General features: G+C 41.5%; 2 protein-coding genes across 2 annotated transcripts; one reads left to right on the forward strand and one right to left on the reverse strand.

The window, feature by feature from the left end:
- The first annotated feature begins 8,858 nt into the window (after positions 1 to 8,858).
- Positions 8,859 to 49,791, forward strand: tbl1x (transducin beta like 1 X-linked). Its single transcript, XM_083776509.1, has 15 exons — positions 8,859 to 9,137; positions 37,944 to 38,051; positions 39,393 to 39,538; positions 40,111 to 40,330; positions 42,378 to 42,510; positions 42,961 to 43,102; positions 43,656 to 43,719; positions 43,846 to 43,943; positions 44,079 to 44,139; positions 44,333 to 44,454; positions 45,908 to 45,982; positions 46,075 to 46,202; positions 47,499 to 47,664; positions 47,750 to 47,851; positions 48,152 to 49,791. Exons 2-15 carry the CDS (start codon positions 37,994 to 37,996, stop codon positions 48,176 to 48,178), a joined length of 1,542 nt encoding a protein of 513 aa, XP_083632635.1. The 5' UTR covers positions 8,859 to 9,137; positions 37,944 to 37,993; the 3' UTR covers positions 48,179 to 49,791.
- A 1,610-nt stretch (positions 49,792 to 51,401) lies between these two features.
- On the reverse strand, positions 51,402 to 59,023 carry gpr143 (G protein-coupled receptor 143; the record flags this gene model as incomplete). The annotated part of the gene is made up of 9 exons (XM_083776412.1): positions 58,748 to 59,023; positions 57,125 to 57,237; positions 56,515 to 56,609; positions 55,523 to 55,615; positions 54,144 to 54,253; positions 53,646 to 53,754; positions 53,216 to 53,333; positions 52,621 to 52,876; positions 51,402 to 51,505 (listed from the first exon to the last, which is right to left on the reverse strand). Exons 1-9 carry the CDS (start codon positions 59,001 to 59,003, stop codon positions 51,402 to 51,404), a joined length of 1,254 nt encoding a protein of 417 aa, XP_083632538.1. The 5' UTR covers positions 59,004 to 59,023.
- Between the last annotated feature and the right edge of the window lie 805 nt (positions 59,024 to 59,828).

The following is a 59,828-nucleotide window of genomic DNA, read 5'->3' on the forward strand; positions in this document are numbered from 1 at the left end:
CCAGCTCCATGGCAGGAAGAGCCGCCTACCATGCAATCTCTAATAGAAGGGCAGCAGCAAGGCTGCAAATCCACCGCAGTAGAGAATAGAGATGAAGGGGATCCATATGCGTTTTTGAGCGCTTGTGCGTAGGAGAGCTTGTGGAACAGGCTGGAGTCGAAAGCCTTTATTGCGACCATAGGTCACTGTTTACTATGAAAACTAGCATTTCCCGTCAGTGTCACGCCTTCTACTTCATGGGGGTATATGGCGGTTGGCTTCCAAATTGTTGCATTCCCGCTCCATTCAGTGTCACGCCTTGTGTCACACCTCCATATATGGTCACTCAAGACACTGCCCCCTCTGCCACCCTTAGATCTCCATATATGCAGCTGACCCGTTCTGACATACCTGACCTCATAAAACCCTGTACATTCAAGACACGCTCCATATATGGCTAGACCTCATCAAACCCTGTACACTCAACCCAGCCAGCACGCCCACTTGGGCTTGAACTGGGCAAATTATGAGGGTCCCACGTGGGATAACTGGGCATGGGTTGGAAGTGGGCAAGCAAATGTAGGTCCCACGTGATCTACCCGAGGGCTAACTGGCATGCGTTGGAAGTGGGCAAGCCCATGTCGTTCCAACATGGTCTGCATGCCGGCTAACTTGCATGGGTTGGCAAACTAATGTAGGTTCAACATGGTCTACATGTGAGCTAACTTGCAAGGGTTGGAAGTGGGCAAGCCCATGTAGTTCCAACATGGTCTACATGCGGGCTAACTGGCATGGGTTGGAAGTGGGCAAGCCCATGAAGGTCAACATGCCCTTTTCCGATTGGCCGGGCCCTAAACCTGCCCTGCTCTGATTGGCCAGGCCCAAAAACCTGCCCTCTGCTGATTGGTCAGGCCCATAAACTTGCCCTCCCCTGATTGGCCAGGACCTAAACCTGCCCTCTTCGGATTGGAGGTTGCCAAAAACCTGCCCTTTTCGGATTGGCCGGGCCCTAAACCTGCCCTCTTCTGATTGACCGGGCCCAAAAACCTGCCCTCTTCTGATTAGCCGAGCCCGAAACCTGCCCTCTTTTGATTGGCCGGGTAATAATATTACAGTAATATATTACTAGTAACTAGTTACTGCCCAACACTGATTATGGTTAGCAAAACATTTAATGATTAGCATACTTACATCCTCTGACATCACACTCATGTCGCCATATGACTCAGCTAGCCCAGAGTTGTATAGATGAAAGTTGTGCCACCTCCGTTCCCTTCATTGGGCCACCGGGCGGCTATATGAAGCCGAAAAGTGACAAAGCCCTGCTGGACCAGAAGTTGACCGATGCACTGAAATCTATGGGTCACATGGTTTGACCAAACATTTTTGTTTGATGGGCAGAACACCATCAAACCATGTGACTCTCATTGGAAAAGCATTGTGGCGGCCATTAAACACAGACAAGACACAGAACTGTGTGTATGGGGCCCTACACAACCGTTTGTTTTGGTTTGTTTGGTTTGTTTTGGTTTCATCAATGACAATGACAACTTAAGTCAACTTAAGATGCAAAGTTGATTCATGATTGCTTAATTGCTTTACTGAGTCCATCAGTGTGTGCTGACAAATTTGTTTTAAACCATACTACAAAAATACATGACACCAAATAGTTCTGTTTCCAAAATAGCATATTACTATTACAGTGAGTTGGTACTATTGCATTAATAGCGTCACCGTCACAGTCACACAGTAGCAGTTTGAGCACTCTGCAGTCACCATATTAGCTTTAGCTGCTAAGCTGCTAAAATCAGCTGCTAGGCTAAACTGCTAGGCAGGACCAACACCAAACATTGTGGAGTCACACAGACAACTTTTCCACCATCAAAATACCCCCTGGTTATATACTACTTCATTCATGTGCCTCAACTCACCTGTAACAAGACACTAGTTAAACACAAACAAAATAACAAAATATATTAAAAAATAAAGAAATGCCCATCCTAAATTACCAAGGCAGTCAAATTTAGAAAAATGTAACTTAAGTACTCAATCCAGGCTATGGATTAAAAACCCCTTGGTAAAAGACCCCAAAATGTAAAAGACCAGTAAAAATACATTTGAAAGACGCAAGGATCGAGACCACACTGAAAATGTAATATATCGGCAGCAATATTGGAAAACATGACGCCATATTGGAACCTAATGTTGTTTCTAATCTTACTTTCTCTTAGCCTATATCAAAATTAGGGGGAAATCAAAGATTCAGCCTCAGCATATAGTGATAGCAACAAGACATATCACACCTCAGGGACAACGCTAAAACCGTCTTGACCCTTTGGTGTGGTTAGGGCTTTAGTCTTAGTCTTTTGAATAATACACCATTCAGTCTTAGTCCTATTTAGTCTTCTGAAAAACCTTAGTCGACTTAGTCTAGTCTTAGTCTTAATGCAATGTTAATTTTGCCAGAAAAGATTTAGTCTTAGTCTTTTGAATAACACACCATTTAGTCTTAGTCCTATCTTCTGAAAAAACGTAGTCGACTAAGTCTTCAGTCTTAGTGAACAAAATTAACACTGCCCAACTGTGCATTAACCTGCAGATGTACATTTATGCAATTTTTTCAGCAGCCATATTGGAAAACATGGCGCCATGTTGGAACCTAATATTATTTTGATCTTACTTATTTACTCTTACCTACAGAACATATTATTATATCAAAATGATGGTGAAATCAAAGTTGTAGGCTACAGCCCCAGCAAAGTCCAAAACGTATGTCCAGTTGCAGCCATTTTTATAACTGGTGGCCATCTTGAAAGAAAAATTTAAATTCTGCGTGGCCATGGGGTTGATTATCGATTAGGGTCATATGAAGGTCATATGTGCCAAATTTCATGCTTTCATCACCAACTGAACTATCACGTCAATTTCCCGCCTAGCTATATAACAAGTTAACTGGCTGGGAAAAAGACAGTAAAAGGCTGTATGAATATGGCGTCAGAAAGATGTATAAACTAGATAAAGTGCCAATCGGCACAGGTCTCCACCAGGGCAGGTCAGGTTGTGGCCTCATGGTGGCGCTATAACAGGCTGTTGAGGAAGATTTGGGCCGGAGGTTCGTGTTGGAGGGATGCAGGTACAATGTTTTTCCATGTGTGCATACATTGATTGATTGATTGAAATATTTATTAACAGTTTGTAGAATTTACAGTACATTTTAAGCACAAACTCAATACAAAGACTGTCAACTGTGAGTGGACGACCCAATTAAGCATTACACTTGTTTACAACAGGGTCCACATTGTTCAATTCATCAAAACATTTAAAGACATACAACCATTTAGAGACATACAAATAGCCATTTCTATGTAGCTAAAGAACAGAACAGGAATTCATCATATGGGAAGCAAAAAAGGGAAAATATACAAGCACTGGGAAAATATACAATATACAGTGAGGGAAATGGGGTGGGGGGGTGGGGGGGATTCAGATTTTACAGAGGCCAGTTTCGAATTGCAGCCATCCGTAGGTGCCCTTTGAGAGCGGTTTTGAAGGAGTCAAGGGATTCACATGTCTTAATGACTGTTGGTAGGGCGTTCCACATTTTGGTGGCATAGGAGCGAAAAGAATTTAGTCCCTTGTTTGTGCCGAATCTGGGTTGTACATGGTTTGTTGCACTCCCTCTGGTGTTGTGGGTGTGGACTTCGTTTACATTAAGGAAGTATTTAGACAGGTACATAAGTTGCATAAGGTACATAAGTTGTATACAGATCGATGCAGTTATAGCTAAAAACAGGAATTGGCCTGTTATAGCGCCACCGTGAGGCTGATTTTGAGGAAAAAATGGTGGCATGTCGTCCTCAGCCTAGTGGGAATATGCGTGCACAGTTTCATCGCAATCGGACGCTGCGTTGAGGAGTTGTGGCGATTTGTACAAAGCGGGCTACTCCTGAAAAGTGTAGGAGCCAATCGTGGCCAATCAAGATGGAATATGAGAAATCAAAAAAACCTGTCTTGATCACATGACTATGGAGATCATGTGTACCAATTTGCGTGAAATGTGGATAAAATCTGAAGGAGTAATAATAGAAAATGTGTTTTACATATGTGGGCCTCCTGGTGGCGCTATAAAGAGCAGATGTGAAAAATTCCAGGCAAAGGTTTTTCCTTGGCCTCTAGGGAGTTGGCATACAAAGTTATCCACAGATCCGTGCAGTTAGAGGTAAAAATACTTTTTGGCCAGTTATAGCGCCACCTTGAGGCTGAGTTGAAATTGTTAATGTGGCATTTTGTCCTCGGCCTAGTGGGAATGTGGGTGCACAATCACGCGATGTGTTCATGATTTGCAGCATTTTGTTTGAAACTGAGCACTCCTGTGAACTTTGGAAGCCAATCTTAACCAATCAGGATGGAGTCTGAGAAATCTGAAAGACCGGTTTGGTTGAATGGCTCTAGAGAGACTGTGTACCAATTTGCGTGATGTTTGGACAAAATCTGTAGGTGTACTGTGCAAAAACTTGTTTTGCACAAAGCGGCCTCCTGGTGGCGCTATAACAGGCCGTTCTGGAAAGTTTGGGGCAGAGGTTCATCGTTGGCATCCAGGGAGTGTGTGTGCAAAATTTGGCATGGACCGGGTTAACGGTGGCCGAGATTAGCTGCTCACGGACACACGGACGGACGGACGGACGGACGGACGGACGGACGGACACACGGACGGACGGAGTGCAAAACATACTCTCCCCACATGCCTTCGGCCTGGTGGAGACAATGATGATAGGGCCATGAAATGAACAACAGGACGGGGAGTCGGGGACAAACATAGTCGCAAACAGGGAATATAATAGCGTGAAGATGGCCATGGCATGGACTGACTTCTAACCGGACAAACAGGATATAATGACGTGACCAACTTGAAATGGTGTGTAAACAGAGATCAAACCTATCCATCAGGGCCCGTGTACTGGACTCTGGACTGGCTGGTGGTACAGAGAGCTGAACTCATCTCAGTCTTTGCCCTCTTAATGCCTCTATAAGTGGACAGGGATCACTCCATAGAACATGGGTGTCAGTGCCCTTGCCACTGCGTAGAACCTCAGCCACTTATCAGAGCTCTCTGGGGGGCAACAGTGTAGCTTTGCTCATGCGGAATGTTCTTGTTTCTCCTCTGTCGCACTCATTCATAATGTATGAGCTAAAGAATAAATTCACACAAATGTAAATTATGTCCTATTTTTACATGCTGAATATCATTGTACGAAGACGTTATAACAGAGAATGGATTGTGTATTGTTAAGGCAGGTCAATGACATTACGTACAGGTATTATTTGCATATTTGAGAGGGGGCATATATTAAATGAATTGAACATATTGTACTGTGAAGTTTATTTTTAACGTTCTGTTTATTGAATTTTAAGTGTTTTTTTCTTCACAAAATTAGAAATAAATTGACAGTGACATAAACAGAGTAACAGAAGCAAGAAAAAACAACAACAACACAAACAAGAAAACAACACAGATCAAGACAACCGAAACAAGGACAGTTTAGAAACTGTGGGTCATCATCAGTGGACAATGGGAAACACTGTTCTGGCATGGGCTGTATGTTGCCTATTGCTTAAAGGGACACTTCACCCTTTTTTGCCAAAGAATATATGTTAATGACATTTAGAAGATTTAGAACACTTTCCTGGGGTCTTTATGTGTGTAATATGTGGTTTTAGATATTTTAGATTTGAGCAGTGAGCCCGCAGTGTCTCTGATGTCATGGACACTGGGCTCACTTACTTCCTGGACTACATCAAGGACTGTCTAAAAAGGACGAGACGCGAAGACAACATGACGTCGTGCGGGCGACGCCATGTTGCTCACATGGTGCTCCATGGAAGGAAAGAAACATGCGCAATGGGCTTTATGCAGCCAACACTTCCACGTTCAGCTTCCTTGGTCTCAACTGCGCATGTTTCTTTCCTTCCGTGGAGCACCATGTGAGCAACATGGCATCGCCATTTTATCACCGGAAAGATTTGCCTCCAGGATGGAACATATAGGTAATTTCATCTTTTCGTGTGATAATATTGTCACTCACTATAACCAAGAAGCCATCTGCCTTGCTGAGATTACTATTTGATCCAAAAAGAATGGATTCAGTTTGTTATCAGCGAGCCAGGTGCAGATTCTACCGAGTTCAGAGCTGAGGGCCTTTTCAACCTGCAGTTCCTGTCCGAGACCAGCAGTGCTGAGTCATCTGCGAACAGGAACAAGTTGCAGTCACAAGCTGATTTCATGATGTCGTTTACATACAGTATATTAGGAACAGTAAAGGCCCTTGAGTATGCTTCCTTGTGGACAGGGCTGGCCGGTATATATAGGCCACATAGACCATGGACTAGGGCAGCAGATTGCCTATAGGGCGGCAGTTAGGCACCCTATCAATACGCCCTATCAATACTGCAATATAGAAATATAGGACTGAAGTTGTTTAGTGTATGTTTTGTAATAATAATCAATTGCTTTTAGCATGTTAACATGTAACAATCACCCTTTGTGTCTTAAGGCAAATTATTAACTAAGGAAAAATAAACAACAGGATCGTAGGATTATAGTTTATATTATTTATATAGAGATGCAGCAAATGTGTATTATCAAACAACCGGTGTACATTTAAATCAATGCACTTGGTAGAGTGCGTCTGTCCCTGTCGCTCTCCCTATACCATAAAGAAATAAACAGGTAAACAAACTGAAATCAACAAACAATTCTCTTTCAAAACCCCTCCCGCCCCAAACAAGTCTCGACGCTCTCTGTAGCGTCCTGCGCCACAACGTTTACAACAAACAAACAAAACAATCAACAACCCGCCCAAAGTCAAGTGTGCAAAACCGCGCTTTGTATAATTAAATAAATAATAAAGTCCGTGTCCTCTTCCTTAATTGAACGCGGCGTACCCGCGATAGTCTTTAGCAGTTCCTTAGCCAAAACAAAGAGCTCCTACGCTCTGATTGACCAAACAAACAAATGGGGTACCCCTTAAAGTTTATACTCCAACAGAAAGCTTTTGGTTCGATCTCACCAGTATGTAGTTAGTTCTAACTCCATTGGTAGAAAACCACCCATCAGATTCCAATCCAAACACCGATCACCCGACGGCAGCGGCAATTAAGCGGTTGCTTAATTCCCCGACGGCAATTAAGCGGTTGCTTAATTCCCCGACGGTCCCGACATTTCTGTTGTTAAAGGCTGCAGATCAGCGCGATCAAACTTCGTTCATTAATCCGACTGCTACCTGGCGCTCCTCTTCCCCCGTGTAGGCCTACACAGTCATTCCTATTTTTCCACCCGTTCCCCGTGAGTCACTTCCTCCCTATGTAACCTTGTGTGGGTGGCGACATCAGTCTCTGTCACCTGTCACTCATCACTGTCCGAGCCCATTACCATTATTGTGAATAGGAGAAAATACTATTTCACACACAGTCAGCATCACACGTTATATTTCTTTTCATAAATGATAACATGCATAAGGAAAACAAAGTAGAAAAACATTACAATGTGTGGTTCACGGTGTCAAAAGCCTTTTGGAGGTCCAGCATGACCATGCCGCAGTATTTGCCAGCATCCACCGTGTTTGATGTGGTCACTCAAATAGAGGAGGCATGTGTCAGTGGAGTGGGATGTTCCGAAGCCGGATTGAGATTCGTAATATTTGTATGGTTCTATGTTGCAGTAAATGCACATTAACTGGTTATCTATTTTAATTATTTTACATTTTATGTCAAGGTATCATGTCTATTATGGGGTATATATAATTTCCTGAGCTGCATTTTGAAAATAAAACGTTTCAGCCTCTTTTGGATATATGACCTTAGGCTATATTCCATAGCTATATCATGTGGCTCACATTCCAGTTCCACCATACATTTTATATCTACCTTGCATAACATAACAGGCTTTAGTGTAGGCCAGGGTGTCATGCGCAAATATTTCTGTTTGTACGGTAACCAAAGGAATGTGTCACACCAATGTAGAGCCGTAATGATGTCAACTTGTTATTTACTTTCCAAATCTGAATGACTGAGCAAGGCGAAAGGAGAATTAATCAACCACTATGTGACCGGGCAAGCGAAAAATACAGGGACCGTGGGGGAGGGGAACTGTCTCAGAAGCCAGATGCATGGTAGGCTTGCATTTTGCGAGGAGAGGAGGAGGACTCTCGGATATTACATTCAGCACACAGTGGTCTGGTCGGTCGGTCATGTTATGAAACGATGTTAAGAATAATTATGTAGGTTATCTGGTTAGTTTCATAACTCATAATTGCAATAGGATAATGATGTCATTGTCAGTCATTGACACATAGCCAGCCTGCTGCCTATTGCATTATAGGATAGGTCGCGCAGGCTTTTCATTTAAGATAGAGATGTTATAGGTTCAGATAAACATCTCAATGTGTTAAACATCTGAACCAAATAATGCAATGTAAAAATATACAATATGCGTTGTGGGGAGGCACTGGGAGCAGTATGCCATTTCAATATGTTTATTATGTTTGTGTAAAGTTGTAAACTGCAGCATATCTGATCCTCATATAATATAAGCAGCAATAACACAAAAAACAACCTGCTTTTAATTTTTTGGCAACCAAATGCAGTCCCATTTCTGGTTGAAATGTGCCCCACTTGATTCGGGCAATTAATGGATTAATTAACTAACATGTATGTATACCGCATGGGCAATTAACTTCGAGGGATACAGGGAAGAATTTCATTCATTCATTAAAGAAAATCTTAAGGTCTCTCTCTCTCTCTCTCTCTCTCTCTCTCTCTCTCTCTCTGCCGATCATTGCCCGCTGCTGTCTCTTTACGTTCCATTCTCAGAACATTGAAAGTCCCCTTTCAGAGTGGCTCACTGTCTCATTCTCATAAAGTCCCGGTTATTCCAACTTTACAGTCACAGACAGTGCACATGTTTGGCCAGTCGTGTGTGTTTGTAAATACGTATACGCACTGTAACACACAAGACAAGAATAATATATACTGTGGTCGGAACTTGAATTATGATAATAAGCAAAATGGGAGGAAAGTCGCCGCTTGCTCTCTGAAGTTGGAGGTTCTCCTTGTGGAAGAGGAAGAGGTGGCGGCCACCACGAGCTCACTCTGATATAAAGGTAAGCAATCAAACTAGTTTGAATGTTATGATTTTAGTCTCCGACTCTCCGTTGTAATCAAGTTTCTTTGGGGGCGATTATGGCGTTGATTATGATATAACCCGACTCACATATATAGTAGTCACTCTACACGTGTTGTTGAAATTACTGCCCAAGAATCGTTATAAACCTGTGTGATCCAAACATTTGACAGTTCTTCCTGAAATAGTCTATCTTCATGTTAAATATGGGTTGTTATAAAGCTCTTAAGCAAATGCCATAACTTTCTGTATGGTCCACATTAGCCTACAATTTAGCTGGAAATTATCTATTGTATACAGCATAAGTAACCCATTAGTTGGACTGCAACATCGTAAGCATTTAGTATTATTTAAATTAATGTATGGATGATGGCTATTATTTATTGTGCCATGCAGCGCACTAGTGGGGGAGGGGAGCATATTCAACTGTACTACTATTGCCACCAGTTTCCAAGTGTCTATGCTACAGTAAGGCTACTATGAGTCAACTGTATAAAGCCATTGTGTTGTATTCAAAAGATGACACAAAACACCAAGGCAAGGTATGCCAATTGGTGTGTTAAAGCTAAGGGCAGCTCACCTGTACACAGGATAGCCTATACTTTATGGATTGCAATCATCACACACACACACACACACACACACACACACACACACACACACACACACACACACACACACACACACACACACACACACACACACACACACACACACACACACACACACACACACACTCACACACACATGCACATTCAGTTTAGGAACCAAAACTTGTATGGTACCATGTAGCTCTGGTCCATAGCTCTAATGCCATGGCATGTAGAGCAAGAGCATTAAGTCTATGGACCAGACCTATGTACCATGGTGATTTTAAACTCTTGCTTGCCCATGGAACACAGAACCCCAGTGAATGAATTTTACCTAGTATGCTATTGAAGCAATGGTGGATAACTTTATTTGGGTGATGCACCTATGTAGAGGAGATGTTGAGGGAATATTTTAAGCTGTTGCAGTGACCTTCAGGTTGCAAAGCTAGATGCCTATTGTTACTTTATCGTCAGCTCTGGTAACACACTTGATAACACTCATGGATTATAGGTAGGCTATAATAGCATTACTACCTACCAGGTCGCTGTTATTATACTTGGTGATTTTTTTTGTTATGGTTAGAAAAACAGTTTTAATGACATCTATTAAAATAACAATGGAGTTTTATTGTGTCCTTGATTTGCCCTGATTAAGCTCTAAATGCTATTAGTGTGTCATGATGTTACAAGTAATTTGTACTTCTCATTGTGAGCCCTGTAGGACGGTCCTGTATGTTATCAGAGCAAGTAATTATACGCTTTTGCGATATCGCACAGACTTCGTTTGAATCGCCCATAGTGAAAATGTTGTTCTTTGGGGGTTATAGTTTTTATGGACTACAAAAAAGATGGAAAGTTTATTTCTGAATTCCTATTCTCAAAAAAGACAAATAGTTGCCAATGTTGCCTCAGTGGTTAATGTCTACCTCCTCATATCTCCTCTTCATGTGAAATTAATCTTATTGCCTTTTGGTTTAAGCAGAGACTGCACTCAGGTCTTAAATGAGCTGACAGACAATACTGTGTGGATTGATGATTCATCCCTCACGTGGCCTTTTGTCACTCCTTTCATTTTGCCCAGAATGTATTTTTGATAACTCTTTCAAGTCAGCTATTGTGGACCTGGCTTGGTAGAGGCACAGAGCAGACAACAGCAAATGTACTGTATGTTGTGTCTTAGTAACTCTTGTCTTATATTTTCGGTTGTAAAGCTCATTAGTATTTGACTGTCCAAACATGTCTGCAGCGTAGCATATTTATTTACCGGGGGGCAAACCATTCTCCCCCTCCACAAGACACTTGCGGTGCACAACACATGCCACATGGGCTACCAGCCAGTTGGTTACCAGCAAACCAGCAGTTACTCTGAAATACACCCTACTGTATGTATACTAGATCAGTGGTTCCCAAAGTGGGGTCCGGGGACCCTTAGGGGTCGTTGAGGGAGTTCCAGGGGGTCCCCAGCTAAATTATAGTTTGGCACCAAATGGACCCTTATGGGTCTGTAACTTGGCATATATTTTCAAATGGGGGTTCCGCAGGCTAATGAGTGTCATTTTGGGGGTCCTTCACATGAAAATCTGATTCTCATTTTGAAGTTGGGGGTGGCTCCTCGTTCTCTTGATTATTTGTCACTAGCCTAGGCCTGATTTATACCGTGTTGCGACAGTATTTCTCACACCAAAAGTATGAGCCTGTGGTGTGTTGAAGTCACTTGGTGGACTCCACAGGGCGTAGTACATTTAAATGTTCAACTCCTCTTTGTGTCTAGCAGCTAATCAGGTTATTTGTCAGGCGTCCACTAAATGCAACAATTGTTTTTACTCCACTTGCATGTATTTCGTTGACCCTGCAGGCCTAGCACATTTGTATGACATAATCAGCCATTAACCAGTGGTGTATTAGCTCTACAACACTGCCAGACATGGCTTTATTATTCAGAAATTAGATTTTTAGACTGGGCTTTCAAATTGAAAGCAATGGATTTGATACATTGCTTACTGTACAAATACATTATGGCCATCTCTCACACATCTGATTAAGCACATGCTACATATGATTATCTATCTTTTGTGTGAATTATATATGGGAGTTGATGGTAGAGACAAAAAGTGTGCACAACTTAAAACACATGCAGTGCTTTGAAGAATCACCCGGCCGCGATCGTAGTTCCATTTAACTAAAATCCGTAATGCGATCGTTTGTCATAGTGTCCAAAAATAACAACGGGGAACAGAGTGACATGGATGCCGCCATTACGCTCATTATGCATTGCGCCTCAATTACCCACAAGCCCCGAGAAGCCAGCGTCCGTAATCTTTTCCGGTCACGTGATCCAAATGTGTGATGTCATCACAGAGTGTCAGAGGAAAAACTTGGATGTCTAGTTGAAAGTTATCAAAAAGTGAAAATTAAACAATGAAAACATAACTTGTGTAACTCGTGTTTGGGAGTGAAAGAGGTCTTTATCATTAACTCAGGTAACTCGTGAATGGGAGTCAATGTGAAAGGTTATAATGAGGTGTTTTTGTCCTTTTTATGGAATAGTTTTCCAACTAAGGGTGCTACTATCAACATAACTTTACCTATTACTATCATGACTCTCATAATCTCATATACTGTAATGGCACATTTCTATTGTCTCTGCATATATTTGCTTTATTTTAGAATATTATTTAAAAGCAAAGCACATACGCTACAAATTACAGATGGTTAATTAACAATTGTTCATGTTTCCCTGCTTTCTTGGTAGCATATTAATAAACATGATGATTGAAATTATTTATTAGGAATAAGCACTTTTCGAGGGGCTCCTAACCAAACAATAACAAATATGACAAAACAAAAAAAAAATCAGTGGTTTATGATAGATCGCATTCTTCCCAAAATGTATGAATGGTTCTAGGTTGCTAAGCGACAGATAGGGAAAATTGTCGTCCGCCTAAACGTTATCAGATAAACGTTATGCATCTGAGATTATTTTCCCAGATTCCCAGAAGATTCATTCAATGGCCCATAACTAAAGAACCGATGGCCGCGGTTACAATATTATTGTTTCGGGTGAAAGAAAATACCATCGCTCGTCACTTTACACAGCATTTGTTTACATCCGGTTCACACTGCGGGTCACGTGGGCCTTCACTGAAAAACACTGGCAGTGGGGGAATAATTAATGAATTATACCTGACAGCTAATATAGTTAAAACAGATATTATTCTATTAGTTTAAAGCATAGTGTCAAATGATCATCCACCTATTCACTAGGACGAGCTTATAAACACTATACAACACTATATAGACATGCTGTAGTAAAGATTCTTCTTTTCTGTTGTGTCAGTATATTCATGAAGGTCATATGTCTGCAACCTTGGATGTGTGCAACTGGGCATGCATGGTTAGGTTATCTTGTTTCTGGAGGAAAACCCTGAATAGTGGCTTTGAGCACACAGCTCTACATATGAAGCAACCATCTGTAGAATTATCATGCCAAGCGAAAGTTTAAAATTGCCGTTGCAATAACAGGTTTGTTCTACTGGTGGTGGTTGATATTTGATTGAAATTTGTAATGAAAATCACTGCTAGTACAGTACATAGCACCACGTGAGCTATACAATCAAATACTAATGGAGGAGGTGTAGGACAATGACATTGTTGTAAATCATTAAAGGAAGAGAGATGGTTAACCATTTGCTACATGGTACAAAGAGAATAGATTTCTGGACATAATTTCTAGGAAGGAAGGAAGAAAGTGTGTGTGTGTGTGTGTGTGTGTGTGTGTGTGTGTGTGTGTGTGTGCGCGCCCCCCCCCCCCCCCCTCCTCGGCTCGGCTATTCTGGCAGAATAAAAATAGGGTTTCACCATGGCTGGTAATCCAGCATGGAAGTGTGTCGCGGGTTTGGTCCCGATCCCAAAAAACTTTGCTGTCCCCCCCCCCCCCCCCCCCCCCCCCCCCCCATATCTCCCTGTTTCCTGTCAAGCTACTGTATATCTATAAAAAGTCAAAAAGCCCCAAAAATATCTGTAAAAACAGAAAAGAAAAAGTAGTGGTTGTTCAAGCTATTTTATTATACTTAAAGAAAAAATAGTTATTATACTTGCTGCAAGAGCGCAATGCTTCACAAAAATCTGTTATCTTCGCTGAGTGACGATAAAGTAGGCTTTGGTGCAGCGTGACATTTTGAAACGGTCATTTTAAAACTCCTACGGCTCAATACGCTATCCTTGAAAATGTGTTGGCCTAGCTCTATAGACTAGACTTTAGTCTATATAGACTAGACACTAGACACTAGAGCACTGCTATAGTCCTGAGGTACACACACTTCCTGTATTCAGTCAGTTGCTTGAGCACTAAACACACACACACACACACACACACACACACACACACACACACACACATGCGCATCGAACAGCAATCTTTTGTGTGTAGCGCTAGTATCATGTTACTATATGTCCTGCAAAAAAGAAAGAAAAAAGAAACGAGTAAAGGGATGGTTTAGAATGGATGGCATGGGCAGCTGTTGACAGAAGCGGGAATCTTCTGGTCACCATAGCAACACTTTTATTGCCCACGTCGCTGCTGTATCACAGTGTTTACAGCTTATTTGTGCAGTCCTCAATAAGCCAGGCAGCTTACTGAAAACAAATGTCTGGCTAAATCTCTTGTTGACAAATACATACTCAAGGACAGGTTCTTCCCCACTAACATAGATAAGAGATAGGCTACTGTTTTCTTTTGCCTGTGACCAATGGGAAATCACTCAAGACACTGCCCCCGCTGCTTCCCTTAGATCTCCATATATGGAGCTGACCTGTTCTGACATTACATATGTTGATCTGACCTCATCAAACCCTGTACACTCAAGACACGCTCCATATATGGCCAGTACAGAATTCATTCAACATGCTGATCTGACCTCCCATGCCAAAGCGCCAGCACTTGCCCAGCAGTCTGCCGTCACCCAGGCAGATAAAGGGCGAGGTCGCTTCTCGCCCTCAGGGCATCCTACTGGTATTTGTAGGTGGACGGACGGATCGATATAAACTATATTTGGTCACATGAATGTACATCCATGAATGAATAATTATTGGGTTTGTTATTTTCTAATGTTTGTAGACTAGGGTGAAGTAACAAGCTTTCCTGCCTTTCCTCACCATAAACTGCATTAGGCAATGTGGAAGGGCTGGGTTTGGTAATTGTGTTACATTAAGCATTGCTGTTCTCAGATTGAGAAATATGACTACTTCTTCTACACATACAGTCCCTACTACTGCACCACAGACAATAGTTACATACATGACCCCCTGTCTCTCTCTGGCTTTCGAGAGTCTTGAGGTTGCACTGCAGTTGCCCTAGGCTGGTATAAATTCTAGTAGAAATATGGTTTTATTCAAATGCAATCAAAGACTAGAGCTTATGATGCAAATGTCGGTATTACAAGGTACCCCAGTGCGGGTGCAGAGTTTAGGCTACAGCACATTTCTGAATTAAGTGATGGTTAGCCTCGGTACCCAGGCTTTTATTTTCGTTCGCATTCGGCTCAAGATGAAAGCCTGGGGAAATGAGACACATTTCCTGGTCAAGGAGTGGGAGAGAACTACAGTGCAGAGGGGCGTTGCAAAAGAAAATGGTGATGCCAGTTTTCTCCGCTGTTTTCTACCAGGGAGGGCAGGGGCACTCAGATCGGTGAACCAATATTATCCAGCGCATTGTTCCAAGCGCTACCCGCCCCACTATACCAGAAAGCACGCTGGCTTGGCCAGGCTAAGTACAATGTTACTGTAATCCACAAAGTGTGACTGTTAATATTATTGATGAGTTAAAGATACACCAGTCTGACAGCTGGTGTTTGAATGAGATGCATGCTCACACGTGCATGCGTGCGTGCACCATGATCGTCCCACACTTAAGGTCCCTGCACACTGCTGCGTTTTTCTGATAGCAGCGTTTATGTATACCATGGATATGGCTGTATTCAGACAAAATAAATTCACCTCGAGCACTACTCTGTAGAAAGGGTCCTGCGACTCCTCCTAGTAGCAGCTAGTCTCGCATTGCCAGACTGTTGCCTCTCGCAATTTTCAAATGCTTCCGTTATACAGTCTGAAGCAACTAGCAAGCTCTATCATCATACTATAATTCCATATTGACCATATAAATATGGAGGGCGTAACGGAGCCCTTTTTTCGATTTGACACATTAATGATTAATAATGAATTTATTAGTGAATAAAAAATGCGACCAGGGCGCAGTACCCCCTGCGGCCACGGGGAAATATCTCACAACGGGTAAGGACTAGTGAGTAAAATATAAAGCGGAGGTGGAGCCTCCTACCCACTTCTGTTTCGTCTTTACAGCCGCGCAAATGTATCCCAATATGAATAGAAATCACCTAAGCATATATAGCTTGCTGCTTAGCAGAAAAGGAAAAAATAAATATAATGTAAAGGAAGAAAAGAAACGAAACGGAAATGGCAGCTTCCTTACTCGGATTTCGGGAGGTGTAGTTCCAGACTATATAGCATTCAGAGATTGTGGAATATTTGTCTGGCTACACAAGACTAAGTAGCAGCCAACCAGAGAGCTCAACCTTCTCTCCGACCAGCCTGGCGGTCGGAAGCCAACCGAGCATGTTTGGTCAGCTTTCGCCGCTTCCCTACAACTTACGACTCGACACGCGAGTGTACACACAGCCCACACTGCAATAGTATTTTTGCACAGCTTTGTGTGTATGTCTGTCTGTTTGAGCACGGAACGTGATGATTTGATTGGCTGATGTATGATGCCGTTCTCATCATCATACATCATGATCATGATAAGAGGCTTCACACGAGTGTGATTTTTATACTATTGAGTACATCACAAATTGGTTAATTGCTTAGTTAATTACTGTTCTGAGGTGGAGGAGGAGCATATATTCTAATGAGGGAAATGGGGTGACAAAGGTATTAAAAAGTATTTAGCTTTTTAGACAAAGTGAATGTTATTTCAGCTTTTAAACTCTTGCGTCTTACCGTGGATAAATTGAGGTGAGCGGGGGGCACAGTTATAAATAATACAGCATAGAATTGAACTGCCCTTCTGGGGCTTGTCTGCACTGTGTTAGGACACGTTGCCTCACTTGCCTGTGAATGTCCCTTGGTTGTTATAAAGAACTCTTATGCGATATGATTATGTATGGGAATTGTTATGTTATTTTTATTAGATAATAGATGCTAATGGCTTATTGGCTTCAGCATGTAGGTTGAATCATAGGTCCTGATATCCCATGTCATGATAAATCCTTTCCATGATCTCTAGTATCTCTCACCATCCCCCAACCATTCCCTTGGGAGAAAAATAAACCACAGGCATGGCGGAGCATGTGAATATCCATTATTGTTCCTTGAGGAAAGCGCGTGCGTGTACGTGTGTGTGTGTGTGTGTGTATTTTTAAAACGTGTATATATATATTCTTTCATTAGGTCTCAAACAGAAAGAAATGAACGCCCATTATTCTCTTAAACCTACTATAGATAATGCAATGACTTCAAAGTGTGATTTATGCACAGCCAGTACATCACGGATTTGGCTCATTGTAATCCCTGTCAGGATCAAAGGATATGGGCAGGATTGTGGTATCAGTGGTTGTAGTAGTGCCAAAATACGCCACCCACCTTTATTCTACATTGTGGTGTGGAATTTGTAACCTTGATGACCCTTTTGACTGTTTAAATGTCGAAAGAGCTAGTAGACTACGCCTAATGCTGAAGTGTTGTTGCCCCCAGGCCAGGCGTGGGAGAAGTGTTTCCCTTGAGACTGGTCTACCATCCCCCACCGTTTCCCTCGACCTACATTGTCTGTTGCTTGTGACTCAATGAGAAAGGCAAAGAACATTGCGCAAACAGTTGTTGTGACTACCTGTGTGTAGAATCATAATTTAACATCTCACAATCCCAGAACCCCCCCCCCCCCCCAACCCCCGCCCCGGAAAAAAAGACTGCAGCCCAACCAAAGGCTTCAAAGGCGGGTTTTTACTCAGCAGAGCAGTTCAAGAGAAAATGGCTGCTGTTTCCAGGTCTTGTTTGCACATCTGTCAGAAGGTGACTGTAAAGGAGAAAATGGGATCCCCGGCATGCTAGTATATAGACTGTGGCTCTGCTTTCTTCTCCTTTCTCGATTCTTTTTTCCTAGTGTCGTGTTTTTCTACACCATTCTTTCAAAACCTACATACAGAGGAGACGGCGGTTCCACTGTTTGGGTAGTGGTTGAATGTGTGGGTTCAAAATGTATCTTTCCTTCTACGAGGCAAGATGCCCGTGCCCAAGTCTAAAGCCGTGGTTCTGACACTTTCATGTCAAGGACCCACAGAAATTAATTTGCATTTGTCCACAGACCCCTAATTGAAAATATGTTGTACTAGGGACCCCCATAATAGATGCATGTTGTTAAAAGTTTTCAAAAATATTCCACATTTTTTCTAAGATGTTTTAAAAATAGCAGAGCTGTCACAACGCATAGCGCTGCTAGCCTGCCTTGTAAACTGGCTTTTGTTATAGCTGGTGTATATAGGGTTAAAGTCGTGGCAGTGGTGCATTATTTAATAATTATTCTGGGAGGGGGTCCCCTAACCACTGTTTAAGACACACACACACACACACACACACACACACACACACACACACCTAAATTGGTTTGGAACAATCTTAGAAAATGATTGTGCTTTCCCATTTTCTATATTATACATATTTTGTTGCAGTTTATTTGGTATTTCAAATTTGTGAGAGCAAATGCTGTCCTTGAGATGTCCACACTAAAAATACAATGTTCTATTATTAGGACAGATTAGCCAGCAAAAAGCAATCGGTGTGTAGGAGATTTACTCTTATTACATACTGATGCGCCATCCTGTGAGAGGGTTATCTCTTAGTCCAATAAACAGGCTGTACACTTAAAATTATGGATTCACAAGATCTGGCATTTATTAATTGCCCACAATTATCCCAAATTGAATGGTCATGTGATATACATATGAACAGCAAAGACATATATGAAAGCAAATACGACCTGTTACATCACGAATTCGGATTCGATCATATCAGTCCACAGATTTGGGGGCCCGCGAAGCGCAGGCCAGAGGGATAGTCTGTCCTGGAGAATTCTGACGTGTCACTCTGCTCTCAGCCGCTATATAGGAATCTCACTGAGTGACCTTGCATGCAGCTCGGCTGCACACTCATAAAAGTAATGGTAACTGCTTAAAGGGTCTACTTTCCCCCATCAGCCCTCCTTGGTAATGATTAATCAATTACCACACAAAACTAACCTAATGTTATCATACGTACGTTCGAGGGGCACACCAATTTGGGGACTGTAGAACACTACATTCAGGGGTTAGACATTGAATTCCAAAAGATGAAAAATAAAAAAGGATGACAATTAATAGTTAGGTCAATCATACGAATAGAAGTACATTGCGTCACTTATGAAAATCAAATCAATCATAAATCACATCGTACATATCAAACTTCTTGTAGTATTTTACTTATTGCCAGTCATCATTTTGAGGCATCGTGCAAGTGGACACTGGTGATGAGGAAAACCAATTTTGTTATGAGTGGGGAAACCTGTGAAACCGTAAAACCACTTCCTTTTTGGCGAAACCTTTCACTAGGAACGTCCATTTTTCCCTACCATTCGGCATTGTTCCATTTCCTGCACACTGACTGACAGAGAAGAAAACATGTCACAAATTGTACTCCTGGATGCCCTTGGGGGGCAGTGTTCACGCGCAAAAGTGGGATAGGCAATTGTTTTATTTATTTATTTATTTGCCCGTCCATCCTGTTGTCCAATGTGTAATTGTTATGATCATCGCGAGTCACAACACGGCGTATAGGCCTTGATCGGCGGCTATAGTGTTCCAGTCTGCAAGGGGAGAATGTGTTGTTTGGAACTGATTAGGCTCCGTTATTCAGGGCAAAAGGTGACAGAGCGGTTCGCGCTTCCCATCAGGTGATTTTAAGCCCAGACTCGTATCCCACATTCGAAACAGAGACAGGTCCGTCTCTGCTCCGGGAGCTGGGGCAAGCTCTGATGATGCAATGCTCCTCGTTCCGCAGCGTCCCGCAGCGTCCGCGAGCCTGCAAGCCTTTCCAGGTGGAAGTTGTGATGGAATCATCCCTGGTATTTGGGTATATGAACTCCGCATGGCATACTCTCTGATTCCCATTCACCTGTATGGAAACAAACTCACACAAAAGTTCCCCTCCCCCCTTCATCGACAATATATCTCCTTTTTTCCTAAACATAATATTCTATAACTCCTGATGTGTCTAATATTTAAATATTTGAAGTTCAACACTGGGTGCACAACACTTGGTGTAGCTGTGCGTTTTTGTTTTCATACTTACCGTTTTGTTGAATTTATCTTACAACTGTAGAGGAACCACAACAAGGACAACAGAAAGATAACAGAAGCACACAACATTCTTTTGCCTGCACGCATAATCATTCAAGAAAGTTATGTGATTAGGTTTTTGCATATGTTAGTAAGTTAGTTATTTAGGTCGCCTTCGGTTTGATTGACATACACAGAATCACAGATAAATGTATTCAGTGACAATAAAACGGAATCGGTCACAGATCGGTCACAGATCGGTCATCCTACCCAATGATTTGTTGAATCCATTAAGGTGTCCCTCCTGGATATGAACTTGACACTTTGTGGTCCATGGGGGTCTTAATTTGGTCTGTAGTCCACTTAAGTAAAATTTGGAAAGTCTGGGTCTGGTGTCGGTGTTGCATGCTGACCTTGCACGTGAGTGTTTTCCGTGCTGTTGCCCTGTGGGACTGTTATGTTTACACTTCACACACCCATTCCGACATTGACGTCCCCCTGGTCACTGCTCCTGTAGAGAATTTATTATGGTTATATTTATTATGGTTATATTCTCCCCTCCTTCATGTGACATCTTAACCTGACGCTGCCAGATGAGGGCGGTATTGGGTAACCATGTTCCCAACACAGCAATCATCTGGGATCTCTCAGGCAGTTGAGCTGACAAAAATCCGTTCCGTACCGGACCAATCAGCGTGAGCTAAGGGCGGGATATGTGCGAAACCGGACGTGAAGCTATATAGACACGTCAATATGATTGGTTGTGTTTGCACGCCCACACGGTGATAGACAGACGGTCCCATCCAATCATCTACCAAGTATCTTGAAAAAAAGGACAGCCCCGTCATCGAATTTGCTTCCGCGATCCCAGATCCCAATAAGCTGTGAAACAAATTTGTGTAGCAAGCTTCTTGGATCTGGCAGCGTCAGGTTAGTGACATCTTGCATGACACATTAAAACATATTATTGACATTTAAGTCTTTTCAGAACTCCCTCCTGGACACCTCCTGTGGGACAAATTGTTAGTTACTTTTGATTATACATTTTGTCAATTAATCCATCTGTTGGGGGGGTTCAACCCAAACATTGCAAACCAATTATTCAAAGACGTGAGCTTCCCGCATGCTCTCAGTTCCTCCTTGACACATACCAGGCCAGAATGGCCCTCCTAGAACTCACTCAAGTTTAACCACCTTTCTTGGGGAGATATTAAAAGAACGCTTATTTTTCAGTATTTGATTTTGTTTACTATTTTATTGTGTTACATACTCTATATTCATTTTTGTAGTTGGTCTATCACTTACATCGATCCCTTTTATTCACTTTGTAACTGTATCAGATTTATATTGACCCCGCGTTTTGCGCTTTGTGTTTTCATTTTAGTTTCCCCTTGATTTTTATAATGAACCATCCCCTATCAATCGGCTTCAACCCCATTTTCCCCGCTTGGTCTGCTGCAGACCCTTACATGTATTTGCTGTAGTCAACAACAACTGTTTCTATTTGTATTCAATTATTCTCCGTTCTTTGGGAAAGGTCACTTAAAATGAATCATATCTGTAATTTGGATCCCCGGAGGGAACATTTTCCCCCGAAAATAGCCTCTCTACATGCTGCCGCGTTAACATGGCATTCTAAGTGCGCACCCGTCGCACTCCCTTGGTCATTAACCCTCTAACACCCGCATTAATTTCTAGTTGCAAAAAATAGATTTCAACCTTACTACTACTTTGTACTACTAGGACTGACACTAAAACATATGTTAAAAAAAATAAAAAAATAAAGTTTGATGGAAAATTTATAATAATTATATAATAATTATATAATAATATAATAAATTAATAATTTACATTTGGGGGATATCTTTCACAATAATGAATAAAACATGTTCTAGACATTCTAATGGTCACAAAAAAACATATATTACAATTATTGTACCTACTTTTATTAGGGTAAAGGTCAAAAGTCTTAGGTTAAAAAAAAAATCAAAATCGAGTCCAGACATTTTTAATTTGTGTGAATTTCAGCCTCTGTGGGGGGTATTTATATGCAAATATCATGACCAATGGCATTGCAATGAACATCACTGATGACGTTTAGGTGAAAAAAGAACAGAAAAAAATAATAATAATTTAGTAATTAAATAAAATTGTTGCTAAAAAGCAACGCTGGGTCTTAGAGGGTCCGACGTGCGTCCATACCTCACACAAACACTCACACAGTTGTTACTAGTATGAAAGTCTATGGTGCTGCTCTCCTGACGCAGCCTCCCTTGTAACCCTTGTGGCTTTGTGCACAAAGTTCACAGGTGTCGTATATTAGAAGTAGCCTACAACTAATCTAATTAAACCATAGAGAAATGAGCTCTCTAAAACAAACTTCCGACTGTACTGTAGTGAAAACCCTTGTCAAAGCATCAGATCAGTACTGACCGCTGGACACGGCCAGTCAAGACTCCCTATTCCATTGACAACATGATTGACATTCAAGACATCAGAAATAGCATTACAGTACAGAATCTTCCCCAAAGTGGTTCAGCTCCATTTTTGATATGCAATAACCTACATGTTTTCACTTAAACTCTGCTATCCCAATGCCAGTACATAGTAACTTGACACGATATCCAAATAAGTCACTCTTCCGGACTTCCACATAATCACCTTCTGTGATTCCCAATAAAAGATAAAAAAGAAATAACATTGATCTGCCAGAGTTTAACTATAATAACACATATCTCTTGATATCTGTCCAGATGGCAAACAGTATTGACAGAAAGGCTATCTTTGTTTTGTGAAGAGTGAATTTCTACTCCCCGGAGTATTTTTACTTAATTACAAATTTTGAGTATCTTGAGCGCTGCTGGGTACCACGTGGCAGTCTGAGTACATTTCCATTCAACTTACACACATTCTCTTTCACACCAACCATCCCACATGCCCTTGCGTGCACACACGGCATATGTACAGTTATTTTTATAATTTTTCCTCTTTTCTTTTTTCTTTTTATGGATCCTTTGCTCTTTCTCTCTCATGGCCATCTTTGTCTATCCTGGGCCTAGACAGCATTGCCCTTCTCTGGCAGTATATATCCCCCCTCTTGCCGAGATATCTTTGTCTATCCTGGGCCTAGACAGCATTGCCCTTCTCTGGCAGTATATATCCCCCCTCTTGCCGAGATATCTTTGTCTATCCTGGGCCTAGACAGCATTACTTCACATACACATGTATAATACAGTACACAATACAGTTGGCAACAAGCAGAGCATAGCGTGTTCATATGGTATCACATCCAAATTTATCACTAACATTTGATTGTCCCATTTAGCTAAACACTATAAAAGCCGTCTCCACATAGTCCCAAGCCGGTAGAAAGGGCCCTCTCCACACAGCCATGGGGCCATGTGAAGACTGCTATACTGGTCAAAATGACCCCTTCAACCTGCAGGACAAGATACCCACTTTCACTCTCGTCGGGGACACCAGGCTGATGCGCCATCCTGTGAGAGGGTTATCTCTTAGTCCAATAAACAGGCTGTACACTTAAAATTATGGATTCACAAGATCTGGCATTTATTGGCCGGAGGGTTAGTCTGTCCTGGAGAATTCTGACGTGTCACTCTGCTCTCAGCCGCTATATAGGAATCTCACTGAGTGACCTTGCATGCAGCTCGGCTGCACACTCATAAAAGTAATGGTAAGTTTGGTAACTGCTTAAAGGGTCTACTTTCCCCCATCAATACATTTGTAACTGAACACAATAAGCTTAGGAGACCTTCCTGCTTTGTCTGCAAGCTGGGTGCCCAAGGTTTGCAGTGGTAGACCTATAATTACATGGGTTATTTTAATTAGGATATAATATTAAATTGGTCAATGCTCTTATGAGGGTAGATTATCCAATGGTCTTAAATACAAGAAGGTTTTGCTGGACCATTTCTGTTTGTATCCTAAGATCCCCTCAGCATATCTGCCTCCCTGCCATTATCATTATTTTGTTATACCCTTGCTTGGGTAGCATTTGGATGGGGTGCTTATTGCTGCATTTTGTTTCATCTTGTTTTCACATGGGCCAATGTGCAAAAACACACACACACACACACACACACACACACACACACACACACACACACACACACACACACACACACACACACACCATATGTAAGCAATTTATTTTCAATGTCTTATACGCTGATTAGCACTGAATATCTTGTGGTATCCTCCTGTGAATCTCAATAAGTTGATATCCATTTTTGCACCATAATGAGATACATAATGGTTTTAAGTATGGGGGCATGCCAAGTCTAGTCTCAGAAGACCTTGATAGAATGTTATCTTGTGTGAACGAACAAATTGAAGTACTCTGTCAGCTCCACAAGGTCCCTGTGCAATACAAGGCCAGCATGAACAGGCAATGTTGCACTCAGGTGCAAGGCTTGGTGAAGGGCTGTGAAGCTAGTGGTGTAGTTTACACTGTTAAGTAATTGCTGTTGGAGTGTAGTAAACATGCTAAAGATGACCCTAATGTGCCTGTGGTCCACGGCAGGGAAGCTCATCATTGCCACAGCAGGGTGCAAGTTTCAATCTACTACATTGAACTGAAAAGTTTCAGTTACATTGTGAAGATGTTTGGCTGTAGATGTTGGACAACATAGTAAAAACAAAATCTTAATTGAATTGTTTGCCGTTTTCACCCAGTTTTAGCAATGAAAGCAGTATAGGACTCTATTGTACATTATTTTAGTGGCAGTGTGTTTTGCGCATGACGACATGTTGATGCTATGTAGTATAAGAACTAGTTTAATGTACATAATTTATATACTTTTTGAAATTGTAATTAGCTCTGAATCAATGGATTAATTTATATCAAGGAATAAGCATGGTGATGTTGGGCTGTCCATCTAAAAGAAAACGACTGGCTGGATTGCACTGTAAAATTGCTTAGCACATTCATGCCCCATTTGAATGACCTCATGACCTTAACCCTAGTACCACCGGCAGACACAAGATCATCATATTATCAGAAGCCTGTTTCCCACATGGAATCCATAACATTGCTGGATAAAAAAGGCAAAGGCAGTGGATAGTCATTCACATTATTGACCACTTTTACGGAGACGTTTCCTAATCCCTATGGTGTCTGGTCCCACATTAGATGACTGTTACAGATATAGTACGTAATGCTCACATGAGGTGTCTACAGCATGCAATACTACCCAAAAAGGCTTGAGGCTAACAGAACCCCCCCCCCCCCCCCCCCCCCCCCGGGATATGGTTGGGACAAAGAGGATGGGTTTTTTTCCCACTTGGAAATGTCAACTGTCAGTCAGTGTGCATATCACTGTCACCGGCAAATAGTGTGCGTTTTCTTAGTGCTTTGCTCGCTGCACTGGCAACTTGTTTGTATAAAACCATAAAATGCCAACTTTGCCAGAATTGTAGCCGATAATCCCAGTATGTACATAATATATTTTTGTACAATAAGATTGTATAAGAAGAAGAAAATGGGCACAATATGTTGATACATAACACAATATGTTAATATATTATGTTAATACATTATGGTCTATATGATTCATTTTTTAACCTCGATGCACTCACTCATATTTGTTTTTAACCCACTTATTAAAACATGATGGAAATCTGTGTGCTCTGCGTCAAGAGCCCCAATTTTAATGGTGACCTGTTAATGTGTTGACGTTGTCACGCTGTCTAAATGGTAAGAAAATATCTGTGTTGGCTCATAAATCTAAGGTCAAGCACTTATCTCTGTGAGTGAGATAGCAGTGCGTCCTGTTTGCTCCATATCAAACTTAATTTGAATAACCAACGTGGTGCTAAATAGGCGCAAGATCATTTGTAACTAGAACTCTCTCTCTCTCTCTCTCTCTCTCTCTCTCTCTCTCTCTCTCTCTCTCTCTCTCTCTCTCTCTCTCTCTCTCTCTCGTCACTATCCCTCTCACTGTTTCTGGCGCCCCCTACTGCTATTATTAAGTCACATACTCGTGCTTACACAGACAGACACACACACAAACAGGTACGAGGACATTGCAAGCTGGTTGTAGGAGTGGTTGCACCACTCAAAAAATGCTGCTCGGAGTAGGAACACAAGTCTCCGCCAGGTCAATTAGGTTATTGTGGCACCATAACTGAATGTGAAAAGGCTGCCATTTCTTAAAGACCCGTTTCGTTGAATGGCTACAGAGAGACTGTGTACTAATTTGCATGATGTTTGGACAAAATCTGTAGGTGTACTGTCAAAGAAATGTTTTGCAAAAAGCAGCCTTTTGGTGGCGCTATAACATACCAATGTGAAAACTTTAGGGCAGAGGTTCAGCTCTGGCATCCAGTGAGTGTGTGTGTGTGTGTGAACTGTGAAGAGTGTGGTTGCGATCAAGCCAACGCTGGTGCCAGAGATTAGCTGTCCACGGACACACGGACGGACGGAGTGCAAAACATACTCTCTCCCCATGCCTTTGGCCTGGTGGAGACAATAATGGATCACATTTTTATATAATAGAATATATTAAATAAGGAAGAATAAGGAAGATTGTTGAAAGATTGAAATGGATCGTGTCTTCAAACTCTACCTCCACTTATCACCTCAGTACCAATGTAAGCGTTTCCGTCTGATTCCCCTTGACGAGGTGGAGTTAAGATTTGGTGCATGCCAGGGAGTGGTGTAATGGATGGTGGCATCACGGAGCCCATCTGATACATGGATTAGTGCTGCTGCCTTTTCTCCACTGAGCCTTAAACCCCTCCAGGCTGCCTGTTAATTATGTTTCCAGTTGTTTGGTCTGTAGTGGCGGCCGTAGGAGCAGCAGCCCCTTAGCTCTGATGCAGATAGCCCTTCCAGGCCCCTCATGTTATCTAATTAGCCAAAGAAGAGCAGGGTAGCAGTCGGCTCCGTAGGGACACACACACTCGACTATAGCCAAGGCTGGGCTTGCCAATTGAGTGCTTTGGCTTCTGGGAATAAATAGCCCTTCTTTTGAGTGTTGTTTATGTTTTATCTGTTTTCGATTGCATGCTCCCTAGCTCTATGCTGCTTTCCAGTGATCTTCTGACCTTTTGTGGTATTTCTTGGAGATTGAATTATAGGCATTTTTCATTTGAGATATCTACCCTACCACCTAACTTGACTTTAAAGCAAGTCTGTTTCTGTGGGAATATGTAGCCTATATGATGTTTCACACTCCAGTCCACACTGCATTTCTAGGCAAGCCCATAGCATGTCTGGCCTAGAGTCTAGAGTCCATCTGAAAGAATATCCCAAGGTGAAGAAGTGAATAATTCATGTTGAGTAACATGTTCAACCCTTCTGGCAGTGTGCCCACTGGTAATTGGGACAACACTGTTCTGTCTATTTTGCACTGGATCCTGCTTGTTGCTATGCTACCAAAGAGGAACTTGAGTGGGCCCAGAAAGTGTTTGGAATGGAGGTTAGACAAGCATGCATTCTTCATTTCTACCTCTCTCCTTTCTCTGTCTAGTCTGGACAAAATGTCCATCCATTAATATCCATAGGTAAGGTAGGCAGTGTTTGGGTTTTTGCCTACAGCTGGGTATGGGTCGAGTAAGTCTAGCTTTTATGGTCTCCACCAGGCCAAAGGCATGGGGAGAGTATGTTTTGCACTCCGTCCGTCCGTGTGTCCGTCTTTGGACAGCTAATCTCTGGCACCGTTGGCTTGATCACAGCCAAACTCTGCACACACACTCCCTGGATTGCAGAGCTGAACCTCTGCCCCAAATGGACCTGTTATAGTGCCACGAGGAGGCTGAATTTAGCAAAAAGAAAATGGTGACGGTACACCTACAGATTTTGTCCAAACATCACGCAAATTGGTACATAGTCTCTCTCTCTAGCCATTAAACGAAACGGGTCTTTCAGATTTTTACATACTCTATCCTGATTGGCTTCCAAAGTTCGCAGGAGTGCTCCGTTTTTAACAAAATGCCGCGAATCATGAACACATCGTGTAATTTCAGTGAAATTTTGCATGCACATTCAAACTAGGCAGAGGAAGAAATACCACTTGACAATTCTCAAATCAACCTCATGGTGGCCCTATAACTGGCCTATTTGTGTTTTTAACTAACTGTACCGATCTGTGTAAAACTTTGTATGCACACTCCCAAGAGGCGAAGGAAAACCTTTGCCCTGTATTTTTCACATCTGCTCTTTATAGCACCACCGCAGGAGGCCGACTTCTGTAAAACACTTTCTTTTTAAATATTACTCCTTCAGAATTTATCCAAATTTTCCGCTAATTATCTCTATAGTCATGTGATCAAGACGAGTCTATTTGATTTCTCATATTCCATCCTGATTGACTAAGATTGGCTTCCAAAGCTTTCAGGAGTGGCACATTTTGTACAAATTGCCACAAATCATGAACACAGCGTCCGATTGCGGTGAACTGTGCACGCATACTGTATTCCCACTAGGCTGAGGAAGAAATGCCACTTGACATTTTTCAAAAAACGCTCATATCCTGGTGGAGACCTGCGCCCTGAGGGGCACTCTTATTCACACACACACACACACACACACACACACACACACACACACACACACACACACACACACACACACACACACACACAGATTTATAATGGTATGTGTATTCATATTCTGTATTTCAAAGTGTTCATCAGCCTGAGCTTGATGATGGTATTAATAAAAAAGTAAATTGAAATGGTTGACACCGTTTCACATAATTTCTCAAACAGCAGAAAAATGGATGGCTGCTATACGAGTGCAGTAAATAGCCTCATGCAGACTGCTGTATGTTACAGTGGACAGGCATTTCATACCTGGACTGTTTATCGAGCCTCCGTCCGTTCTAGATGGTTGACGAGGACACCAATGGGAAGCGATCAAGCGATATCCGTTTTTCTGTAAAAGCCAAATGGATATTAATAATCAATCCCATATATCAATCATAGTGACGTACAATAACAATTGGTATTATTGAAGAGGAGAAATGTACAGAAATAAAGTTTCAGATTATTATTATTATATATTTGTTGAGGAGTTTATATGTCTCCTTTGTGCCCATATGGAGATGTCTGTTTCTGTCTGGCTACCCGTGTCCCTTTTTATGCCCTTACTGTATATGGATATATGTTTATCTGTGTCAGTCCTTTTTATGCCCAAATATGGAGTCCATGATGTCATCAGTATAACTATATGGCCATACTGATATGCCCATATAAGGAGATCTCTGTATCTGTCAGTCCTTGATTGTCAGTATATGCCCATATACAGTAGGCGACTGTGCCCTTTTTTGCCCATACATGGAACTGACTTGTGGTTTGTTTACAGTCATTTGTCATAGTGACGTGGCTGTGGATGGTTTTGGCTGAGTCAGAATGATGTCAGAGGTCCACCCTCCCACCCTCCCACCCTCCCATTAGCCAATTCTAATATAGGATACACTATTGGATACTATACCATCCTGTGTGTGTCAAGTGAGTTGGCGACCCATTAGTAGAAGCTATAGCCTAATTTGTCACACAAAGTAACAGAAGTGGTTACGTACTGGTAAGACGCCTTAGTCCGCGTGCACGCACCCGCCTCGTTGACGGAAGACCGCTGGGAGAGTGCTGGGGCTTTGGCATGGGAGGGTCAGCCATATAAGGAGCATGTCTTGAGTGTATAGGGTTTGATGATCAACATATGGATTGTCAGAACAGGTCAGCTCCATATATGGAGATCTATGGGTGGTAGCAGGGACATTCTCTTGAGTATGCAGGGTGTGATGAGGGCCGGGCCTTAATCTTCTGGCCTGTTGAGAACTCTAGGTTTCGTGGGCTGCTGGGCGCGGGAGCACTAAGGACTTTGGAGCAGGCCTGTAAGAGTTGCCGAGCGGTCAAGGCTCCAAGAATCGACGAAGTCCTAGAATGTAGATCTTTTGTTGTATTTATTTACCTCCAAAACTGATGAACAGCCCATATGACGGATTGTCACAGCCCGGGTCTGAGGCAAAAGAAAATACTGCAAAAATAATACTGGCCACAATACACTTTCAAAAAACTAAAGTAAGAAATAAACACTTGATAACTAACAAAGACAAAAACAACAAACCAAGAACTAAAGACACTGAAAACAGGCTATGCCTTCCCTGAAGACCCTGGCAGCTCTCCCTTGGTGTTGTCTCGTTGCTGTCTCAAGCCAACTGAGCAAAATCTCTCCTCAACATTTCCAGCCTCCCTTAAATACCAGGTGAGACCCACCCACAATGATTAGTAATTGGACCATCTACTCAAGGTAAAACATAACCCATGAGATAGACTAACTATACAATTACACATTTCCTTAACAGACTCTGAATGTATTTCAAGGCATCAAATAAATCACAAAACAATTACAATAGAATTAGGCAACACAGATAAAGGTATATGATGCTACACATAGCCACACCTCCAAGGAGCTTGATGACCGTCAATTAATGGAACCAGCTGTGCAGTGTGCGTTTGTCATGATCAGTTTTATATTGTGGAGTCTTCTAGTGTCTATAGGGCACAGGTTGCCCCGTGACAAGGCCCGTCTAGAGTTTAAATGGACAGGTATCAGTCAAAAGGGAGACATCGAGACTTCCGCTTCCGCCCAGATGGAGTAGCCGCATGGTTAAGTGCTCCGTCTAAGTTTTATCATTTATTCAAGTTTGTTTTGGCCAAAACTGCCACTTTTATTTCAAACTACACGTGCAACTAGTTAAAGTACAAATACGTTTATGGAACTGAGGTCAACTAAATCACAGCTTCCTAAAACTACACCCGATACCAACCCTCCCGGCGCAATGGACCCCGACAAACAACCTCTCTCCCTCGCCATGCTGAGAGCGGAGCTGCAGTCGTCGCGGGAGGCAGGGCTCTGTGAGATAAAAGCTGAAATAGCAACCATACGGCAAGAAATCAAAAAGGATATCGCAGCACTCCGTGAAGAGGCAAAAGCTGAATATACCTCCATTCGCTCGGAAATAGCACAAGACCTCACCTCGCTGTCTTCCAAACACACAGAGTTAGCTTCGGAGCAATCAGACATGGGGAGATCTCTGAGTGATACTATGGACCGTGTTGCTGTACTGGAACATTCACTGGGCTCGATCGCAAAGGAGAACAAAGTCTTACAGGAGAAATGTTTAGATTTAGAATGCAGAAGCCGTAGACAGAATTTAAAATTATTCAATCTAGCAGAAAATTCTGAAGCTGGTGACCCGGTTGGGTTCGCAGCCACCTTCTTCCCTACGGTGCTCGGTGCTGAGAACTTCCAGAACCCCATCGTTGTTGACCGCTGTCACAGAATAGGGGCAAAGTCAAATGATAAGAAGGATAGACCTCGCATCATGATACTACGTCTGCACTATTTCTCTGACAAGGAGAAGATCCTCGAGCTGTCCAGAAAACAAGGCAGCCTACGCTACAATGGCTCTCCAGTGTTTATTCACCCAGACGTGCCCCAAGAGATTGCAAAGCTTCGCGCAACGTATGGCCCGATTAAAACCAAGTTGCGCGAAGCGAAACGCCGTCTCCCGAGCCTAGATTACAGTCTATATCACCCGGCCAGATTCACAATAACATTGGATGGGATCCGGTACTCTCTCAACTCTCCTGAAGCGGCCGAAGAATTCTATAAAAAGAAAATAACATCCGCGGCAACACCGGCTGTTACACCCGATGAGGAACATGTAGAAGACTAGCTGGCCCGGGACATACACCCTGAACAATGATCACAGACTTGCTTTCTCCCCGTGGACATTTCTCTGTCTGCGCACCCTCCACTATCATTACTACATGGATACGATGACAAATCCACGCTCACTTAAAAAAAAAAGAGGTAATATTTGTGTGAAAAATATCTGGCGAAAGCTACTACTAAGACGAACTTTCTCCCTTTAATGCTTGGAATGCACGGAAACACCGTAATAATTCTACTTTGTTTATCTATTGAATTTATTTTTTATTATTTTTATTATGGTTATTGTATTTGATCGTTGATATCAGTCTAAAAGACGGGGTTATAGTTTACATTACTAGTGTGTGTATAGCAGCTTTGCTAATGATGCTATTATGGAATCACCATGGAGGCCGCCATTTCTATTTTTATTTATTTTTGTCCACTGTAGCACCGCGTTCGCGACCTGCGGTGCATTTGTAATCGTGTTTAGTACAAGTGCTATTGCAGTAGCATTCTTGCTATTGCTATTGTTGTCATGTAGCCTCCATGGAGGCATCCATTTTGGGTACTATGACGCTAGCAACCTACGGTGCGCCTCGAGGGACAAAAAGGTCGTCGCTTGTAATGTAGTGAGGGAGGGGGGAGAAACGTTAGTTTACGAACGTAACCATGGTTATATGACTGAGATTCGCCTCCGCTTCTGCTGTTTTGGATATGAGGAGGTTGCCTTAAGTTCTTTAAATTCCTCTTTAGATCAGTTTTATTGCCAACATTATGGTTTTAAAAGATTGAATAATTTACAAAAAAATACTTTTGAGCAAACAAAAGTGGGAAAAGTTGTTACTTTATAATTAGGGTGAGGGATTTTTCATTTTTTATTATCTTCTTATGAAAGTATGTGTTCATGCGGATGTGTGTATGCATATATACAAATTGGTTTGTTTTTTCCTTGGTTTTTGTGAACTAAGTTGCACCGACTGTGGTTTGTGTCTGTCTGTTTGAATGTGTGTTTTTTGTGAGATTGGGACTGTCTGTCTTTGTTTGAATACACCTCTTTATTTGAACGTTTAATTATATTTATATATTAATACATATATTAGTGCAAGGACATGTTTATGCGGGGGTGTGTGTGTGTGTGTGTGTGTGTGTGAGTGAGTGTTTGTATGTCTCTTTATGTATAGATCATCTGGTTGTTTTGGTTCAAAATAAGATTGTATCTTTTTATTTTATTTAATACATAACAATGGACGGTTAGCTAAGGTCTTCCCATTGTAGTTTTTTCTTTGTTTCTCTATTTTCACTATAGCTGCTTGTGTCTTAGACATAGAAAGCTGGTTAGCTTAGGCTTTTTCTTCTGTGACTGCTATTTGAGGGCAGGCATGGAGGGTTTTGGGGTTTCTCCCGTTTGTTGTTTTAATGTGTTTTTGTGTTTCTCTGTTTTTGTTTTTGTTCTCTTGCACTCCTATTCCGAATTCAGATTGATGTCAGCATTTACACTCAGTCCTTTTTTTATATTAATTCCTGATTTATACAATGGCTAATTCTATTCCAAATTCTAATATTGTAAGAGGGGAAAGCTTGGTTCAATACACTACTTGGAACTGTAGAGGTCTGAATGGAGCGGTGAAACGTGGCAATGTATTGGCTCATTTGAAGAAGCTGGGGACAGATATTGCTTTTTTACAGGAGACTCACTTACGGAATCAGGATCATAACCGCCTACGAAGAAATTGGGTAGGCCAAATATTTCACTCCCATTTCAATTTCAAATCCAGGGGCACAGCAATACTTATAAACAAGAACATTCCTTTTATACTAAATAAAACTATCCAAGACCTACACGGCAGATATATTATAGTTACTGGAAAGCTTTATAATTGTCCTATTGTTCTGGCTAATATCTACGCCCCTAACCATGACGATGAACGATTCATATCTTCTTTTTTGGCTACTTTGCCTGACCTTGACACTCACCAGTTGATCTTAGGTGGAGATCTGAATTTTATTCTTCATCCTACGCTTGATAGATCTTCACATAGACCCTATACTCTGACTAAATCAGCTAAAATGGTGAATACATTCATGGACACATTTAAATTATCAGATCCATGGAGATTCTTAAATCCAGCTCAACGTAAATATTCGTTTTTTTCTTCTGTACATCACACTTTCACAAGATTAGATTACTTCCTGATAGATTCAAAACTTCTTCCCTCAATAAGACACTGTGAGTATGAAGCAATTGTAATATCCGATCATAGTCCCCTAGTCCTCAAATTAGCATTTCAGAACAGACATATGGCCAGGACTTGGAGATTCGATAACACTCTAATAACTAGGCAAGCGTGTGTGGATGATATTAAATCCCAAATACAGTTCTATCTCTCTACAAATGACACACCCGATGTATCAAGAAGTACACTATGGGAAGCACTTAAAGCATATATACGGGGGCAGATTATTTCGCGACAGGCTTTAATCTCCCGTCTACGTAATGTTCAAGGCAAAGCTCTGACTGATCGATTACTTGAAGTAGACCTACAGTATGCAGAATCTCCTTCTCCTGAATTATACAGAGAAAGGGTTTCGACTCAAGCTGAATTCAATCTCCTATCCACAAATGAAACAACTAATTTGATGACTCGGTCACGCCATAGGTTTTATGAACACGGGGATAAGGCGGGCAAAATACTTGCACTTCAAATTAGGGAATCAGCTGCTTCTAGATTAATTACGGAGATCAATACAAACACTGGTCAAACTACTATTAATCAGCAGGAAATTAATGATGTATTTAAGCGCTTTTATTCAGATTTGTATACTTCGGAATCACTAGGAGATTCTAATTTGATTGATACTTTTTCAGAAAATTTAAACATACCTTCCATTAGTCAAGAACATAAGGTTCAACTTGAAAGAGCTATTACCTTAGATGAAGTACATCAGGCAATCTCACAAATGCAGTGCTCAAAAGCCCCAGGACCCGATGGCTATACCTCTGAATTTTACAAGTCATTTACTGAACTCATATCTCCCCTTTTACTTAAAGTGTTTAATGAATCTCTCAACGCTGGCCACCTCCCACCAACTTTCTACCAAGCTAGCATCTCTGTTCTACTTAAAAAAGATAAAGACCCACTTAATCCAGGTTCATACAGGCCTCTGAGTCTTTTGAATGTTGATACTAAAATTTTAGCAAAAATTGTGGCTACACGCTTAGAAAAAGTGCTCCCAACTGTGATACATACTGATCAAACGGGGTTTATAAAAGATAGACATCTATTTTTTAATCTTAGACGCCTATTCGACATTATATATTCTCCCAGTAGTACCCCCCAAGATACGGAAATACTGTTATCTCTTGACGCGGAGAAAGCCTTTGATAGGGTCGAGTGGGACTTCCTCCTCTCGACCCTGTCAAAATTTGGGTTTGGTCCAACCTTCACTTCATGGGTTAAACTACTTTATGCTTCTCCATTAGCTTCTGTACATACAAACGGATACAGGTCTGAAAACTTCCCTTTGAATCGCTCGACCAGACAAGGCTGCCCTCTCTCACCACTGCTCTTTGCCTTATCTATTGAGCCGCTTGCAATTGCGTTGCGTGCTTCAGACACCTACACTGGTATCTTCAGAGGAGATAGAGAGCATAAAGTTTCACTTTACGCTGACGATTTATTATTATACATATCCAAACCTTCCACATCTATTCCTAGTATCATGTCCACCTTAGAAAGTTTTGGCAGGGTTTCGGGGTATAAAGTCAATGTTTCCAAAAGCGTTTTATTTCCTATCAATACACAAGGCAATCAAACTTTTGGCTCTCACCCATTTAATGTTATAACCAGCTTTCGATATTTAGGAATCATAGTAACCAAAGCACTTAATGACTTGTTCAAGCAAAACCATACAAAACTTTTTGAACGTACTGAACAAGACTTAACGAAATGGTCGAACCTTCCTATCTCACTTGCCGGCCGAATTAATATAATTAAAATGAATGTCCTCCCTAAATATCTGTTTCTATTCCAATGTATTCCAATTTTTGTTAACAACACTTTTTTTAAGAATCTGGATAAAACTATATCCAAGTTCATTTGGGATAAGAAACACCCCCGAATAAGGAAGGATTTTTTGCAGAGGCCTAAATCAGATGGCGGAATGGGATTACCTAACTTCAAACTCTATTACTGGGCGTGTAATTTACGTGCGCTCTCATTTTGGCTCCAAGATCAATTGCCTACATGGGCATTTATTGAAGGTCAATGTTGTCCCCCAACATCGTTGTCAGCTTTAATCTTTTCCCCAGTGGCCTCAAGATATACTAAGTTACCAAAGAATTCCATAGTCTGGCATTCTCTCAAAATTTGGCTCTCAATACGAAGGCATTTCGGTTGGCACCCGGGTTCTGTGCGCGCACCTCTGGTCGCTAACCATGCTTTTTTACCGTCCCTTTCTGACGCATTGTTTAAAGTGTGGCATAGAAATGGTATTCACTCCTTCAAAGATCTTTATATTGATGGGTTATTTCCGACCTTTGAACAAATACGACGCAAATTCAAGTTACCCCAATCACATTTCTTTAGATTTCTACAGATACGACATTTTTTAACACAACACACTGATTCATTTCCAAACATACCTCCCAACTCATCAATGGAATCTATATTTCTACCTGACCCATTGCTCAAAGGAGGTGTTTCTATTATTTATAATTCTCTCTCATGTTTAGATAATAATGCCTCATTGGAGTATTTAAAAACTGCTTGGGAAAATGACTTAGGAATATCTATCACTGACGAGCAATGGTCTACATCTCAAAAGTTTGTGCACTCTTCTTCAGTATGTGCCAGGCACGGTCTTATACAGTTTAAAATATTACACAGGTTACATTTGTCAAAGGAAAAACTCAACAGAATGTTTCCAAATGTGAATCCAGCCTGCGACAGGTGTGGCCAGTCGCCGGCCACCCTAGCTCATATGTTCTGGCACTGCACTAAACTAACATCATTTTGGCAAAGTATATTTAAATCACTGTCAGACATTGTTGGAAGACCTTTTGACCCGGATCCACTGACAGCAGTTCTGGGGGTCGGGGGGCCCGGGGTCAAACTGTCTACTTTCCAATATAACATGGTAAAATATGTGACTCTACTGGCTCGCAGACTGATACTGTTGAATTGGAAACAAGCACAGGTTCCCACTCACACTACACTTATGAAAGATGTTATGCACTACTTGCAATTGGAAAAGATAAAGTTTGAATTGAGAGGGAGTGAAGATAGATTTTACCAGACATGGCAACCCTTCATTGACCATTTCAATAGGTGCACGCTAACCCCTCCTACACAATAGATAACATATTAGAAAATTGGAAAGAAAAGTAAAGAAAAAAAAGGAACTGAGTATTTTATCTTATTTTATTTATTCTCATTTAAAAAGAAATGTCTGTAATTCAGTTAATTTACAACGTGTTGGGAAAGTTTTGAGAGCAAGAGTGTCTGTCCTGTGGTCTTTGTTTTGTTTGTCTGTTCACATTTGTCGTTGTTTAACTGTTTCTTTTGTTTTTTCGTTTTTATCACATTTATATATCTTTTTTATTATGTATTGTATGTGGAATTTACATTATCTGTCTTTATCTTTCATTTTATATAACTGAATAACATTATTATTGTCAAAGATTTTCATATAAGTTGTCATATACAAAAAATGCCTAATAAAAACAGTATTAAAAAAAAAAAAAAGGGAGACATCGAAGAGGAAGGATGGATGGGGAAGGATCAACATATGATTCTGATATATGTCAGAACAGTTTCTGACATATATCCATATATGGAGATCTAAGGGTCTGAGGTTTGAGGTCCGATGTAGAGTTCTGATGATGTTCGTGATGATGTCACGTGATGTCACGAGACCTGGGCACCATGTATGGGGATATTGAGTGACTTACAGGAAATTTATGATTTCATAGTAAATGTGACCTGCTGTCGCAAATTCGCCATCATGGCTTGGTGTAGGATTAATATAGCATGTAATTATTTCAACATTGTGTGTCTGAAGGAATAGAATAAGGTGATTGCTGGGATTGGGGAATATTGATGTTAAACTCCCTATGTTGTTTTTTTCTTTTTCAGAGTGAGCCCAGCCTTCCTACAGACCACCTCCTCCATTCAGGTGGGCTAAGATGAGTATAACCAGTGATGAAGTCAACTTTTTGGTGTACAGATATCTCCAAGAATCAGGTATGTGTGGCAAGTCCAAGTAGTATCTGTTTTTTAAAGCCTCAAATAAGCCTTAAATATGCATGATTTGCCACTTTTGGTTACACTGATGTTGGCTATGTATCCAGTTGTGGGCGTGGTTTAGCGAGACACAGCAGGGCCTGAACAGCGACATTCTAAATCCTAGCCGGGTTGTGCTTATAACCTCGCTCCGCTTCTGTGGTCATGCGGAAGTGCCTCTCGCCTCCAACAACAACTGCGGACTAGACCTAAATATATTACTCTATGGACTAGACAGCGACAGAGGCTCGAGATCTCAAGCAAACTTAAGCCACGTGAGACACCATCGAGCGAGCTAAAGCCAGCGAGTTGCCGTGTGTTGCGAAGTTCGCTTAGCTGGCTCAAGATTTAATACTAAATATGTGAGTTTGTATGTAGGATGTAAGGGGCGGTTCATGGGCGGAATAGCTGTTTAGACTCCAGACCACATGGAATGTCAGGAAAGTTCCCCATCTTGTGACAAAGCAGAGTCCCTACACATACATGTTCCTACATTTCTGACTCATAAACGTCCTGTTTGCATCAGTGTTCAGTTGGGTACAGAGGTCCAACTGCCGGTCATAATGTCCAGCATGATAAAAATGTCTAAGATTCATCTTTCATAACGTGGCTCAGCTGACCTGTTAAGGCAATACTTACTCTGGTTGGGTTTATTCAAATACTAATAATAATTGGGATGGGCAATAAAACATGTATTGGCAATAGTTCATTAGTCTAGTCTTCTCCAGCCACAGTGGGATTCAGATTCCATTATGCCACAGTTGCATTCATTGCATTGGATCCCTCTCAGGACAGTGGGCATAGAGGGCCATAAAAACAAGTCAATTCCACAAGAAATGCCTTTGTCATTTATTGTACACAGTTGGCTTTTATGTACAGTAGGTAGGCATTATATTATAGGCATGTAGAAATATAAACAGGCCATTGTGGATGTCTATTCTAGTGGACATGCAGAATATTGCTTTCCTTCCTCATATTGCTTGCATTCCTCATATGTGACAACGTGCCATACTGCCATTCACACTAACCTATTTGTCAGGGTGCAGATGAATTATTGAGACCGTAGCTGCTGTATTTCACTACTCCTTTGTTGTGAGTGAAATCAGCTGACAGAAAGCAAGCAAGCTCTGAGATGCCAACATCGGCATGTTTTCTTGAAAGCTCAAAATGTTCTCCTCAACATGAACAATTATGTGAATCAGAGTGATGAGGCTCCTGTTGGAATGTTTGTGTTGCGTTTTGTTTACACTCCATCCGGCCCAATCTCTGGTTAATGAATGCAAATGTGTTTTTCATTTTCAGGTTTCTCTCACTCAGCATTCACCTTTGGCATCGAGAGCCACATCAGCCAGTCCAACATCAATGGGACACTAGTGCCCCCTGCTGCCCTCATCTCCATCCTGCAGAAAGGCCTCCAGTATGTGGAGGCAGAGATCAGCATCAACGAGGTGAGAGCAGTGCCTCTGGATACTAGAGTGTACTTGATGCAAGCCCCTGGATACCCAAAACACTCATAGCACCCATCCCATCTGTACCACACAGGAATCAATAGTCTCCCTTCTAACAATAACCAATCCAGGCTAAAGGAAGGCTTATTGATTTCTCATTTCAAGAGGTTGGCTACAGTTCAAATGCACAAATATTGTCTTTGATTTCAGGTTAGAGACTTTGAGCTGACCCTTGAGACCCTCTTGGCTTTGCCGAGGAATACACACGCTTACGCATACACGCACGCACGCGCACACACACACACACACACACACACACACACACACACAGACACACACACACACACAGTCACAGACACTCTCTCTCAATCTCTCACTCACTCACAATAAACAATGTATTGTCACCTATATAGATTTGCATATTGTTGGATATAATACTCCACAAGGGAGGCTTTGCTTAAATGGACTCCAGATCAATGGCGTTTGATTCCAGATGAACAAACTGATTGAAAGTCACATTACATGCATGGTACAACGATCCTTTATTGATTTGCGGTTGTCTGCATCAACAGGATGGCACAGTGTTTGATGGCCGGCCAATCGAGTCACTGTCCCTCATCGACGCGGTGATGCCAGACGTGGTGCAGACGCGGCAGCAGGCCTTCCGCGATAAGCTAGCCCAGCAGCAGGCTGCGTGTGCCATGGCGGCGTCCGTCTCCAGCATCCAGCCCAACACACCAAAGAATGGAGAGGCCACTGTCAACGGGGAGGAGAATGGCACTTACAACATGAGTAAGTTACTCCATTTCTCCCTCCACACCAAATCTCTTTTGTGAAAATAGCCGATCTACAAGCTCACAGGGCATTGTTTTGGTTTTTTTGCTGAATGCTCGCCCCCCAGACACCAGGGTTCATTTGATTGACCTTGTGCTCGAATCTCTAATACAGGTGTGTGTGTATTAGGTTTAAAAAATAAGTGGTTGATATCTACCCACTGTTCTGACAGTACAGAATACTGCCTAACTAAAATGAGTAGATGTGTGTGTGTAGGATGGAGAAAGAGAGCAAAATGAAAGACAGCCAGGCAATGAAAGGCAAGTACATGCTGCATTCAGTGCATTGCCATTTTGTGCCCTGAGTGGATGTTTTTGCTTTGTATCTTTGCATCATAGCGTACATACATAGGTAGGCTAATGGGGCACTTTACGCCTAGGGAAATCACATCCACAGTTATTCCTCCAGGAATCTGGAAATTAAATTACCAAATTGGTTTGGCAGGCTTAAAAAAAGGTAAGCTGTTTTGTCCAGATACCTCGCCTGCTCTTTACCTGCATGTGGCTACTTCATTGATGTAGATTTATCATGAATATTGGTACCAGAATGTTAAACTTCAATACAAATAATATAAATAAAAAAATCCTGGTCTCTAAACTACCTCCCCCTGGCCAGCCCATCACCATTGTGTCATTTTAAAACCATGGTCTTTTTGACAGCCCTAGTTGTGTGTTAGTTTGGTTGTGATACACCCGTACAGTGTCGTTTTCACAGTACTGTATGTGAAGGCATTAGTAACGGTTTAGCTTCTTCTTAAGTTCAATGGCTGAAACTGTAGAGGTGTGTATCAGGTGAACCCTTAGGCGAAAGAGGGGAAACCGAGCGGATGTCTGTGTCAGCAGATCATATTCAGTTTGAAAGTGTTGGTGGCAACAGGATCCGCTCCATAGGAGTTCTGCTTCAATGACCTCACACAGGACCACAGACAAAACACATCCACCCACCCAGGATAGTTGCTTCTTCTCCCCACAGTGACTGTCTTGGATGATGCCGTGATTGCCTTGAACAATTGCAATTCGGGGGAAAAAAGTGGAAAATAAATTTGTCTGCGTGCAAATGCATTGACCAGACGTCCCGCTGTGGCCAGGTTTGGTGAGAACAGTCGCTCGTGCGCAAACCTGCACGCACAATAAAAGCTTGTGACTACGCCTTTTTGGTGGATTCCCAGTGTTACTGTGATTTGAAAAACTCAAGCTAAATCTCGTCCCTTACCGCTCATTTCTTTTTGTGGCTTTCGCCTTTTTAGGGATAGACCGTAGGCTGACAGGAAATGGGGAGAGAGATGGGGGGGGGGGGGGGGGGTGACATGCAGTGAAGGCCGTCGGGATCTGGAGTCGAACCCACAGCACACTGCCAGTCTGGATTACCAGCCAAGGTGCCTGGACCGCTGAGCCACGGCCCAGGCCATTGCCGCTCATTTCATGTGGATAAACATTCACTACACTAGGTGGGAATGGGGAAAAGCACAATTTACCAAACTCGACAGGGCGACTTGCTCGCTTTAGCTTGCTCGGTGGTGCCTTACGTGGCTCAAGTCACCTTTAGGCTGCGTGCCTCCGACGGTGAAACCTTTTCCAATCTGAATGGTTTTCCAATCGTACTGTCACGGTTTTCCAATCGTACTGTCACATACACACACACACAAACATACACGAGCAGATCTACAAGCTTGTACAGTAGATCGGCTATTTTTGTTGCATGACACCGTTGTACGTCAAACTATAAATCATGGCTAATTGTCATTTGTCAATGCGACAATTGACAATTATAATTTTTGGTATTTCCCTGTCTGTTCTGACCTGTGTGTGTGTGTGTGTGTGTGTGTGTGTGTGTGTGTGTGTGTGTGTATGTGTGTGTGTGTGTGTGTGTGTGTGTGTGTCTGTGTGTGTGTTTGGTTGTGTGTGCGCATCTCTCTCTCTTGCTCTCGCCCTTGCTCTCTCTGTCTCTCGCATGTCTTTTCTGTGTGTTTGTGTGTGTGCGCCTTTTCATGTGCATGTGTGGACAGATAACCACAGTGAGTCTATGGATGTGGATGTGGACGTAGAGATACCTGCCAGTAAGGCCATAGTGCTCCGAGGCCATGAGTCTGAGGTGTTCATCTGCGCATGGAACCCCGTCACCGACCTGCTAGCCTCAGGGTAAGTAAGAGAGAGGGTCTTCTTTATTCAGAGAGACATTGAAATGTATGGGATGTGAAATGTGTGAACCTTCCGTACATTTCCTTGAATTATGTAATGGACACTGCTTGAATAAGGTGTACGTAGCGTGCAGGGGCTTTCACACACAAATATTCACTTTATTTAACCACACAAACCATAGTGACCCTATCCTCCTGGGGAGATCATTGGGCGACAATAACAGATCTACAAGCTCACAACGCGTCTCTCTCTCAACGCACTGCAAAGATATTTAGCATAGAGGGAATAGAGGGGAGCCTAGTATGGAGCCCTGGTGGGCTCCAGTTAATGTAGTATAATAGTAGGGTTTAAGTGGTTAACACTCACAGCCTTTGCAAGTCCTGACAGACTGACTCATATAGTCCAGTGAGGCAATGACTCTTTCTCTGGGTGTGTTGGTCCTGTGTTCAGCTCAGGAGACTCCACGGCGAGGATCTGGAACCTAAATGAGAATAACAACTCCAGCTCCACCCAGCTGGTGCTGCGCCACTGTATTCGAGAAGGCGGCCAGGATGTCCCCAGCAACAAAGATGTCACCTCACTGGACTGGAATGTAGGTTCCCAGTCATCTCTCCGTCCTTCTCTGAACATTTTTGTTAATTCCTGCTCGACGTTTGACACTGGTTCTTAGAAGATTCTTACACACAGTACATTCTACTGTATCTTTTGGCCAAATGTAAATAGTGATCACAGTGTCATAGTGATTACAAAGTAAAGTACAAACTAAGGTGCTTCACAAGAACAATGCTGGTTAGCTGAAAAATAATGCTGGTTAGCTGAAAAATAATGCTGGTTAGCTGAAAAATAATGCTGGTTAGCTGAATTTTTGTTTAGTTTTTACATGCATAGATTTTCAACTACTACAACTACTGTCATGGATGTAGCTGTGATTGGTCTACTTTTGAGGGGACATACATACTGTACTGTACTGTAGAGTAGACAAACCCTTTTCTAGATGCTTAACATGAATTCAATAAGCTCACAATTTTACAACAAACAGAATACAATAGACGTAGGAAAACAGATTTAATGTGTACCATGTGCAGTACGATTGTGCGATCATTTAGGGAAGTTAAGTAAAGTTGTATTATCGTTCCATTCAACAGAGCGATGGGACTCTCTTAGCAACAGGCTCGTATGATGGATTTGCCAGAATATGGACAAAAGATGGTACGTTTCCATTTACTGTGGCATATGAGTCATCACCATTTCATGTTATTGTGAATAATGCCACCTCTGTGATAATACGGCGAAGGTTTATTTTCCGAACTAAAGTATCCGTCCCCTAACCATCAGGGAACCTGGCGAGTACCTTGGGGCAGCACAAAGGGCCCATATTTGCACTGAAGTGGAACAAGAAGGGGAACTCTATTCTCAGTGCCGGTGTAGATAAGGTACTAAATAACCTTGTTGTTGTTGATTCATTCAATTCAAGTATATCCAAAGTAGTAATTTGTGGGTGCTCTAGAGACTCGGAGCACATTCTATATCCATATTTGCACTTCTTCATGAACAATTAAAAATTTCAGACGACAATCATTTGGGATGCGCACACGGGAGAGGCCAAACAGCAGTTTCCGTTTCATTCAGGTAAGACTGCTTTTCATTGACATAAGCACTATGAGCTACAGTATGTACATGAAACTACACTCACTGTGACCACATTCACACGGCTGCCATTTTGCTCTTCTTAAATCATACTGCTAAATATGGGAGGAGTGTCCAGTGAACCGTGATCATGAACTCACAACGCTGAATGAATGAATTATTAAATGTTCCACAGCCCCAGCACTGGATGTCGACTGGCAGAACAATACTACCTTTGCTTCGTGCAGCACAGACATGTGCATCCATGTATGTCGGCTGGGCAGCGACCGGCCTCTGAAGACTTTCCAGGGTCACACGGTAAGCGGCACCTTGTCTCACTTGAACTGTGGTTTCTAGTCTAGACCAGAGATTGGCAGCACACCGAAAACAATGCACAATGTTGTTCAACCACAGGTAAGCGTGTACAGTTGTCTCTGGAAAACCATGCGTACTGTAAACAACCAAACAATGGCAGAGTTTTAGACATATTTATATAACGGCAGTTTTAAAGAGCCACTCCAACAAAAAAACAGAGTTGCAGTATGTTCTCTCTCTCTTTCTCTCTGATTGGCACTGTGTGAGAGACAAATACTTCATATTTTTATATACGATATATACAATAAATATATCAGGTTGAGGTTCTATGGAAATGGAAACTATCTCTGCTCCTCATGAGCCTGGGTGTGGACTGTCAGTTGAGTGCAGTACTTTCATCCGACGGAGCATTGGTCCGAACGACAACCTACCTCCTCCCTCACCCTAACCCTAACCTCCCCCGGGCAGACACCTAAACCTAACCCTCTCCCGACCCGCAGCGCACCTCGGATGATAGTATGCCTCCCCTGTCAGTTTGGCAAAACCCAGTTTTAGGATTTTGTTGCAAGTGGTTACAAGTTGTGTTGCGAATCTTTGGTCTGGACAGGGTTTTAGGGTTCTCAATTGTCATTTATATTTGACCCCATCTGAAAGGTTTTTGTGCCAGGGACAATTTTGTGTTGTACCTTTTTTAAATGGCAGATTTACAAGCTCACAAAGCTTTGATTACACCATGATGTGGTGTGCGCTTGTAGATTGGCTATTCTCAAATAGGCATAGTATAAAATAGGGTTACAGTGGTTAAACTGATGTTGATGCTGTAATAACTCTGATAACTCGTGAGTTACAGTCCACTTAACAACCCTAGGTAGTCAAGTGAATCAACAGTGATTCCTGCTACATACAACCTAAATTGCCACGAAAAAAGAAGCAGACTAGATAAAGTGCCCTTCTGGGCACAGGTCTCCACCAGTGCAGGTCAGGTTGTGGCCTCCTGGTGGTGCTTGCAAAAATCCACCTGTTGGTGGCGCTATAACAGGCCAATGTGAAAAGGGTGGGATATATTCCTCAGCCTAGTAGGAAAGTCTGTGAAAGATTTCATGTAAATTGCACGCTGCGTTCATGATTTGAAGCCAATACTGCAAACTTTGAAAGCCAATCTTATGACTATAGAGATACTGTGTAATGATTTGCGTGATTTTTGGACAGAATCTGGAGGAGTAATATCAAAAAATGTTTTTCAAAAGTCGGCCTCCTGGTGGTGCTATAACAGGCCGTTCTGGAAAATGTGGGCATCATCGTTGGCATCCAGGGAGTGTGCGTGCAAAATTTGGCACCGACCGGTTTACGGTGCTGGAGATTAGCTGGTAATAGCCGGACAGACAGACACACACACACACACACACACACGGACCTGGTGGAGACAATAATAGAGGGTATTTAATTGTGTTTGCAGAATGAAGTCAACGCTATTAAGTGGGACCCATCGGGGATGCTACTTGCCTCCTGCTCAGATGACATGACCTTAAAGGTAAGTCCAAACAAAGGAGTAGTAATGGGCAACCAACGCAGGTGATGATTAGTTTTTCATGTCATATTTGCTCTTTTCCGTCTCTTGTACAGATCTGGAGTATGAAGCAGGACACCAGCGTCCACGACCTCCAAGCTCACAGCAAAGAGATCTACACTATTAAGTGGAGCCCCACTGGCCCTGCAACCAACAACCCCAACTGCAACATCATGCTGGCTAGGTGGGATATCGCGCTACACCGCCATACAGAGTCGTACAAGGCCCACCCACGTGTCTTTGAGCTTTGAGACAGTGTTATGGTTTGTGCGCCCCGGGGCAGAAGGTGTATGTGTGCCAGTATTTGCGTGTGGATCTCTGAAAGGGATTCTTGTCGGGGCCCCGACATTCAAAGGAAGTCAGGTCCCAGGCAGCTTACGCAGTGCTAGTAAATCTCAGTGGCCCACAGCCATAAACCCCTGACCCAGGCGTGCACATGTGTATAAATGTATCCATTTTCCTACCATCCCTGACATCCCAGCGTATGTGGATACATATCACTGTGGATATTAAACCGCCTTCATTGGCACGACTTGTAAGGCATTTGGTAATCTTAAGTAAATGCCACTATAAGCCATAAACTTTTAATTACCTCCAATATTTCAAGTCGTTTTGACTTGTCTATTAATATCGTTGCAATGCAGCAATTCATTATCACATGCTTTCAACAGTGTCAGTCTTCACAGTGACAGATGTTCACTGTGTCTCACTCACAAAGGTTTAGTTTTAGTTTTTGCCAAAAATGGCAACATTTTGTGTGGTAGTATTTTGGCAGTCCTTGACTCACATAGAAGTTGATGAAAGATATAATAATATTTTAAACGCTTTAAAATGTAACGGCACAGCTCTGGGACAAAACATAGACGGTGACCACATTACTCCAATGCGTTGTGTTGGTGAGTGGAAAGGAAAGGATGGTGGCATAGTTTAATACAACATAATTAAAAGAAAAGGGCAACGTGAACCAAAGCATTTACAAATTTCTCTTCTGCTGGCTTTGAAAAGGCCAGGAAGAGACATCAGTTGAGGCCAGAGGTCCTGAAACTAATGACTTAACGGCTCAGCCAGTGAAGACCGGGAGGCAGAGCTGCATTGCTGTCACAAGTAACATCATGTGATAAAGGGTAATGAGTTGCTTTGTGTTCAGGGTTGATTTGCTTGATTCACAATGGCGGTGAAATTATGGGGAGATTTACTGAAAGATTAAAGCAATAGCCCCAAAAATTATTTCTAAAATCTATTGCTATTTAAATAGGAAACCTGCAGCGAAAACCGTTAGTCTGCTCTGCTGCTACACTGTGTGTGTGTGTGTGTGTGTGTGTGTGTGTGTGTGTGTGTGTGTGTGTGTGTGTGTGTGTGTGTGTGTGTGTGTGTGTGTGTGTGTGTGTGTGTGTGTGTGTGTGTGTGTGTGTGTGTGTGTGTGTGTGTGTGCAAAAACCCGGACAACGCTAATATTTTAACGTGTTTCTTATATCTACAGCGCCTCTTTTGACTCGACCGTTCGCCTTTGGGACGTGGAGCGGGGTGTGTGTATCCACACACTGACAAAGCACCAGGAACCTGTCTACAGTGTGGCCTTCAGCCCTGACGGCAAGCACCTGGCCAGTGGCTCCTTCGACAAGTGTGTGCACATCTGGAACACCACGGTGAGTCTCCGAGTGGGATTCAAACTGTGGCATTCTGCACGTTGACAGCTGAGTGGGTCATTAATGCATTGTGCTACGCTTTCAGACTGGAGCGTTGGTGCACAGCTACAGGGGAACCGGTGGGATTTTCGAGGTCTGCTGGAACAGCACAGGGGACAAAGTCGGTGCTAGTGCTTCAGATGGCTCTGTAAGTCATGGCCGTTCTCCCATGCAGCTTATTTCATTTACTTTGATAAAACAATAATTCTAAAAAGGAGTTGATGAAACTTTGTTTTAATTAATTAAAGCTAATTAATTAATTAATTAAAGACCACAGGCATTATGACTTGTATGTATTAACCGGCTTCTGCACAGATCTGAGTTTGCATATTATGCTCTTTTCTCACGAAAGAATATTGATAAATTATAACTGTCAAGTTTATTTGGAATTCAACCGATTCCATATGATGTTAATTTAATTGTTTATTCTGCTATCTTTGCCCTCTAGGTATGTGTGCTTGATCTCAGAAAATAGCGCCCTGATTGAACCCTTCAACACGAATTCTGGAATGTGCAGCAAAACTTGCCTTCTGACATCAGCAGACACTTTCATTGCTCAAGGAGGGCTATAATTACTTGCGGTGTAAGATGACCCTCACAGGACATAAACCGCATGACAGCCAGCAGCAGCCTCCAAGAAACCAAAACCAGCTAGTGTATAGCTGGTTCGAGTGCTAATGATCATTTGTGTGGTCTAATATTGTGCACACTCCTTTTTGAGATCCGTAATCAAGATCGGCTCAGAATATCCACAGGGTCGGACTATAAGTCCTACTCCCTTGGCTCAGCCAGGTTTTCATATGTTTCTAATCAGGAGGTGCCACAATTCCTCAGCGCCACTGGTCCTGCTGTTACCTGGCTGTGGGCAAAAATGCTAGATGTGGCTTTATGTATCTATGGTATGAGTGAAGCACAGCAGTGTTTGGTGATGTTTAGGCTACACCTTATGAAAGAAAGGTTGCATTTTTAGAAATTCTCCAGGAAAATGTTACCTCATGTTAAAAAAATAAAAAAAGACATGGTGAAAGTAACATTTGTTAGTGATACACTGGCATCCTCTGTTGACAGGATGCTGATGTGCCGCTATGAGGTAGTTCTTAGCTCACATTTGTAAACCGCAAAGGTCAGCAGGAGACAAAACTGCCAAGAACTAGCCTTGTAAGTGTAAAAACGTTCAGTTAACTCGGGAAACAGAAAAGGTCATGTTGCTGACATGTCAGCCTGATGTGAAATGTGTGGTTTATAAGAGAATTTTCTCCCTTTACGGATGTAAATTTAATGAATGTAAAGATATGTAAATTAGATAAATACACAGACTTATATACTGTGTATATGTGTTTATATATAGTACACTTTTATGTCATTCTGTAGAGGCTCTATACTGGCTAGAGCTCTCAACTATTTTCTTTGCTGATATGCCATTACAAAAACTTTTAAAATTAAGTGTATGTCAGGGCGGTATCATATTGTCACAATGTATGTTAAACTTCACAAATCATGTAAATGGTATATCAAATCAGTATATCCAGTCAGTTACAGGTGGTTGGCGTGACAGCAAAATGAGGTACATTTGTTTTTCTGCATTGATCAGTGTTCTGTCGACCACCATGGGAGAGACCTAGGCCTTGTTATCTGCATATTGTGGAATTGCCTGCTGAACTTGCTAAAGATTATTATTCTTAATAGTCATCCCAGGTTTGTGCTTTGGCCCATTGCTTTACGTTTACAACCTATTATTGAAGATGATGACACAGTTCCTGTTAAACCATGCACAGAAAAGTCCAATTTTAAAGTTAAATTAATACTGTGCACCTGTGAAGGAATCAATGCAGAATTGTATGTGTGACATGTCTGAGCAGGAGGCGAGTAGCACCCACTATGCGTCCCACTTGATAGCATTGACCTCATTCTGCAAACTAATTAAGGACTACATGTATACTGTAACATGGGTGTCCACCTGTAACAAGGATGTTTATCATTGTGGCGCCCTCCCTGGATCAGTCTACTGAAAATCCAGCGCACATTATGACCATGAAGATGGTCAGGCAAAAAAGGTCCTGCTGTTCTTAAAACGTCTATGGTTGGTTTACTTGGGGTCAGGGTGCCACCTAATGATCAGATTTTTATTCCGATTTGAAAAAGCCTATATTGTGGGCTGAGCTTTAATAGTGTGCAGTATGTGTGCTTACTGGGGTCTATGTATAAGCAGTATCTTCAAACTAACATGCCACCACTTTGATATGCCTTTTTGTTTCTGTTGCTTTCTCTTTCAGTTAAGTCTTAGAAAAATGTGAAGTGCACTTTTTCATATTATGTTGTGTTCAGCTTATAAGATTTTGCTAAAAAATGGAAAGTCCAGGCTTATTCTTGTTTTGTTTTGTTTTTGTTTGTTTTTGTTTATTACGTCATAATCGGACGTTGATGGATGCTTGCCATTGTCTGACTCCTTTGTTTGCTGAGAGCCATTATTGTCTGTGTCAGACTGAGAATTGGGCTGTGGTTGGTAGCCATCTTGGCATGCTGAGAAGCCCAGTGTGGAATAAGTGCTGTGACAGCACTGCTGTCTCTCTCTTGCCCTGGTCTAGGGTGTGGTCACCTATTTCCAAGACAAAACAATGAAGTCAATGTCTGAAATAAATCACTCTATTTTGATATTAGAAAACAATGGCTGTGTCTTGTATATTTGTATTATTGTTAGTTTATTAGCCTTATAGCTTGGCTAAGTAATGATAGGCTACATGCGAGGCTTTGGTGTTGTGTGTGGTGTGGTGGTGTTGGCATGACAAAAGTGCCTTTAAAAGTCCCTAGCCAAGGTATGACGGATGCGCTATATCACAGCTTTGAGTGTATTATTGCTAAGCAGCGGATTATTGTGATGACAACTGAGAACATCAATGTGTCCTAATGGAGAATTATAATTCAAACATGTAATGATCAGTGTAATCATTAACCGTAAGGTGTCAATGTACTGTACATGGCAGTAAACTCTTGCATATGGTCCTGACCAGGGTATAAATCCATTCTTGAATTTATTGGTCTACGAGAACAATCCAAGCAGAGTTCAAGCATCAAGGAACCGTGTCACCAACAAAACCTTTTAAGAAATGCTCTTTATATTTAATATTTAATAAAATAGATTTATGCAGTAAAAATACATGGTAGAAAGCTGCACATCTGTAATTCAAACTAAATCATTTAAATATTGTGACCCTGTTACATGAGGGTAACAAGGAGCTACTTCACTGAATACATCGAACAAAACTGGAGGCTACTTAACTGTGAATACACAAATACCAATGTGCACTGTTTAACACAAAATCTATGTTCACTGTATTCAATGTATAGCTCAAAACCTGCATAAAATAACAAAATCAGTGTTCAAAACCATTGCCAATGTTCATTGTATTGAATGTATAACAGAAAACCAATGTTCATTCTATTGAATGCATAACACAAATCCAATGATCATTTTATTGAATGCATCAGGTTGAAAAGAGTCCTTATGTAATTCATAATGTTGACTAATGCAATATCAAAACCATCTGACTGCCCAAAAACTATGCTACTTTACAAAATGATCCAGCGATTCTTTTAATAATCTCCAGGCTTTTATTTAGCTAAAACGGTGTATCTGATGAGATCCAGGACATACAACAGAGACTTTTGGAGGCTGGCAGTTGAAGCAGATTTTGTCCCCTTTATTGTCTCACAGAGTTCTCCATGGATCCTGCATCTGCGCCTACATCTTCATAGTCTCGTAGTTCACTGGAAATGTGGATTTCAATTGTACTAGACTCTGAACCTACAGTAGCAAGACAAAATAGGAGGAAATTACTGGATGACTACTTAGATTCTATTGCTTTCTTGTCATAAAACACCTTGTTTGATTAACTGCTACTGTTAAAGACATACTCTTCACCGACAAATCTAACCAAATGTATTTTGGGAATTTGCATTTTGTGAATAAATCATGACTATACAGTTAGTTGTGCTTTTACTAGTAGCACTTTTTTTTTGCCACCACATATAATCTCAATTTCAGTTGAGTTTATGATACTCAGGGCTATACTGATAAACAAGAAACAAATGCCTTGAAAGCCGATCTTTATTTCAGAGTGATTTATCAATGCAAGGTACCTGAATATTGTCACAGAACATTTAATTGTGGTGCACAGGAACATACAAATACCACTAGGGGAGAAATGGTACAAAACCATACAAAGTTATCCCAAAATACATTTCATATGTTGCCCTCTTTCTCCAGAATGAGTATAAATATGAATATGCTGATAGTGAATCTCACATGGGAAGTAAACACTTTCCCATTGCTCTCTGCATATTAGCTTAGCAGCATCATACAAAATTCCAGTCAACTAAAATAACATTAGCAAATTAATACTTACACTATTATGTTGCATACAATATTACAGTACCATGGTCAAGTCTCTTCTAATCTTTACCATCACACCTACATTATCACAACTTAAAATACTTCTCTAATCTTTGCATGCTTTGGTCCGACATATCATTGGTTCGAAGGAGCATTGGTCCGACTCGGGATAGGGTTGGGGGTTAGGTTTAGGTGTGCTGCCCCGTGCTCACGGTTATGGTTAGGGTGAGGGTTTGGGGTAGGTAGTCGATCGGACCAATGGTATGTCGGACCAAAGTATAGTACCCAACTACTGGAGGATTAAAGCCTCAACTATAAGAAAACACAAACTTGATAATAACAAGAGGCAGTCTAGCAACAGCTTTGAGTGATACCATGTACTGTAGATGATGATAGTGATGGTGATGACTATGATGGTGGTGGTGGTGGTGCTGGTGGGGTTGGTGGTCAGTGTGACAGGACTGGACTCTACCAACCCTGATATACAGGGGAGCTGACACTGTCATCACCCCTGCCATGCCCATTACCTTCTGAGTGGACACTGATGGCATCAGAGGGTGGCTGCCCGTTGCCGGTCATTTCCTTCTTGGCTTCCTGAACATGGCTCTGATAGAGCAGAGTGGACCCCACCATAGGGTTATAACCTCCTGTATTGGGTACTGACGTGGAGGCCGAGTCCCAGGCCAGCTCCCTCCGCCTCTGCAGGCTGAAGTCCACATCGAAGCCTGTCCAGCCATGGAAAGCCAAGGTGTTGAGGAAGCCTTGCATTGGGTTCAGGATCCCCTGAGACATTATGAAACAATTTATATTACTTTTTAATAGAAAACACACAAACTGAATTTTATTTACCCACTTATAGGGCCACTTCACTGCAAGCAGATCTTATTTTAATTATGTTTGGGAGTAAAGAAACACTTTCCTGGGGTTTTTATGTGGGTAATTTATTTGTGTTGTCTGAGAACTATTTAAATACATTTTAGCCAAGCTAGAACCTGTCGCAACGGGTTGTGAGCTCATATATCTGCTTTTTTTAAATTATTATAAACAATTATTTCCTGATTATAATCAGGATTATGCAGCCACCAAAAGTCAGATAATGGATATGCTCAAGCTGTGACCCACCATGATGAACCACGTGATGAGGGCTGCATTCCTTATGTTCCTCAGGCTGCTGTCTTTCAAGTCTGGCTGCATTTCCAGGAAGAACAGCAGGCTCTCGTTGATAATATTGGGCACCCAGCTAAAAACATCAGTTCAGACAGAGGTTGTTTTTTCTTTTTAGATGACACTAACTGAAATTTACTTGAAATAATCCCTTTTGTACAAAAAACATGCTGAATCTTTTTGTTGTCAGTGATAGCAATTTTCAAAAAGACAATTTTTACTTTATTGCAAGAAATTGAGCAGCCCTTCAGTACATGTTTACTAATAATGTTTCCACAGTTACACCAGAGGTAATACTTGATGTTTAAAAAATACAAAAAGAGCCAATCAAGAATACGCTAAGCCTATTTTATACACTTTTCTTTCCTGAAAAAGGAACATAACATACCAGATAGAAAAGACCAGCATGATTTTAAAGAACCGTATCTTTATCTCTGTGGCCAGGCGTCTCTCATTCTCTGTGTAGATTCCTTGACGACCTTTTAACAAAGACGTCACTAAATGGAGAAGATGAGTATGGTGGTTATTCGCTGCTCGTGAACGTGTAATTGTTTGTATACAGACATTTTGTGGAATTGTACATTATACAGTATTCACTGTTAGGTAAGACCCTACTCTCTTGTTATGATGTTGTTCACCTATGGCCTTATGTTTTGTTCTGCTGAGTGAATATTACAGAATCAAGATGCCATGGCATGCAGGGCTGGTATGTACTGTTTTGTCCTATGACACAGACTCCCCAGAGAGCTACTTGACCACGACCTGTGTGTTTTATCTCTAGCATCTCAATAACAGGCAAACATTTGACGAGAATAGCAGTTCTACAATGTACCTCAACATCCTTTTTGATCCAGAAAACCTCCACACATGCAAGTGGGGTACTTACCTGCGGATGTGGTACGGGCAAACAGCACAGGGTTGACCAGGAGGACCAGCAGCATGGGGCCGTAGGTGGTGACGTAGTGGGGTATGGCATGTTGGAGGCCGTCTTCACAACTACAGCAGAGCAACAGTGGATGATATTACACATCATGTTTTAACCACGTGAACTTAGAACATACAGTAGAACCAATTCTTCTTGCCTATAATCATATGACTATGCCACCCGCCTTTCCATTTTATATGCTGGGATGGATGATTATTAGATGAATATTGACCAACAATATCACTGTAAAGACTTCAGACTTTTTATTTATTATTTATTATTATTTCCACAGCACTATTATATTATATGTTGTTATTATTACGATCGTAGGTCGCATTTACTATGAAAACGTGCAATTCTCGTCAGTCAGTTGGTTGGTTGGTTGGTTGGTTGGTCAACTCACCCTTGTGACATCACGTGAGTTCTCAACAGGCCCAAAAATGAAGGCCCTCATCAAACCCTGTACACTCAAGACACTGCCCTGCTGCCACACTAGAGTTCTCATCAGGCCCGAAAATTAAGGCCCGGCCTTAACTGGGCTCTCATCAAACCCTTTACACTCAAGACACTGCCCCCGCTGCCACCCTTAGATCTCCATATATGGAGCTGACCTGTTCTGACATTCCATATGTTGATCTGACCTCATCAAACCCTGTACACTCAAGACACTTGACACTATTTCCGATTCTGTGCTATTGGGTTACAACTTGGACGGGCTGAGTCGGCTCTACCGAACTTCATAACGCTCGACATGGCAACTTGCGCGCTTCAGCACGCTCGGTGGTGTCTTTCGAGTTCGGTGGAGACGGCGCCCCTCCCTCCGTCATAGTCTATGGGGAGGATTTCATAGTAATATGTAAAGATTTTGGGGTTTTCTAGGCGTGTACTGTATGTACAGAAATGCCAATGCGTGCTATTTAATCTTGTTTGGGTGAGACCAGGGTGCATTGAAAGGCTATATTCAAGGTTATACTTGAGTTAGGGGGAAAAATCATCAGGTGGCGATTGCCGGCTATTGGTGGGTCCCGTCCCTTCCCATTCGGCACGCCAACAACAAGCAAAATGTTGCACATGGCTAAAGATAAATGGTGTATGTATGAAAGAGAAGGAATAAAATAGAACAGCGCACATCCTCCGATCCTGGTGCTGAGCCACTGTTAAACTAACAGATATCATGAAGAAAAGCAATATACTTGCAATATACTTGAAATATTCAAGCATACTTGAAAAAGACCAATACCGGTCGAAACGTTGTATGTCCTGCCTGCTGTGAAACAAATACTTGGAGCATTACAAAAGCTTTTCTGTATGTATGAAAGCCCTCCAGGCTGAACACTTACTCGGAAATAGATGGGTAGTAGAGCATGGTCACACCTTCCACACACAGCAACACAGCCAGACCCCATGTGATCATGTGATAAAGGATGATGGTGCTGATGGGGGAGACAAACCAGTCATGAGACTTGTCTACAGCTCTTATAACACATAATAATACAGCTGGGCTTGGTTCTCTTTGCAAATTAAAAGTACCATACGACTCACCCACCAACCCCCGCGAAATGTTTTAATGTAGTTAACAGTTAATTTAGTATTTCCCTCCTTCTCTGAAATCTGAAATGATCTTGTATACAGATGTATTTGATTGTATAGTAGTCGATCTCTATACTCTGTAAAATTAAGAAAGAATAACATGATAGAGACGGTGACTGCTTAATTAAGTTAATTTAGGACCTTCTAGCAGTTAATTTCGTTTTATTAAACACATTTCTTCCATGTAGCCCATGTTTTGTAATGGCATCATCATGCTATTATGCCCGTGGATATACAGACTCACAGAGTGAACTTAACAATGATAAATTAATAGGATTTTATATAATCACAAACATGAATTATGTTTGGTTATTTACAGCGTAGAGTAGTGGGGCGAGATGGAAAAGTACCTGTTACCAAATAAAATACTGATTGGCTGAATTTGCATCATGAACTTATTTCAACAGCATGTGAAGCAGCAGTCCAAACTACATGATGCATCGCCCAACGGCCTGCTTTAAAGCAAAGCTGTTTTCCCGTGCAACTTGTTAAATTGCTTTCTGAATGTCAACACCCAAATGGGTTTCAAATGGGGTAGGCCTAGTGAAAACACAGAGAGGGATAGAGGGTTTGTGAGAGACAGATATATCTGTAATTTTCTAGGGTGCCTTTTGTGAGTTGAATAATTTATACCAATATTTGTTATGCCTATCAGGGGTAACGTGTGCCTCCATATAACAGGACAGGAGTGATGTTGATGTTGTAGGGACACATGGCAAAAGTGGGACACATTTGCGGGCACCTGATTCCTGCAGATCTTTTCACCACTAGGAAGACATCCACAGCATAGCAGAAGGTCCACCAGAAGGACGCACTGAAGAACAGCTGGATCCACATCTGCCAGAAATAGATCAGAGTCAGTCAACCCAAAGTACAACATTGTACTCCATATAGTCCACGAAGAAACAAAATATAGGGAGAGATAGAACTGATTCACAGATGTCATATCTGATATATGTGCTGTATTTAGTTCTCATATGTACCTGTATTGTTTCATTACTAACAAATGAATAATTATAATAAATAAAGTTTCTTAAAATAGTCCTTGTTGAGTGTTATTTATGGGTTCAGGAATTCAACATGGTCTCGAAGATCAAACTTAACAGTAAACACATCAAACTTACAGTAGGTCTATGCTTGAGATATCTGCGTGAGAAATTACTTATTTACTATATTCTTCAATGTTTTTTAATCAGTACCTGTCATGAAAAAAGCTGTCTAATATTATAAATAAATATGTTCTGCTTTCCCTTGGACTGTGATTTGCATATCTCACAGATGCAGACTTCACTGTTGTTGAACTGCTCATCATTAGTGTACTGTAAAGCATTATGAAAGTACAGCATACATACTGAACTCCCAACACAGAAGACCTGTGGGAACAACACGTCAGTGCTGTTGGCCATTGAGATGCTGTCAATGACGTTAGGAAGACCCAGCCAGATGGATGACCGCAAAATAATACCTGGGGAGGAAAATAAACACACAATAAACGTACAATCTCTGCTTCAAATCTCACTTGTCAACGAACTCAAGTGTGAGTAAAAGATGGAAGAATGTAAACACAAAGGAGGAAAATCCTGGAGGGGATGGATGGGGTGCATTTCAAGGCATGTCTGGTAACAATTAACACTGAAGCACATAAAGTTGTTGGTCATCTGTGTTATTAAGAGCTCTGTTAACTTGATTCTGTCATGGAATCCTTTTAATTGAAATTGGATGTAATGGAAATACGAAGCCCCAAGGTATATGCTTGCTTTGTTAGATTTTTTCCCCGTTTCCTACGTCAAGTTCCAGCTGGATTGCTGTAAGACTTGGGAAAGTATGAGATGTCTCAGGAACTTCAGATGATGTTTACATGCTGTGCATTTCAATGTAAAATGTGTCAAGTGGAAATAGGGCATCAGGGACTACAAAACATGTTCAGTGTTACTTTAATTCAGCATCTCCTTTCAGGTAGCTACAAAAGTGAGTTTTGTTGAAATGAATAGCCTATACATATCATTTGAAAATGCTAATGTGAATGTAAAAAGACGGTCTATATATAGATGGAAACAATGTTGATTACATTTTCCAGTTTTGTAGTAGGCTAATTCATAATGGTAATTATATCGTAATAATGTAACTGTTTGTACAAAGTAGGCCCCCAGCAGTAGGCTATGACTTTACAAAGGCCCCGTCTGTCCTCTTTGAAACACGGCTTCATTGGGATTACTGACATGCATTGTGTGTTTTAGCCTTAAAGCAGTGGAAGCATGCCACATAAAGCTGGCCCAAATGTCATAATAATAATAATAATAATAATAATAATAATAATAATAATAATAATAATAATAATAATAATAATAATAATAAAAACATAGGCTAATACCTTTTTTGATTGATTGATTGAAATATTTATTAACAGTTTGTAGAATTTACAGTACATTTTAAGCACAAACTCAATACAAAGACTGTCAACTGTGAGTGGACGACCCAATTAAGCATTACACTTGTTTACAACAGGGTCCACATTGTTCAATTCATCAAAACATTTAAAGACATACAAACATTTAGAGACATACAAATAGACATTTCTATGTAGCTAAATTCATCATATGGGAAGCAAAAAAGGGAAAAGATACAATATACATATATATAATATGTTACGGTTGAAGAAAATAGCCTACACATATTTACAACACAATATAAAATCATTGAGTTGTTTATGTCTGACACAAAATGTGTGGACAAACTAACACAGAGATTATTATATAGGCTATAAGAAAAAACAATTACATCTGTCTAGAAACGGGAAAGTATGCTAACTAAACAAACAAAGATCGTCTTCGTTTTCACATTAAAAACAATCATGGAATGAATAGGCCTAGCTAGCAGCTAGTCTAATTAGTGCCTGCAGTGCCTCCATCAATACGCATGAACGCATGCAGTTTGGATGTATGCCAATTGCCAAAGAGTTATAGTTTTTCTTTTACCTGTACATCCCAATATATCACATATACTGATGATGAATAATATCCGTGACGACGACGCAGGCTTTGGAAGGGGGTAGTGCCCTAGTCTTCTGTAACCCTTGCGTTTAGGTAAAATTTGCACTATAGTAAATATTAAACTCAGACATGCGCTGCCAATACATAACGCGCCAAACAAGAGAGGTTGAAAAGAAATGACAAAGTCCGTTGCTGCGTCTCGGTTTGGGCAGCAGAATGTCTCCAGCCGTGGGGATGCCATTATGGACTGCAAGAAAATAGGCTACCGTGTCAGAAGGAAAAGTAAAGCGAAGAAAGAAAGTTGAGTGCACTCCATGGCCTAACTCTCAGAGAAATCACGGGTTGAGTCATCATGTGCTTTCATTTAATCCTTGCAGTCACGGCCTAAAAACTATGCCTTCACTACAAGGAGCCGACAAAGCCTTGTGTGTGGGTAAGGTTTACTTTAAAGTGGGCTATTTAATTATGGGCAAATGCACCAAGCTATCTTTTTAAGAATGTTTACAGTATGGTTCACTTCAGTGCGCCAATGATTGTGCATATATAGGCCTATATGATTTATGTCTAATTTTATACTGTAGCTATAGGCCATAGCTATTTCCCTGACAGCTAAGAATGCCTATTATTTATTTATCAATCGTCACTGTCAGAAAATGCAAAATATGTTTATTTTTTTAACATGAGCTGTTGTAGGACAAATTCCTATCAACTTTTGTTTATATAGCAATATAAAGACTTTAAGGAATGTGGGCCTATTATGGGCATATTTGGGGGGGGGGGGTTGTGGAAAGTGCAGTGGTAAACGTCTGTGGTGTGGTGAATGTGGGGAGAATATGTTTGATTGATTGATTGAAATATTTATTAACAGTTTGTAGAATTTACAGTACATTTTAAGCACAAACTCAATACAAAGACTGTTATTCAGATTTTACAGAGGCCAGTTTCGAATTGCAGCCATCCGTAGGTGCCCTTTGAGAGCGGTTTTGAAGGAGTCAAGGGATTCACATGTCTTAATGACTGTTGGTAGGGCGTTCCACATTTTGGTGGCATAGGAGCAAAAATAATT

Source organism: Protomyctophum parallelum (assembly GCF_964188405.1).
Source record: "Protomyctophum parallelum genome assembly, chromosome: 11".
Lineage (NCBI taxonomy): Eukaryota > Metazoa > Chordata > Actinopteri > Myctophiformes > Myctophidae > Protomyctophum > Protomyctophum parallelum.

What these genes read in the sequence shown, in the direction of transcription:
- tbl1x (XM_083776509.1), top strand. Translation starts at nt 37,994, where the DNA reads ATGAGTATAACCAGTGATGAAGTCAACTTTTTGGTGTACAGATATCTC. An exon ending in CAGAATATGGACAAAAGATG is followed by an intron (nt 43,720 to 43,845) that starts GTACGTTTCCAT and finishes CCTAACCATCAG; the next exon opens with GGAACCTGGCGAGTACCTTG. An exon ending in CTAGTGCTTCAGATGGCTCT is followed by an intron (nt 47,852 to 48,151) that starts GTAAGTCATGGC and finishes TTTGCCCTCTAG; the next exon opens with GTATGTGTGCTTGATCTCAG.